This window comes from Ylistrum balloti, unplaced genomic scaffold (genome assembly GCF_031769215.1).
Source record: "Ylistrum balloti isolate Yb309-2 unplaced genomic scaffold, AGI_CSIRO_Ybal_v1 Utg371360, whole genome shotgun sequence".
In the NCBI taxonomy this organism is placed as follows: Eukaryota; Metazoa; Mollusca; class Bivalvia; order Pectinida; family Pectinidae; genus Ylistrum; species Ylistrum balloti.
This window is the reverse complement of record NW_026782721.1, coordinates 142,973-215,061: the sequence shown is the minus strand read 5'-3', so window position 1 is coordinate 215,061 and position 72,089 is coordinate 142,973. Positions and strand designations below refer to the sequence as shown.

At 35.4% G+C, this 72,089-nt stretch overlaps 4 protein-coding genes across 5 annotated transcripts in view; all 4 read left to right on the top strand.

The window, feature by feature from the left end:
- Window positions 1-14,461: 14,461 nt before the first annotated feature.
- LOC132562195 (carbohydrate sulfotransferase 10-like) lies at window positions 14,462-18,653 on the top strand. The gene is made up of 2 exons (XM_060226925.1): window positions 14,462-15,256; window positions 18,429-18,653. The coding sequence occupies exons 1-2, from the start codon at window positions 14,462-14,464 to the stop codon at window positions 18,651-18,653; spliced, it is 1,020 nt and encodes a 339-aa protein (XP_060082908.1).
- Window positions 18,654-25,043: 6,390 nt separating this feature from the next.
- LOC132562194 (excitatory amino acid transporter-like) lies at window positions 25,044-35,768 on the top strand. Its single transcript, XM_060226924.1, has 11 exons — window positions 25,044-25,272; window positions 25,532-25,606; window positions 26,472-26,594; window positions 26,885-26,972; window positions 27,512-27,554; window positions 27,790-27,883; window positions 29,009-29,135; window positions 32,021-32,254; window positions 32,351-32,545; window positions 34,621-34,755; window positions 35,576-35,768. The coding sequence occupies exons 1-11, from the start codon at window positions 25,044-25,046 to the stop codon at window positions 35,766-35,768; spliced, it is 1,536 nt and encodes a 511-aa protein (XP_060082907.1).
- Window positions 35,769-43,010: 7,242 nt separating this feature from the next.
- LOC132562176 (transmembrane protein 117-like) lies at window positions 43,011-60,544 on the top strand. The gene is made up of 6 exons (XM_060226908.1): window positions 43,011-43,172; window positions 46,194-46,929; window positions 51,796-52,031; window positions 52,908-53,165; window positions 53,789-53,912; window positions 54,094-60,544. Exons 1-6 carry the CDS (start codon window positions 43,104-43,106, stop codon window positions 54,675-54,677), a joined length of 2,007 nt encoding a protein of 668 aa, XP_060082891.1. The 5' UTR covers window positions 43,011-43,103; the 3' UTR covers window positions 54,678-60,544.
- Window positions 60,545-63,575: 3,031 nt separating this feature from the next.
- The window catches only part of LOC132562174 (protein YIPF3-like), a 16,648-nt gene continuing 8,134 nt past the window's right edge, over window positions 63,576-72,089 (top strand). For both annotated transcript variants that reach the window (XM_060226904.1, XM_060226906.1), the window contains exons 1-8: window positions 63,576-63,614; window positions 65,950-66,043; window positions 66,320-66,393; window positions 66,980-67,086; window positions 67,340-67,385; window positions 67,839-67,931; window positions 68,540-68,671; window positions 71,771-71,893. In XM_060226904.1, coding sequence (XP_060082887.1) covers window positions 63,582-63,614; window positions 65,950-66,043; window positions 66,320-66,393; window positions 66,980-67,086; window positions 67,340-67,385; window positions 67,839-67,931; window positions 68,540-68,671; window positions 71,771-71,893 — 702 coding nt within the window. In that variant the 5' untranslated portion in view covers window positions 63,576-63,581. The remainder of the gene's footprint in view (window positions 63,615-65,949; window positions 66,044-66,319; window positions 66,394-66,979; window positions 67,087-67,339; window positions 67,386-67,838; window positions 67,932-68,539; window positions 68,672-71,770; window positions 71,894-72,089) is intronic.

Genomic DNA, 72,089 nt, shown 5'->3' with positions numbered 1-72,089 from the left:
ATCTGTCTTTGAAAGCTGCTCCCAGCACATAATGTATGCAGATAATTCTACAATGATAATGTTTTAATGGTGAAAAAAATCACTTGGTAAATTCTGAGAAAATCCTTGGCGAAACACTAGACATCCGTTTTTTCAGAACATGTAGATTCTGTATTAGCTAAGGTAAACAGCGGTCTAGGGCTGCTCCGACATATAAAGCAGTACGTATTTTAATTCTTGGTATTTCCACATTTTGTGCATTGTTGTACTTTTTTTGATGGCTGTAAGAAGAGTATAATGAAAACTCTATGTAAATCTCAAAAAACGTGCAGGACGCCTCTTCATAGATGCCCAGTTTGACACCTCATTAAAAGACACGATTCGTCAGTTGACATGGATGCCTGTCGACTTATATATACAGTACAGAAAATCTACAATTACTTATAAATGTGTAAATGAACTAATTATCTATGCTCTCAGCATTTTATACATACCTAAGAACAGAACTAAAGTTTATTATGTCCGGCTTTCAGATCTGGAACCCGCTTCCTGTTGAGATAAGATCCACACTATCATAAGTATTTTAGAAAGAGATCAATAAAGCATTATTGTGATAGGTCCTTTTAAGATAAAACAACCATGTATGCTATATGCATGTATTCTGAAAATGCCTATGTCTATGCTATATTGTAATGTATTCTGACAATGTCTATGTCTATATCATCATATAACTGGCAATGTCTATGTCTTTGCTATATCATCATGTATTCTCGCAAAGAATATGTCTATGCTAGATTATCATATAGTCTGGCAATGTCTATATCTATATTATCATATATTCTGGCAATGTCTATGTCTATATTATCATATATTCTGGTAATGTCTATGTCTATATTATCATATATTCTGGCAATGTCTATGTCTATATTATCATATATTCTGGCAATGTCTATGTCTATATTATCATATATTCTGGCAATGTCTATGTCTATATTATCATATATTCTGGCAATGTCTATGTCTATATTATCATATATTCTGGTAATGTCTGTGTCTTTGCTATATTAACATTTCGGTCATTTAACTTAATTGTCTATAAGCATAATACGCCATAATTACGTTTTTAATTATCATTGTATGTAATTGATTTCTAGTCCTATTTAAGTCTTTTTTTCTTAAAGCATATCTTTTTGATATATCACCTTTAACTCTACGAAGTTTGTAGATTATTATGTACAAATTTTACTAACGTTGAGGAGCCTGAAGGAGATTAGTGTGTGGCTAAATCAGATTGTACATAAATAAAGTCTATTATTAGTATGATATGCTTTGCTACTTAATTATCCAAATTAGCATTTGTGCATGTTAGTTACGTCTTAAACTTAGAATTTTAACTTGGTAGAGAAATAAATGTTGATGTTTTGAAAGGAGTTACTTACAACCCTGCCAAATGGAATAAAAGTGTCTGGGAAAAAAGATTTATGCAATTCGATGCTTGAGTACAAGGCATGTCTATCGTTAAGTTGTCGTGTTTTTGGTATTTAAATAAGGCCAAACATAAGGTTTAATGGACGTTCTGCCGACATCTGATGGAACATGTATGTCTCCTATCTCTAACTCAGGCAGTATAACACATTTGCATAGGAACTGTTGGAACTATCCTCGGTATGTTTCTGTGTACTTGTTAACATACCGGGGAGGTTTCACTTCCCTGACAATCATTAACTGCTAAATGTGAGGAAATGAGAGGACGTTTGAGCTATTTAAAACTAGTCAGATATGTGATGTTTCACACACATGGCAGTCAACTCTCGTGTCGCTATCTTACTTGAGTAAGGAGTCACATGTGCCTTACCATAATACACGGCAATAGGACAAATGTGTACGCCATATATGCTGCTCAGCCCAGGGTTTGTTGTTACGTAATAAACAGTCGTTTAAATATATTTTACAGTAGAAAAGATGATGAGTATATCTGCGCGGAATGAGAGAAATATTTCAAATCTGTCAGGACCAAACTGACCCCATTTACGGTAATTGTATGCCACCGAAATTCCCCGCAATAATCGGTAACCCTGAACAACCATATGCAGACTATATGGAAGTTCGAATCCAGGGATTCGGATGTACTGCTCTGTATACTCACTAGATCAGGTAGGCTGTCAAAACTATGGCAATACATAACAATCGGCTTATTGCAATGGGAAGTTTGCCTTCTAGAACACCTGGTCTTATTCTCCTGACAACTTTTTAATGATCTCCAAACAGACTTTTGACAGACCTGATGTTTAAATTAAGATTTATTCTAAATAATCGGCATTCCTTGTCTGCTTTCAGATTAAACTCGCGTAAAAAAAATGGCTTGAACAAGTTAGATCATGATGGTCAGAGGTCAATGTCGCGGTTGCGTCAGTAGACAAGACGTTACTACGTACAAATCTAAATCCTATGACAACATGCAAATTAACGATAATTTATTTTATAGAGATATTACACGCTGAGTAAACAAATAAAGTTAATGTGTGTATGTTACTCGGACACACTGGGTACACGTGATTGAGTTGATGATAAAACAAGGTTAACTTAACGTTTGAATGTCATAGGGACACACTGGGTACACGATATCATGTTGATGATAAAACAAGGTTATGCTAATGTTTGTATGTTATATTCTAATTCACTTCGTTCAAACGAACATAAAACATTTATCATATAGACTCAACACCAATATATGGGCGTGGCCTTCAACGGTCCACCTTTTCTCCTTTAATGTTTTTTTTTTTTTTTGACAATAAAATCGACAAACGCCGTCCACTGTTCGTACTGGTACATGTACATCTGAGTTAAGTGACACCTGCAATTACAATGTAAATATAAATATAAAAATGAGAAATTTACTGTTATCTGGTGGACCGTCCAGACTCGAATGATATATGGTGTCATTTCACTTTACCGTTACAACTCTTGACACGCAAATTATACGTGAATCACGTGCAGTCTCATAACCTTCAAGCTCTATGCAAATTACTTGTAATACCCTTTATACACCCGACACACGTGTCACTGTTTACTAACATCGGTGTAACGTGACTATGATAAATTCATTTATAGGGACACACTGGGTACACAAGGTCGTGTTGATGATAAAACAAGGTTATGTTAATGTTTGAATGCTATAAGGACACACTGGGTAAAGGACACACTGGGTACACGAGATCGTTTTGATGATAAATCATCTCTAAGCAACATGTTGATCATGGATACAATATCATTCATATTTTAAGAAACCCGAAAGATATCCTGGTATCCTTTATAACCACGTAAAGAACGACCCGGATAAAACGGTGTAAACACGAAATTGTAGAGAAAGAATCGATTATTAGCCTTCTACAAACAGAGAACGAGAGAGAGAAAAATTAGAAGGTGATGTTGAGGAATGAACTAAAAATAGTACGAGAACAAAACAAAATCACTGATGTCTCCATAAATGCGTCCTTAAACGCGTCAAACGACAAAGTAATGTACACTCTCGAAAAATTGCACAAAAGACTAAATGCAATAGAAACCAAAATTGACAAAGCTATCACATGTGAAACGAAAACGAACAGGAAAGATTACAGGGAAAAAAAGCCTTCTCGGTGAAAGTCAATCAACGAAGCATCAAAGTGCTGACAGTACTGATCGGTATAGTGAGGTACACTCGGACTCAGAACCAGATTTCAGATTTCAGATTTTATCGTACGCTCAGACACACAGAGTGTGTTACAAGAGGTCACATGTAAACAACAAATATTAAACATGGCGGAACACAATAATAACAGTTTTGATACATGTATATTCAGAAGTTTTTCAAGTTTTTTCTAGAAATCTATTGATATGAATTAGCAAACGAACGTTACACAGAGAAAAAAGACCTTCCATTTTCGTACGACTAGGATATATACAGTAATATTTTGGAATATATAAATGTCGGATTTGACATACCAATTCATGTTCACAAATAAATAAATAATGACACTCATCGCCAATATCTCTAGAGCACAAATTGCACATTCTATCCTGACGAGGTGCACCGTTCCATCGCCCTGTTTATATGGGTAAATGCAAATTTGATGTACGTAATTGTAAAATATACTTCCTGTCTCTTTCATTTAATTTCATCAGATAATCTTCTATTTGAAACTTAGACTTAAAAATTGAGTATATCTGTCCTCTAGATGACACATCTGTATCGTTAAAACATTTCTGAATAAACTGGTCCCTTAGTCGTTGTTTTAATATAGATTTTAAAGTAGCTTTACTTATTGTGCACATTTCCTGTAGATTCCATACAAAGTTTAAACCGGTGTTGGAAAATATATTTTTCACGTAAGTAATCCATTTGAAACTCTTGTTTCCATTTTCATGTAGATAATACAGTAATTTATAAATGTTACTAGATAACTTATTACTAGATATCAAACTATACCAAAACATTCTACATTTAATTTCGATACTTAATGGGTATCGACCTAATTCACAGTAAACCATATAATTCGCTCTACTGTATCTCAAATTCAAAATACGTTTACAAAATTGCAAGTGAATTTTCTCAATAATATTTGTATTTAAAATCCCCACATTTCTACTGAATATAGGAGTATAGGCTGTACAAGGGAATAAAAAATCTTCAATTGTAAATCAACTGGTAAAGAAATGTTTCTAATCTTTCTATACATAGCAAATAAAGTGTTTTTCGCTTGTTGTGCAAGTTTATCCTTTGCTTTGACAAAAGAGCCATAATTTTCTCAATAATATTTGTATTTAAAATCCCCACATTTCTACTGAATATAGGAGTATAGGCTGTACAAGGGAATAAAAAATCTTCAATTGTAAATCAACTGGTAAAGAAATGTTTCTAATCTTTCTATATATAGCAAATAAAGTGTTTTTCGCTTGTTGTGCAAGTTTATCCTTTGCTTTGACAAAAGAGCCATTATAGTTAAATAAAACACCTAAATATGAGAAAGGTTATATGAAATCCTGTAGGTTTTTGGTTTTTGCATTAAAATCACCAATTAAAGCTATATTACAAATAAGAATTTTGTAATTCAATCATGTCCTTTTCAATTTCATTAAATGCATCTAGGGAAGAAGAGTTCTCGGGTGGAATATATGTACACCCTAACATCAAATCGCGTTCTAAACCTAGAGCAGATTTTGTCAGCTTTACCCATTGTATATAATCGGACTCACTATTATAAAAACGTAACAAAGGTTTCAACTTCTTGTATGTATATGTGTTTACTATATAACTTTTCTTTATATTATATCGTTCCATATGGAAAACGCTTTTTTCGCGCGTTTATATTCATAACTATAGGAGTTGTTGTATGTATACAATATACGCACGTAAACTGTGTCTACTGTTTACTTTATATTAATTTAAATGCTTCTTATGTGTATATTTGTGTACAAAGGCACTATTACTTTCTGTAATGTCAGTTATGTTCTTTTTGTACAACTCTTCACACTTGGAGGAAATAAAAGAAATAATAATACAAGTAAATTTTAGTTCGTTTGTACAGTCTTGATCATTGGTTAGACCTCTCCCTACAGACGGTTGTTGCGAGGGTTTCGTGGGCCCTGCCCATCAGATGGGACTGACTGGCTGTCATGCTGATGTCCACTAGGGGGCGCTGGTGGACCATGATAGTTGTGCCTATTGGGTGGCTGACTGGTCCATCGTTGGTCCTGGGATCTGGAATGATCACCAAAGCGATCCCGTGGGCCATCGTTTCGGGGAGGGTCGTGAGTAGGTGGGTTGTACAGATATCCATCGATGTACAACTTGTCGACTTTCATACGAGCCGTTTGGCCGCGCCTACGAGCTTCCTTGAACACAGGGTACAGGATTCTCCTTCTTTCATTTACCTCAGGGGTGTATTGCTCGTTGACAGTGAACTTGGGCTTACCGACTAGCGTAACGGGGGCAGCATTCAAGACCATATCGCGGTCTTTCCGTGAAGTGAATTTCGCTATCATAGAACGTGGCTTGCCGTCTGACCGTCTTCTTAATCGATGGACAACCTGGAAGTTGATGTCGTTTTCTACATCCAGCTCAGTCTTGATAAAGTTCTTCAATAGGGCTTCGGGATCATCCGTAGCCTCATTGGTCTCGGGTATACCACCAATCAGCAAGTTGTCCTTCATAGACCTCGTCTGGAGTTCAATGATTTTCTCTCTCTGATAGTCACATTCCTCCCACAACCGATCTCTCTCACTTTCCACCTTACTGATTCTTTCTTCTAGAATGGTGTGATCAAGATCGGCCCCTTCCAGTTTTTCGCTATGGATTCGGAGTTCTTGTTTGATGTTGGATATGTTACTCTCCATGCATGCGAACTTCCCTTCTATAACATCGAGCCTTCTCACGATGGTGTCTAGTGTGTCTAGTTTCGAAAGTTTATTGTAGATGTCCCGTAGAACAGAGTCCAGATTTTGAGGGAATGCCTGGGGCGAGGGTGATAGCAAGGGGCTAGAAGCGGTAGCACTCTGTGGCTGGTTCGTTGTTTGCTGATAATACAATGGTTGAGGAACATGCATAGACATAGTTGAGGGGGGAGACCCGCTGAGCACTCGTTATAATGTCACTGGTATTACTAAGTCCTGTGTGTGCGTACGTGAAAGCGTGTCCCGTAGACGTACAGGGACTAAATGTACCTGTGTTGGTCACAGTCGAGTGATCAGCTTTTCCTTATTACCCTTCTTTCTCATTTAAATAAATTCTTTTTGACAGGAATAATATCATGACGCAAGTGACGATAATTGGAACAATATGAAATAACATGTAGGGTACGATACGTATGTACTACATATGTAATAGGAGTGCAGTATGTTATCAACCCAGTCAGTCAACCCAGGTTCAGTTGTGTTGACCCAAGGTTCCGTCAGGATATAGCTCTGGGTTACTTGTACACGGTAGCCTATAAGTTCAAGATGGACAACTCAACACGGGTTATAAGGTACAGGGTTAGGTTGATTGCACCCGCAGATGCTTAAAAAGAAAGAGCACACAACACGAAATGCGTACGACGTACGCACGTGACAGCTACATAAGATACCCCACCGCTGGCTTATGGCTAAGTCTACTGCCTATACATTATTCGAAATGCCACAGAGGGACACGGACCCCTCCAACCCCACAGACGAAAGAGACAAGAGTAGGAGAGAGAAGTGAGCCTATTAGCAGGTCAGTGCTAGCGCAGACTGAAGATTACTATCGATGTCCGGACTTAAATAACTCTTTACATAATAGAGTGAGATCAACCAATGAGAAGCCCCATTACGTAAGGAAGGAAATTACCAACATGAAAGTAAAGGAAGTGAATAAATTTAGACACCCGGATGACAGCACAAGCCAACGGTGTTAATATGAACAAATCCGATACACGATAATGTCTTAACAGAACGTTACAATCAACGTAAGTACATAGTAGTTTATTTATATACAATATGCTTGCACTCTCACATTCACACGCGACCGGTCATTCATTCACAAATATTGTTCCTTCCACACATATACATAGAACAATCGACAGTCGGTTCACCTCCGATACGTTGACACGTGTAAAGCTCATGCACACTGGTAACATCAGGTAAAACAGATTTGGTGATTACCACATAAGTTTTTGCTGGTATAGATACTACTAGGACTATTTTCGAGTTACCGTTTTGTTGTATGATCAACTTGCTGCCTTTCATAACTTTGTTGGGGCCGATTCACACGTCCGCACTGTGTTCCGCCATCTTGTTAAGAACCGGACACACCCGCTACTAATCTAACCTTACCAGGACAAAACGATTTTTCGAATCCAAATGTGACGTCTGCCACACCAGGAACAGGTCCTTCTTCTCTACCAACAGCGAAAGAACCAGATCACTATCTCAGTACCTGCATGTCATAGTCTCGGGAAGACCACGACAAAGGCAGCGATTCTACAAAACTTTATTCAAATGCTTTCTCACTAGACGTTGATCATGAAGTGGGTCAGGCCATACCTACCAATATTTCGTCGATATATGAATTTTGCGGAGTTAGGACAGCTCCGCGAATAAAACGTATAGTGCTATCTCGTGTAAAAGGCAATGCTTCGCCTGAGTCCGTCAGTCAAAGCATAAAAGAATATGCCTTATCCCGGGGAGTTATTGTTACGTTCGTTCGTGTATTGAAAAAGTGGGAAGGAAATCGCTGGGTACCACCAAACTACACGTTACGCTTAAATATACGCGCTGATTGCTATGAGCGATCCCTCTCAGAAAACTTCTGGCCGTCTTGCATAAGAGCTCGTGCTTGGGAAACCGCAACAAGCAGGCAAAATGATGGATTCTCGTAAAATGGACCACACTTCTACTATGTCTATATTGATAACACTGATGGTTACTGCTACAAGCTTAAATCTAGTTGCCTGGAATGCGCGAGGTGTTATGTATGGTGCCCCATACTTGAGTGAACTTCTATCTTCGAATGACATAGTAAGTATTACAGAAACTTGGTTACTTCCTGAGCAGACAGACTTTTTGAATATCATCGATGAACATTTCAGTAGCTACAATTTGACTGACAGTCGAATACCAATAGAGATTGAGGAGCGATCCCGCGCATCAGAATACGGTGGTATCGGTATAATGTGGAAAGTATCCCTAAGTATTACAATCATATCAGTAGATTGCACATCCCGAACAATAAGCGCTAGGTTACTATGTAATAACATGTCTATATACATAATCGGCGTGCTGATGCCCTCATCCAACTGCAGCAAAGCGGATTACGTAAACACTCTCGAAACGTTGGAAAGTCTCTATGACAAATACACCACCGACAGTATGGTAGTAATAACTGGAGACTTTAACGCTCATTTAGCCAAAGACTTCGGATGTAAGAACCACGAAACTGCGAACGAAAAGGGAACTGCTCTACAATTGTTTATGCAACAACGTCAACTTTGCTCGGTAAATAGCCAAGACTGGTCTTTTGGTCCTGCATATACGTATTCAACAAAAAATGGAATACATAGGACATTTATAGATCATATTTTATTTCCAAAATACAAAATGGATATGCTTCAAAGAAGTGGAGTTGTAGACGAGTGTGCTACAAATACATCCGACCATCTACCGATCAGCGTATCATTTACAGTAACATACCATAGGCTAGATTCGACTACGCGCTGCACCGAGGGTTTTTACAATAAATTGGAAAAGAGTTACCCGGGACCATCTGAACACCTTACGATCAGAAGTTCAAAAGGGCATTACAGAATTTGACAATATTATTTCTGTAAATTGTAACGGCACTGATACGCTGTTGACAAAGTTTTGTTCTCTGCTAAACCGAGCTGCAATAGATTATCTACCCCACAAAAATTCAAGTTCTACCTGAAACCCTATTGGAAATATGGAAATGTCAAATCCGCACATAAAACAATGAGAGAGAAGCGAGCTATATGGATAGCAGATGGACAGCCGCGAGGATTTTGCTACATAACATTTGCGGAATATAAAAAATCAAAGCGCCTCTTCAAAAGAGAGTTGGATAATGCCAGAGATCTATACATAAATAAGCATTATGATGATCTTATGTCTGCCGCAGAAATAGACACTGGGACATTCTTTAAAGCAGTTTGTGCAAAAAAGGTGCCGAAAGGATCATGCCGTGAACTGCGTGTAAATGGCGAAATTGTACGTGACCACGATGCACTAAGGAATGTATGGTACCAACACTACAAATCTCTAAGTAATCCTGTACAAATGGAACATTTTGATGAAGCATTTAAAAATTGAATCGAAACGGAAATAGACGATATTCACGTACGGTCGTTTAGTCATGTTGAAACAATTCTAGATACATCAATATCTAAAGACGACATTTTGTTTGAACTCAAACTGATGAGCAAAGGTAAGGCGGCTGGCCACGACAGAATAACGATTGAACATCTTCAATGTGTGGCTGATGTTATAATAGAATTACTAGTTAAAATCTTTAATAGTATCGTACAAAATGAAGTCTGTCCAGAACATTTTGAATTAGGAACAGTTCTTACATTGTATAAAGGAAATAATAAAGACAGACTTGATGTTAAAAGTTATAGAGACATAACTCTGATGTCAGTTATCCAAAAACTGTTTGAGAAAGTAATATATAGACGACTACGTTTGTTCTCGGAGATGATTGATTTTCCTTCAAAATTCCAACAAGGGTTTCGTCCGAGTTGCGGCAGTATTACAGCGGGATTTATCCTACATATGTGTAGCCTTTCTAGACGACCAGAAAGCATTTAATAGTGTCTGGATCGCAGGGCTATTTCACAAACTCTATCAGCTAGGAGTAAATTCGAAAACATGGAGACTTTTGTCGGAACCCTATGACATCACACAGGGGGTCGGTCAAGGCCGAATCCTATCCGCCTGGATGTTTCTGGTAATGATAGACGATCTCGCGTAAGAATTAGATGAGTCTCAAAATGGAATACTGATCGGAAACATACATGTTCCTTGTATACTGTTAGCAGGTGATACCTGTGTCATATCCGGAAGCAATGCAGCACTCCAACGGCTCTTAGATATTGTATATGATTACTCGTGTAAATGGAGACTAAAATACAACTGTAGCAAAAGTGCAGCTGCATTATTTCGTAAAGGAGGCGGCAGAAAGACTGACCATGGAAAATGCAATATCTCCCTCGGACAAGACATAATTCCAATCCAGACTTCCAAAATTTACGCCGGTATGATATTCAGCGAGAATTTAAAATGCGACTTAGCGATGTGCGAAGCCATTAACAAAAATCGAAAGAAATTGAATAACCTTATATCAATTGGTGTTCATTATAATGGAATGAGTCCTGTTGCCAGTGTGTCAATATGGTGTAAAGTAATATTATCGTCTCTTCTTTTTGGATGTGAACTGTGGAATAACTTTTCCACCACTACATTGAATGACATGGAAGTCTTTCAACGTAAAGCGGCGCGATGTATTTAAGGTTTTGATACACGGTCTCCGAATGCCGTAACTATCTCTTCCTTGGGATTACAAGAAATAAGCGGAGAGATCCCTAAAGAAAAACTGCTTCGTTGGAATAAGCTTTGTTTAGGAGATTATCTATTTCTGTGGAAACAATTATTCATTGCAAGGTTTAGAGAATACGAATATACAACAAACAAAGACAAATCTCTAGGTTCCATACCGGACATTCAAAAAATTATGAAAAACTACAATATAGAAACATTCTTTAGATTATATCACCCTGAAGACGAAATTTCGGTTAAATCTTCATGGAAAAAAATTGTGAAACGAGTTATAAAGACGAAAGAAGAGTTCAAATGGAGGGAAACTCTGGCAATAAAGGATAGCCTACAGATTTTCTCAAATGTTCGTGTAAAATTAGGTATACATCCGCTGTGGAGATTGTCCAAGCTTAATGTGAAGGACACATGGATATTATCTGAACTAATATATCTATCGTTTGTCTCCGAAGCTGATTCTGTTATTGTAAACTGTGTGGTAAAACTGTCGCTGACATAGCTGTACATTTTATCGTAGAATGTTACATCCTGTTCGCTGAAAGAGATCTGATTCTAGAAATAATTGTTAACTTCCTACAGGTAAACGACTATATAACATTCTCAGAAATGAGTGAAAGACAACTAACAGAACTCATTCTTGGAAAACGTTCAAGTGACATTGATATATCGAACAATCACTGAGCTGATATGATGAAATGCATCGCAAAGGTGATTCCTAAAATGTAAATCAAAATAAATGAAATGATATCATAACACTTAAATCCTGAACTGACGAAATATTGAACTGGGAAAAAAAACTTTACTTTCATCTTTAAATATTAAGGCCATTCTTTTGTCACATACTATAATTCTATGCACTGCACTATGTTAAATTGTTTGTAATCTCAAATGAATGAGGAAATAAAGAATATCTGTCTGTCTGTCTGTCTGTCTGTCTATCTATCTTCTGTCTGTCTGTCTGTCTGTCTATCTTCTACCTACCTACCTACCTACCTGCCTGCCTGCCTGCCTGCCTGCCTGCCTGCCTGCCTGCCTGTCTGTCTGTCTGTCTGTCTGTCTGTCTGTCTAAGAATGTTATTTATAAAGTGTAAGATACAAGATACAAGACAAATAAGTGAAAAATACACATTGAGACTAATTTATAGTAAAGTAAAGCCAAGCAATGAATTAAAATGCATCATACAGTTGTTTTTCCTTCTAGGACTTGAAGATAATGCTAAGGGGCTTGTATTTTGTAGTCTTATAGACGACTGAGATTTATAAATCTGGAATGATCAAAATAAAATTAAGAATCTAGATGGAATGGAGAGGTGCAATAGCCCCGTGATTCGATACATTTTGTAATTATCATGTAGCAGATAATTTTGGAACAATGCATATTCCGAACCGTGCAGCTATTTAAGTAAATCAAAAGGTGGCTTGCAGTTTGCATCAAACCTCGATGACTAAACGTCCGCTAGCAGTGTCTATCACCTGTGATTGACATATAATAAAATTTGCTGCTTGATGTATACCGAAGTATCCAGTCGGTCACGTTCTAGAAAGAAAAACGTTAAAATATTCCGCGAAACCATAATGGACCCTTACGGACAATAAAGTAACATCGTTATTCATGTGGAATATTCCCTAACGAAATCAAGACGACCGCCATAAAACCTGCCCTCAGTCCGCATCGACCGATTTGATTACGTCACAATGCAGTTGTTGATTTTGTGAACTGTGTAGGCTGGAGACATGCTTCTTAAAAATGGTCCAAAGTTGAAGAACAACATGCAGTAGATCAAGCGATATCTCTATCGCAATCATTGTTATGCTATCAAATCAATAACCTTCCTGTGTTATGATGTACAAAAATACGTCACAGATTCATCGACGTCCATCAAATATTGATAGAAATTGGAGCGTTAATCTTTCTAAGGAGTTATAACTGAGCAGAAATTGGAACCAAAGCTATCTTAGAAGCTATAACAGAATATAACGTCACGCTCCCTGATATTAGACACGCATGTCATAAATTCCCTATCAAACACCCATTGATTTACCTACATATTGTACATATACTTTCATCTAATTTTAATATTTAATTGCCTATATATGAGAACTCCATTACATCTTTCAAAGAGTTGTAGTTCAGACAACAGTCAACTGGTAAGTCATGTTTAATGACAGTTTAAATTATATATTACCATAAAAGAACTGACGAGATGCCTGGACGATTGTGGAACTACCAGTCGCTGTAGGAGGTCGTAACGGGTAACTTTATTGGCACTAGTCATATCACGTTTACAGGTATTGAATTATAGAGATATCTGTCCAGAACTGTTGTGGCGCCTGAGATGTCGTGGTCATACAGACCCATGCTGTCAGCCTCTGTATTACTATGTCTGTGTGTAACGGCTTTCATTACGATTCAACAACAAACAGGTGAGTGGTTAGTTATATGTCATATTCACAGTATGGACTTATAATAAAATAATACTTTTGAGTTTTTATCAGAAGTGTTATATCTATCATTTTTCAAATTCAAATCTACCTTAGGTTGAATATTACAAAGGGACCATGGATGTTATACAGAACAATTTATACATATATACACTGAATATCTTATCATATTTCCATTCTCATTTCTTGTTTAAAAATGTTAGATCATGGTGGTCTGTAAAGTTCTTATAGAAAAAAAAACAAGAAAATACTAACATGTCTACATAATCGTAATCCAAACTCAAATTCAATAAAACTACGGCAAACTGTGAATAAACGAAAATTATCACTGAAAGACTCCTTAAAAAGTACAAGAAGAATAATGCCAGGTGTTCCGGAAGAGTCAGCGTCTTCTCCTTCATAGACAACACCCGCCATGTAAATCTTGGTAAATCCAATTAAGTAATGTCACGTTCTCAAATGAGTATTGGGTATAAAACAACGGAATCAACAGGTAACCTAACGAGCATACAACCCATCCAGCTTCACTTCGCATAAACAAATAGAATATTTCTGAATGAGATCACAATGACGACCGTGAAACTTCACCATAAATAACACCATATTAAACAGAGTTAGTAACAACGAAACCAATGGGCGGGATAACAATCACATTAGTCGCCTCTCGACTGTTACGGAAATTTAACGGTTAAAGGACAAATAATTTCTCGGAATATTTATCAATTAATTTTGAAAAAAAAGATCAATAAAACGTTTAAACCATTTTAAAATATATATAATTCTGTTACACTGTAAAAGTCATAATGCTACGTAGTGCATTCAACATAAGGAAATTATCTGTTTTACTAACATTTCCTATTATTCATTGACATTCTCATCGATATTTACAAACGGATTTTGTTTTATATACAAACATAAAATATTATATTTGTCATAGCCATACACTGTCTTTGGTTTAGATATCCAAGTGTTTAAGATGGCTGGCAACCCAGACAAACATTTCCTTAACATCGGATTGAAATATTCAAGGAAGAACGGACTAGAAATCCTGAAATTAATTGATTCGATCGGGAAAGTAACTGCAAAGTCACCCGATCGTTCTCAGACGCATGGAAATAGAAAAACTATCCTACAAGAGAAATGTACCCAAGTCCAGGAGACAGACATAGACAATATCACTCCGGTATACTTTTATTCCAAATCCAACAATGTGGCGTTTTGTAAAGCACCAAAGACAGGAAGTACCTTCATCGGAATCGTGGTAAATTTACTAGAGTATGAAGGAAATCTTAAGGAAAACATGTTTTATGTAAACCGGGAAATAGTGCACGGTAGAAATGAAGCAACTCTTGGCACCGTAATGAAACGTAGATCACGTGATATGAAGATGACCCTTGTCACTAGAGATCCATATACCAGGCTATTTTCGGCCTATTTAGACAAATATTTTATCTTGGGTATATGGGGAAGAGAATTGGCTAAGACCATAGCTAAAAGTCACCGAAAAATAAGAGACGGTTTCTGTGGATTTGATATTTCATTTGACGAGTTTTTAAATTATGTGACGAATATTAGTCTCGGCGACAGGCGGGTTGACAGGCACGTTTTGCCCGTGTCGAGTCTGTGTCATCCATGCTCTGTACGCTATGACGTCATATGTAAACAAGAGACACTGACTTCTGATACAGAGCATGTCCTAGAAGTGATGAACATCACCGATCAGAAGCGACGCGCTGTGATGGATATGATTGGTAGAAAAACACAGAAGGATGTGATTTACTCTTGGATTTCGTCTCATATGTGGTATTATAGTTTGTACAAAGATGATTGCACGGACAAAATTCTGTTTATGGAAAGACTGTGGACAGTATTACAGTATCAGGGATACATACACACCTCGTTAACGTTCCCGGGACATTCATTCAAAGTAAGAAATTCTTTATCTTTATAAAGTCATTGAATGTTTTGTTAGCTATAAAAGTAAACAAAAATGGATATCAGATTTCTTTATGATATAGTTATCTGAAATTCAAATTTGGAAGACAGACAATGTTTTTACAATATATATTTTAGTGGGTATTTTTACAATGTTTCACAGGCAACACTGTATGATGTCATTGGGATTTACAACGTATATGTCTCGATAAATTAAATGACTGCTTCCAGTTATTCCATGTTATTTTACCTCGGATCAATTAATCATGGTGACCGGCGTCTGTGTTGTATATAATTGTATTAGCAGTGTTTAACGATGGCAAATATAAAATATATCCTCCTGGTTAACTTCAGTTACCGATATTTACCATAAACATGAATATGCCGTTTTGATTTATTCAGAATATAAAAAAAAATCCTATATTTGACATATTTGTGTAATTTGTTTTTATATCAATTCTTAAATTTACTAAACTTCCGCTTGCTGTACCTCTTAACCAAATTTTGACATTTTTTGACCACTTTCAACTTCTTCAGTCACTTTCCAACACTTCAGAACCTTCAGACGAAAAAAACTATTTAATGCAGTCTAATTGGTAGTTTGTTCGTTGTCCAGTTATAAATTTGTATTGAAAGGTGTTATCATCTTGTAAGTATTCTGTACAACACTTTCAGCTTGCAGGTGCTTAATTCTTGGGATTGGAATCCCACAACCTGCATGCTAAGACGTTTTAATTGACATAATTACTAGCAAGGTTAAGAATATACACGAGATTTTTTTTTTAACATTCTTTTGAAAAATCCAATATTATAATTTTTTTGAATCCCATTAGATCATGGGATAAGTTAATCTCACCATATAAGGTCAACCTCTGCCACCTCTTTAAAAATGATGTCCCATTTTCATTGACGAGACATAGCAGAACTAGAAAACCATATTTTAATAGCTGAACTCTGCCTTATCAGTATGTAAGTGTATAGTAGCTCTTGTGTCCTGTACACATTCCTGTTTTACGTATATGTGAGTTGTCTCCCTAGCATTTGATTGATTCACCTATTTGTGAATCGATATTTATTGTATACGGTTTTGAAAAATATGTTGTCATTGATCGTTAGATTAATAAACACATTTATTCTTTAGTAGCTTCCTGGGTCTATTATCAATTAAGGTCATTTGCATCATAGACGGGTCCTAGACGTACTCGCCTTTTTTCTATGCCGTTCGGGGTTCGATTCTGGACAGGACGTGGAAAGGTATGGGGTAATCTTCCTGGGTTTCGTCAAGTACTCTGGTGTCCTTCCATAATAAGATCCCTCGCGCACTTACATCCTGGCCAACAATAGTGAAAAATATGTTTCGCAATTGTTGGATGAGAGAGCGTGTGTGTGTGCATGTGTGTGAGAGAGAGATGGTGGGTATGTGTGTGTGTGATTCATTATCAAAAGAACGAGGTTTTCATAACTGAATTTATACAGAAGGCACATTATTTGTACTCGTTTGCAAATCTGGTTGAGGACTTCCGGGTCCGAGGGTTTGCTTTCGGGCACCAGTCCTAGTTTTTATGATCAGTGACACTTGTTTTGAATATACATATATGATACATGTTACCTGGATTGATAGAAACGAATTTAGTAAATTAGATTCCTGTATGAAGACTACAAAAGACGCACAAGTGAATAGCGCCTTTTAATACAAAGTTGGATGTAATAGAGCCAAACAATGAATTCATCATACAGCTGTATCGTCCTTCTAGGACTCGTCAGTGATGCTACATCACACAGCTGTATCGTCCTTCTAGGACTCGTCAGTGATGCTACATCATACAGCTGTATCGTCCTTCTAGGACTCGTCAGTGATGTTACATCATACAGCTGTTTCGTCCTTCTAGGACTCGTCAGTGATGCTACATCATACAGCTGTATCGTCCTTCTAGGACTCGTCAGTGATGCTACATCATACAGCTGTATCGTCCTTCTAGGACTCGTCAGTGATGCTACATCATACAGCTGTTTCGTCCTTCTAGGACTCGTCAGTGATGCTACATCATACAGCTGTATCGTCCTTCTAGGACTCGTCAGTGATGCTACATCACACAGCTGTATCGTCCTTCTAGGACTCGTCGGTGATGCTACATCATACAGCTGTATCGTCCTTCTAGGACTCGTCAGTGATGCTACATCATACAGCTGTTTCGTCCTTCTAGGACTCGTCAGTGATGCTACATCATACAGCTGTATCGTCCTTCTAGGACTCGTCAGTGATGTTACATCACACAGCTGTATCGTCCTTCTAAGACTCGTCAGTGTTACTACATCACACAGCTGTATCGTCCTTCTAGGACTCGTCAGCGATGCTACATCATACAGCTGTTTCGTCCTTCTAGGACTCGTCAGTGATGTTAATGGTCTAAATTCTGAAACCTAGGAGGCAAATGCGGAAAATTCAAATTGGTCGAAATAAATTTCGTAAACCTGATATAGAAGTGTACTTACATCAATAATTCATCAATTAAGTTCAATTAACTTCAAAAGTGCACGTGTATGTTCTGATTCGTAGTTAAATGATTCAGATTGTATGATACTGTTTGGCTCTACGGTATTTATGTATCAAAGGGTGCTATTCCTTTGTGTGTCTTTGTACAATTATCATGGTATGCACGCTACGGTTCGTAGACACTAAATGTTCGCCATCTGCAATCTTGGAGATTGTACACACAAGTGAATAACATCTTTCAATACGAATTTCAACTTTATGATGTGGAGCTAAATATTGACTTAGCTCCTTCGTTTAAGCTAAAGTCGCGTGCGAATTTCTATCATTTATGGTGGGTCTCTAAACTTTCGACCACCTAGCATCATTAACGAGTCTTTACACACTCAATGATTTGTTATTTTTTCCCTTGAAAAGGTACGTTTTAACTTGTTTGTGTGGTCTATGATTTTTTTACCAGATGAACTGATTTGCCAACAATTAAAGGGAATATATTTACATGTGTTTTATGTTTCAGAACTTACCTGCGTTTACCGCCGATAGCGTGACATCTCTCATTATAGAACAAATACATCGCAGCCCTGTAACAGAGCGTCAGAGACTCCGACAAAGGGAACGCGCATTACGAGACGCCTACGATAGTGTTAAGTCTGATACGATCGCAAAAGTGCAAACTAGATTTTCACAAGACTTTCAACTTTTTAGCTATGATCGGTCTCCTCCTCACTTTGTTCAAAGGTAGCAAAGATAATCGTATTTACTCACCAGATTTTGTTTACCTGAGAACAACTCAACATCGTACGACAAAGCCTGCCCTTATTTCGGATTTTTTTTCATTTCAAATAATTAGTTGCTCTTTGCATGTCAAACATGTGATATGTAGGATTTTAAATCTCATATTTGTGTTTGATAAAATTATTGTAGTTGTGTGTCTCGAATATCATATTTTACACAACTATTTCGGTCTAAAATACGTTCAACGTTCGCAATATTCTCATTTAGCACATGGGAGAAATTTACCAAGAGTGATTTTGTTTTAGGCGTTGAAATGGAAGACTATTTTGCTGGGTAACAAAGTTTTACAAGATAAAGATTTAAGTTCTTCTGTCCTACAATGATAGAAGAAAATATAGTGTATGGTCAGAACTGTTTAGTTTATTTGGTACACACAGAGAGGGATGTCATGTCTTTCTAAACGAAAATTCTTTGAAAAAATTTCGATGTAAACAATTATCGTGCAGGTAGTTTCGTCTAAAATTTGATAAGTGGTCAACAGGTTAAAGGGCAATAACTATGTTAAAAAAATTATGTGAAACCTCAAAAATGGAGCGGGCAACAATGAGCTGATTGGTCATCGGTGATACCCTGTTTAATACGGGCTGTTTACAGTTTCACTGAATACTGGAAAAGATCAATTACACATTTTGAGGCCAAAAATGTTCTTTAAAAATAAAACTTTGCAAAAAACAAATGTAAGATGTAAATATTTTTGTATGTCATCTTTTCTTTTCTTTTTTTTTTTTTTTTTTTTTTGGCAGTGTAAAATGGAAAACAGTAATATTTTGTAATAAAAATTGTAAAATGATAAAATGTTGTCGATATAAACAGCAAAAAATGCAAACAGCAGTACACAACAGCAAAACAGCAGCAAACAGTTTCCAATCATCCCAGGAGTGGTTGTTCATATGTAACGATCGCATGAGAAGACAATGCGATTCGATAGTCGCACTTGCGCAACAGATTCAAGACTGATGTAGCATAACTTTGGAACTCATGGCAGACCCATTAGTACTCAAATTGTCAGAAACCGCTTGCGTGCCGAGAGAATCATTGCGCGCCGAACATGTGGGCCACCTCTTACATCACGGAAGCAGCAAGTGCGTCTTGACATGCAGACATGGCCCGGGTGGGTTTGGGATGCGTCGGTAAAGACGTGTGATGTTCCCCGACGAGTCTAGATTCTGTCTGTATCGCTCAGCGTGGGTGAACGCGATAGATTCGGTGGGGCTTCTGTAATGGTTTGCGGAGGTATCTGCCATAGAGTAAAATCCCCCTTAGTGGACCTTTATCCAAACCTCAATGCCATTCGATACAGAGACCAGATCCTCCATCCACATGCCCTTCCACTTCTCAGACATCATAACCTTAATTTTCCAACATGACAATGCTCGACTGCATGTTGCCAGAGTCTGTCGTGATTTTCTCGCGGCAAACAACATTCAGCATCTGAATTGGCCCCATATAGCCCCGACATGTCTCCTATTGAGCATCTGTGGGATGAGCTGGACAAGCGTATTAGTAAATGGATCGGGTGTTATCTTAGTGATGCAGACCATTTTGAAAAAAACTTAAAAATTGCAAGAATAATCACTAGATTACCTTCTTTTGCTAGCAGACTATAATTATATTCTGAAAGTGGGTTAGAACCACTTGTATGTCGTTGTTCCCAGTAAAACTATTCTATAAAGATTCAAATAAACTAACATCTGGTTGCTTATCCACTCTACTGCCTCCCTTAGTATATGAAAACTCCCATTACAACCTACATGACAATAACAATTACTCTTTACAAAATGTCCTACTTCAACTAACTAAAAATTCGTTTTCCCATCTACTATTCGTCTTTGGAACCAACTAACTCTAGGGACTAGGCAAAGTACTTTATACTCATTATTTTAAAATGCATCACGAATACAACACAAGTACCTAACTATTACTCTTTATAGAAAGTCTAATATTTTGCATTCAAGATTAAGAATAAATGTAGCCCTTTAAAAAACGACCTTTTCCAATCTCATCTGATTGATTATCGTCACTGTCTATGTGGGCATCCTATCGAAGATGCACATCATTTCTTCTTCGCCTGAAATAATTATGTAGAACAGAGAATAGAATTGTAAATCTAAATAATTTCATACCGCAAGACCTGCAACTATTACTACATGGAAGCCGTGATTTATCCGTAGAAGATAATGTGATGTCAAAACACTCAGAAATACATTAATGACTCGGATAGATTTTAATTCGCTATCTCTCCCTTTGATCAGTGCGTTGTAAATGATATATATATATATATATATATATCTAGATGTGAATTTATGTGTGTTTATCGTATCTTTTTCGATATTGATGGAATAAGAGATAAGAGAAGAGAATATTTCAGAAGGCAACCATGGTATAGGATGTAACAGACATTACATTAGTAATAGCAGACTGTTCTGTACAGTGAATAGTGTAACCTTGTACTAATCTATCAATGTTTATGATTATTAATGTTCCCCTTAATAAACTCTCTCTCATCCCCTCCCTCTCTGTCTCTCTCCCTCCATCTCCTCCCTCCCTCACCCCCTCTCTCTCTCTCTTTAAATCTCTATAAAGATTTTACAAAAAGTAATTTAAAAAAAAAATAGAATTTGTTTCCATTATCGAAGGCCTTTCGATAGTCAACAAAACAGCAGTAAAGCTTGCAACTATTACTATTAGAAACCATTTTCTTGATTACTCCATGTAAAGCCAAAACAGCATTGTTAGCTCCAAAACCAGACTTAAACCCGAACTGGGTATCGGTAACAATGATGTACGTCTGATTCCTCTGTAATCGTTTGTATCATTGGCATCAGTTTGTTCGACAAAGAGGAAATAATACCCCTTGACCAGACTGAGGGGCAGACGCCCATATTGAAAATAACATTATATAATTGTCTCATGATTAAAAAAAATCGATAAGAATGTTATCAATGCTGGAATAATACCTAATTTGATACTTTTTTTTAAACATTACTTCAGTATTTGTAATTGGAGAATCTAACTAGTAATATAACTGTAAATTATCGTAGTATTAAGATCTGATGACGTATCATCAGAAGAATAAGCATCGTTACCATTATTTACTGATTTGACATGTTTTAAAAAAAGTCACCAATGTTCAAATGATTTCTCGGACTATCCGATTTCTTTCCTTAAAAAATGATAAAAAAGTTTCGGATCTCTTCTTCGTAACCGACTTTACGGTCACCTTCTGAATTTAAGCAATTGCGATTAATCAGCCTTTCATGGTATTTATACTTATGCTTGGATCCCTCAAAACATAGCCTGTTGGCAGAAATTCTTTCGAAATTAAAAGAAAATAAATTGTGACGATACAAGTTGTAAAGACGTCTTTATGTATCATCAAACCAGGGCCTATAAACACGATAGTTTATCTTATTGTAAAATGTAAAAGAAGAAAATGATCTATAAAATGGGCCTAATGTTTAATTTATAACAGATAAAAATATAAATACCGTGATCTATAGCGATCACCTAGGACTGCATATCATTAACAATATCATGTGTTATCAATAATAAATGACACTGGACCCCAAATGATTATAAAAAAAGTAAATTGGCCCGTGTTATCACCAGCAGATCTACAGATACACACGCGAAGACTAGCACTTTTACACAGTTATAACAGTTTTCAACCAATAGAATTAATAGAGCCGTCAGCGGATGTAAGGTTAAGCATAACTGTGCCATTATCATATACAAAAATATTTGACAGTGTATTAAGATTGATTTCGGTACGGTATCTGATTCTATGAAGGCAACCGCATTTCCGATTCTACTATCTAGAACAATGGCGACAACAACGGTACCAAACTGTGAGAAAAAATCTTTATCATTTACCAAAATATCGAAAACACCGTTTTCGTACAAAGTATCATATACATTGTTGCCATATGGTATGTAGAGAAAACAAACTTAAATATCAGCGGCAGCAAATTGCCTTATTTTAACCCATAGAAGAGTGACTGCTACAAAATTGACGACAGAATGATTAACTTTCTAATTATACAATAAAACAAGACCTCAGTCTTTATCCTTTTATCAGAGGTATGACAGGATGTTATCAACATCTAGGAGGAGGTTACTACCTACTAAGTCACTATCATATGGGACCCAACATTCCGACAGAAACATCGGAACCGGAAATAACGTTAATAAAATCCGGCTCAACCAATTTACGCTTTAAGTGGCGGTTAACATTCCATGAAGCGAATTTCACTGATCGCCTTTCCCCCTGACAACCCTAGTGATGGGAAGTTTTCGTCCAATTGGCCGCACCCGGTGGGGAGGATATAAAAAGTCTTCTCTTGTTTTTACGAGAGGCGGTCGTGGAATACCCACTCACATGTACAGTGTCTGTGAATGTCAGTTAATATACAGTTTGTCGCGAACCATTTTTATCTTTAGGTTGTCAGCCTTCACCTTTTTTCTAATGTAGTACAGCAAACGCCTCGTTTCCTCGAACATGAGTCATTAACACTGAATGGCTTCCGTTGAAGCTTTCATGAAAGGTGAATCACACGAGCAAGGTCTTTATAGAATAGAAACCGTTCATCTGTGGGCCTCAGCTTACCAGGTATAAATTTGCCGAAGTGGTGAACATTACTTAACTATATGTGGATAATAATACTTAGTTCGATATGGAGAAAGTCTCAGCTTGCGCCTCGTATCTCCATTCTTGCCCTCCTCTAAGAACCCATGGAACACCAGGTTGTTTTTCATGGGCACGCATTGTAGATCAAGAACAAATAAATTCATACAATTCATCGAGTTAAAAAAAATTAAGAAAATATCAACATGGCAACATAATTCTAACTAAAATTCCATAAAACTAGAAAAAATATTAACCAAAGAAAGATTTATACTGAGACACTTGAAAACATACAAGGAGAATAAGACCAGATGTTCAGGAAGAGTAAGCGTCTTCTGCTTCATAGACGACATCCGCCATGTAAATCTTCGTCAATCCAAGTAATCTCAAATGAGAGCAAGGTATACAACAACAGAACCAACAGGCAAACTAACGTACATAAAATACGTCCAGCTTAATGCCAAACAAAGAAATATAATATTTCTCATATATCACTATGGCAACCATAAAACTTTCCCATAATTAATGCGTAAAGTCCTATCAGAAAATAGCGACGTAATTCGATCCTGCTTTGAGACAATACCATCGCTACTGGAACTTTACAAAACACTATGAGTTCCGCATGAACTATGAGCCATAATTCAATTTATATTGTAAGTATAAATCTTAATAGTAAACATGTTTAGTCTATCATTTCCTTTTGTTCAGTTACAATTAAAAGTGTATCTTGTGTCAATGTCATCAATGCTTGTTTTGTTGTCAGGTGCTCTATCACCAGAATGTTGATGCTTTTAGGGATATGTTTTTTATGAAGATGGCAACACCCATATAATTTGTTTGCACGGAATAGCAAAGGAAATCGTGTCGTGTAACATGTTTTAACATTTTCAGAGCCATACGGCTAAAGTTGAGAAATAAATACATGTATATCAGAGTGAATAAACTGGAAATATGTTTTCTTGTTATTTTTAACAATACACGAGTATCAACAAACAGCCTATCCTCAAGAAGAAAAAAAGCTATGTTAACACTAGCATGTTTAGGAGACGAGATGAATATATTTGTTTGCATTTTTCATGGAAAGGTAATTGGTTCCTTTTAACTCTTTTGTAATATTTGGCAAGAACTACATGACTTAAAGGACGTAGTATACAGTGACACACATATTCTGATGTATATATTATACAGCACACTTGTTGCTGGAATTATATGTAATTCAATAGATTTTGTAAATTTAAATATGTCTGATAATTTCAAAAAGTACATATGTATGCTCTGAATTATTATGTCTATCAGAGGGTTTAAGTCGCTAACAGCCAGCAAGAAACGAGCCAACAGTAATAGCACATCTTTCAAAAACGGGCACCAAGCTGCAAATATTATTACGCATCACAGTCCGTTTGGTAACAACAATCAGAATGTTATAATTCAGGACATATAAACCTTCCATTAGCATATATAACCTGTGTCTTACGTAGGGAATCGATTGATCCACCAACAGCAAAATAGATAAATATCAAGTTTAGGGGATATATCGATGTAAATTCTTTGTATAGGGTGAAGAAGTCTAGACAACTGAAATGTGTAATTGTATATAAAAAAAACAAGAATATCGTCAGCGTTTTGTCATACACGACTGGTTCCAGCACATATAACTGGGGTAGGTATCTTATACACTGTACAGAGACTCTGATATTACCGATTGTGTATACGATGGATCCTCGAAATAGTGGCTGCCCGGACACCGTGATGGGTCAGAAGTGTGAATTTGAAGTGAATGGTCAACGGGTTACTTCTCCTAGCAAACCTATATCTTGGAGGTGTAGACGACTGGCAGATCACGCCCTCGTCCTAGCTGTTTGTAGTGGAGTTGTGATTGGTTTCGGACTCGGATTCGCACTCCGGCAATTGAAACTTTCGGAGGATGTTCTGATGTGGATAGGTATTAGCTTTCATAAACTCCACACCCTAACATTTTTTTAAAAAAAAATAATGTCACCATGTTTGACATTGTCCTTTTCGTTTAAATCTTCCATCTGATTCTAAACAGCATTACCTGGAATATTGTAATGCTGAATCCTCTGCTCTGTTATAACCGAGGAAACACGGACAGATTTGAATGAAAATAGGATACAGCAGATTTATTCATTTAAACAGTTAAGTAATTCGTATTATAATTGTTTTCTGTTGATTATAAACAGGATTACCAGGTGACATCTTCATGAGACTTCTAAAGGTCACAATACTACCAGTCATTGTGTGTAGCATCATTCATGGTAAGTGGCCTAGTACGTCTTTTAAGAAGTCTTTTTCCGTCCTACATGTTTCCAATGAGCAAGCACCTGCTATAACTGGAGTAAAGGTAGTAAGCCACATTCAGATAATCCTTTTAGTTTTCCAAAATGTCTCGATCTTTCTGCAATCCATAAAAATGATGTCTACTTTAAAATACCATTGTAAAGACTGTATGATGCAAAAAGAAGAAAGAGTAATTGGGTTTATAGGTACCATTACGTAGTGGATTCACGTGCATGTGTCAATATACTGTTTGAAAGGCAAGTATATGGATGAGGCCAGTTTCATTGGGGAAATGTATTTCATGTTTTTTTTGTTTTGTTGTTTGTTTGTTTTTTGTTTTTGTTAGTGTCCTAAATTAATGAAATAGTAATATAGAATAAGATATCATATGTGTGTGGGTATGCTATTATCCTCATTACAAGCTGACTGGTAAAAAGTGTTTAAATTTATAGTATTCGGGCCCTTTAAGTCAGTCACACATGATGCAATGAGGTGAATTTGATAAAATAAACATACATATATGATATCTATCTAAAAACGTTATTGGTACATGATTTATGTATTCATCAGTTTAATATCAAAAGAAAGCTAAAAATAGATAATTGTCAGATCATCTAATTTATCTAGGACGTATTCAGATCAGTTGTTGTGTAGTAGGTATGGTAAATAACATAACGATAGTATTATTATATATATGTTTATTTGATCATTTTGTGAATTATATACAACTGTAAGGAGAAAGCAAGTCGAATCAGAAAATATTCACTAACATGCTGTAAATTCCAGATATCCAGAAGAAAACAAGATAAACTGATGATGCTTGTATTTTTGTTGGTTTAACAGGTACTGCCACGATAGATCCACGCTCACACGGCCGAATTAGTTTGATGGCCTTTGGTTTCGTCTTACTGTCTAACTCTGTGGGAGCCTTAACAGGGATTGTATGTCACTATATCTTCAGGTCAGGTAGGCTTGGCTGTCAGACCAGATACATGTGGTGTATCTGTATCGGGTAATATTTTTTTTCTTTTCGATACATCATGCACTGTATCTTTCAGTGTCCTCAGCACTTTGATCTTTTCGTTCATTTTTTCCGAAAGTATTTTATTGTCCAATTATAATCTGTTAAATAACTTCTGTCATTTTTCTCACCATATTTTGGATTTTCATCAGTCGCCTCCCTGGTTTTAAAACTAATGCTCTTGGCATCATCCTAGGGGAACGAAACAGTTGTTTTTCGATCTTGTCCCCTACAGGTGAAGTAATGCTAACTGAGGGTGAAACACAGTATAAAAGTATCAGCACAGCAATACAGACACATGATATGTTCGCCGATCTAATCAGGTTTGTTACACTTTTAATTTCAAGTCATTTAAAAAAAATCACATCTTCGATTGACTTCCAGTAATACTGCACATAACGGCCCTATAACTAAACAGTAAGTTTTTCTAGACTGGCTTCTCCAGTCGTGTCGCAATCGATTCGTTGTTCCAAATATCGTGATTTCCGTGCAAGATTTTAAGAAATGATAGATAAACCTGCAACACAGGTTCCTAAAGATAAATGTTTGTCACTATACTTGTTGGTTACGTTATTTTTAACCTTGTCCTTATTTGAGAACATGACATTACTTACTTGAACTGACCAATATTTACATGACGAGTGTTGTCGTTGAAGCACAACGTTTTTATTCGACTTAAACATCAGGTCTTTCCTTCTCAGTAGTCTACGTCTAAAGCTTCATTTTGTTCATGTTTTGCACTGGTTTCATTTATATTCCTGTCTGGATTAAGATTTTGCAGACATGTCGGTATTTTTATGTTTCCGTTTAAACAGGAAAAGTCCAACTATGTCCTTATCAAAACACTGCTATTAACTTGCAGGAACGTTGTTCCAGACAATATATTGACGGCTTGTTTTCAAAAGGTATTTATTTTCACTAAGATATAGATACTACTTTTATTGAAGGATATGAATTACTATTTAGTAATGTTTGTTCTCTCCGTTCATTCGTTTGTTCGTTCATTCAAAAAAGACTACTTAAATGAGACTTTCCGCCAAATACGTACATTATATATAAATAAAAAACAAAAATTCAAATCCGATCCAGAACATAATATCTCATTTTCATTTATGTGTGGTGGTATGCTTCTTTACAAAGACACAGACCAGATACATTGCCACAACCGAGGTTAATTCGACTAGCACAACTCTATCTCGGTCCATTGGCACAGCGCCTGGTACAAATGTTCTAGGTAAGTAGTCACCTCTCAATACATTGGTTGTGTTTTATTTGAAATATAGCAAAGACCGTGGCATTTTCTTCAATTTCATATTTGCAATTTGTCATCCATGTTAATAATTTATTGTTCAACTCATAACACATGGTTTCAAACGATGCAGGTTGATGCAAATTATAGGACAGTTTTATGGTCGTCATAGGAAATATTCTCTTTGAGGGGACTATGAAGCTAGATGTGTGTGATGCTCGTTAGTTTGCTTGTTGGTTCATATCTCATTAGAGATGATAACATTACTTACTTAGTTTTAAACGGCGATGGAGACAGTTACTCTTCCAGAAATCTTTTTTCTTGTACATTTTTTCATATTATATATCTTTTGTTCATATTTTGACAATTTTGTTGAATTTCACTTTGGATTATGATTATGTTCATGTGTTAATAGTTTCTTGATTGTTTGGAAGAATAATTAAGTAACATATCGATGATTGTGATAAAAGAAGAAGAAAAAACGTCGAATTCGGTGTAACCTAGAATACCATGCCGATTAAAAGGTTGTGCATCCTACATTGAAAGAGTTAAATTTGGCTGAAAATAGTATATCATTCTCAGAATTATGAAATCAGGTTTACACAGTTTATAAAATAGCTTATCTAAACAGATCACAAAATTTGAGAAGTCCTCCAATCATATATTAATGACACCCTAACTTCTAATAATAATATAGAATTAAGGGAAGACAAACATTATTTTGGCGAAAGATGTCGGCAACTGACGAGTTCACGGCACATGTTTTCGAAAGATGCAGGTTGATGAAATTCACAATTGCATTCTGCATAATTATCTTAAAATATACTTTGTTTAGGCAATATGAAGTTAAGTGTGTTTGACGCTGATAAGTTGATTCTGGTGTTTAATTTGCTCTCATTAGGTAATGTGATATTACTTACTTGGATTGATCAAGATTTACATGGCGCCTGTCGTCGATCAAGTAGAAGACGCTAACTCTTCCGGAACACATGTTCTTGTTCCCCTTGTACTTTTTCATGAGTCAATCTTTCATTTATTTCATTTCATTTTATTGTGGATTCTTTCCATTGTTACATAATATTACATACTACATGAATCTTTACTTTTAAGGTATTCTGTTTCTCTCAACTATTATTGGTATGGCTGCAAGTAAGATGGGCGAAAAAGGAAAGATTGTTGTCGACTTATTCGAGGCCTTCTCAACTATTTTTATCAAAATCCTTACATGGTTTATGTGGTAAGTATATAAGATTTTTTAACTAATTCTAACAGCATAAATTTGATTGCACTGCTTGTACTGTCTCCTTGTTCTCATTAGGGAACATGAAATTACTTACTGATTGTCAAAGGTGTATATGACGGGTTCGTCAATGAAGCAGAAGACGTTTACTCTTCCGAAACATCTTGTCTAATAACTATTGTGCGTTGTAATGAGTCGCTATGTAATTCTTTCTTTTGTTAATATATTGCCAATAATATTAAAGTTAATATCAACATAACTATAATCCAAACTGGTTGATAAGTGTATCTTCTTAATCAAATTTCATACTTTGGGGAACTGTTGACATATAAATGATATTTGATTTTGATGAGTTTAATTAGGAAACAAAGCAAATTGTTACTTCATAAAAATCAATACAACAGAATATCACTTACCGGTATTACTTTTAAAGAGTTGGTTATACTGGAACAAAAGAAGACACGTACATTGAGAAAAGTTTAAAGACTTATAGCATTATCATATCAAATTATGAAGACAATTTCACTTCCTATTTTTCCTATTACCAGACACAGATGTAAATAGCACCTTTCAATGCTGTAAAGCTTAATTATAACTGTACCTTACATTGTTGCTTCCTTCAAGGGCTTCATATGAAATATAATACCTGAAGAATATTTGGAGCAGCTTGAATGCTGGAAATATATATATATGTATATATTTATATATATTTAGTAAGTAATATCGACGGTATGGTCCAATATTAGATCATAACAAACAAATGTTCGTTGGATCAATGAAGTAATAAAGACAGTACGGACAATCTACTCCTTGATCAAAACGCAAATATTACATAAACTACATCAAATATTTAGAACGTAAAACAAATACAAAGTTATAAACTAAAATCGAGAATTGTAGTGGAAATTTTGATGTCTCGATAATTCCTTCTGCCGATTGACGCTGAAAGTTCTTTATAAGGAACAAAAAAGCCTATTGGGTTGTTATGATGAAAATATAAAAAAAAAAGTTTCTTATCAGTCTCAGCACGTTGTGCATGGTAACCAGTAAGAGTATAGGTGATCGCAGAGAATAAAATCACACGGAAGAAGTTTACCGGAACATCTCGGTCCCACTCTGAATAAAGAATTGCTGATTAACAGTAAGATGTTTTCGTAAAAAATATTGAATGTATAAATAGTTAAACAATGTAAGTAATTAAGATAAAAATCGCCAGTTAAATACTAAAAAAAAAAAAAAAAGGTTCAGTGATTAGGTATCATCTGCATGTCATGCCAGTATCAAGTCAAGTCGCCCCCTATTATCTCAAGACAGGTCGCCCCTTGTCAAGACAGGTTGCCCCCTACATCAAGACAAGTCGCCCCCTTCATCAGAAGAAAAATAATGAATAAAAATATAATTATTTTGTTGTTTGATGCTATTTTATTTATTCCAATTATAAGAATTATGTACACATATACCACATACATACACATTTACACACACCTTTACATGCACATTATCATTATATCACATAAATAACATCAGTCATCAATAAGATATTCAATCATCATATATACACACATTTACATGCACATCTATTTTATCATTATATCACATAAATCACATCAATCATTAATCAGATATTCATCAAACATATATACATGAAGTTGTCGTTGTCAGAGCTCGGAGTTACATACAAGACATAGCGCAGCCATGGTTGAATGTGATATGACCTGTAGACGTCCATACGACTTAATTATGGTAAGATTTTGAGCTTGGGTGTAGATCACACTCAGCCACTGGCGTTGTTGTCACTTTCATCTTGCCGACAGCCAAGCCGATTACGAGCTGTGTAAAGTTAGTCCAAACAGTAATTGGGCTTACATGGCTTCCGTATATCAGTGTTGTTACAAGAAGGCGAGAGAAGGTGTTGTTATAAGAGTCGTCGCCTAGGTCAGGAAATGTTTTCTCAAGTAGAGCCATTTGATGTATTAGATATATTATTTATAACAATATGTAAAAGTTTGTGACGCATAACACCTCATTATATTTTTGGGTGGCGAGTTGTCTTGATATATGGGGGCGACTTGTCTTACGAGGGAGCGACTTGTCTTATTTAGGATTGGGGCGACTTGTCTTGGGGGCGAATTGACTTGCATTCGTCATGCCGCGTATGAATTGGCTTGAAGATATGTCTTGCTACAGGAAGGTTCGGACATTTCTTTTTGATTGAACACCTGAACACCCGTGATTGTTAATCCTGAGATTAAGTGGTGTTTTAGTCTGCAAATGACACGTTATCAAGTACTTACATTGAATCAACTGGTGCTGTTAGTAGACGGGCACTGCTTACACCTATTACTCTTGCTTTTCTTGAAACAGACAGTTGCAATAGTGTGGGAAGTTGTTGGTAGCTTACCGCTAATCATATGTCTTCGATTTTTTTCGGTTAAAGCAGCGGCATCTAAAAGCGTCGTCGTCAAAGACAATACATCTGATTCTCGGCGCTTCGGAATATGGGATGCTCCTTGTAGTACGGGATGGATGACAAATAGACAGGCGAAGGAACTAGTGAGTGTCCGTTCGCAGGGCCATTCCATCTTCCCAATTCGTCGAGATTCAGACGTATTTTTTATGATAAAAACGTTTTAGACGCCGTTGTTTAGAACATCTGCTCAATAGGGTATGAAGCTCTGATAAAGATAACGAACTTTACAGGGCTAGTCCCCTTGAATACCGACCAAAAACCGGGAGAGTACCTTGTGTGATGATCTTTCATCCCGGCATTCCACTATTGTCAACAATGCTGTATATATATCTAACATTGTACAAGATGTGTTGCGTTTGATGTGTTATATGAAGAGACTTATCATGTATAGACAGTGATGAAATCCATACAGGTCAACTCCTGTGGGCGTGGCTAGTCTCATCGCTGTATCGATAGCCCGAGTGACTGATATTGTGGACACGTTCAGTAGCCTTGGTCTCCTGGTGGCAGCCTTCTTGGTTGGGATTCTTTTCCATCAGCTCGTCTTGCTTCCCGCCGCACTGTTTATAATCTTCAGGATTAAACCTTGGTATTTCTATCTCAAAGCAGCAAAGGCTTGGATGGCAGTTTTCGCCCCACCTAGTTCGTACGTATATTTCACACAATCAAACATCTCCACAATCGTGAATATTTGCCAATATCTATTGCAGTTTTCCAATATATATATTTTTATATTGAACAGAGCTATCGGGATTCCTGAGATCATCCGACTTTCCGAGGAAGATTTCCACGTAGACAAGAGAGTATCAAGGTTTACAGTTCCTTTCGGAGCCGCGGAGAGTCGAATTGGCAGTACGCACTTCATCTCACTTTCCGTTCTTTTCTTGGCTTCGGTACAGGGTGTCAGTCTCAACTCCCTACAAGTTTTCATTATTTGGTAAGATTCTATCCTAAGTCATCTTATATCCTTTTTCCAAAGATCAACTTATTTAATTTTTCATCTCAAACAAACAAAGACAAAAACAAAAATTACAGAACTAACCAAAATAATGATAGTTATCCTGATTCAAACTAAAATCCGACGAAACTATGGATAATAAGAACACAGGAAAAAATTAACAAGGCACGGAAGGGAAGGCGACTTTTGCTTTATGTTCAATCGAAGAATATAACATCACGTTTCCAAACGATAAATAGGTAAACTAATCCACAAGGTTTATCGAAAATGAAATACGTCTTTAACGTCCGTAAAACTTCATCATAATCTTCATCAACCTTTCGGACCCATGTGTTGTGTGTTTGTATTACAGTCGGTGAGATCTTGCATATAAATGACCTTAAGATGAAAGATAGAAATACTGAAAACCAGTACAAATCCGAACAGTGAGGCGTTACAGGCAAAAATAAGAGTTAGAGGGTGTAGGTTTCAAAGAAATAAAGAAAGAATCATTCGAGCGAAGACAAAATGGATAGAGGAGGAAAAACCCACATCTTATTTATCTTAGCCTTGAAAACCTAAATTTTAAGTTATAAAATAACCCTCAGCTTCAGAAAGACGATAAAACTTATCAAACAAGACATTCTAGATGAATTACATTTTTTAATGAAACTTTATATTTTAGGGAGGTAGAGGATTGTAATTCAAACAATTTTCTTCAGGGATTTAATGTCCGAAAGTTAAGGGAGATAAACCTCGTCAATTCATAGAAAATTTGAGACCTATTTCACTTCTAAATATCACTTGCAAAAAAACTTCTGGGGTTATCTCGCAAAGAACTAGGAATGTTTTTAATAAATTAATAGATAGTGAACAAACATGTTTCAAGTGATATATAGGCGAAAATATCCGTACATTATATGATGTTATGCATTATTCTGAATGAGATAATATTTCTGGAACTATTCTTTAACCTTTATATTCAATATTGCTTATATCTAGGACGCTTGTTTTCTTTGGAATGAAAGGCCACATAATATATACAGGGATGTTAGTATTTAACATTATCTGAACAGGTTTAATAATTGTTGATGTCCATGCTCTCATGGAATCTCTTGAACTTGGTCCGCATTTGCAAAACTCTGGCAATGCTTTTATTTATTTATGTGGCTCCAACTGTTCAAAAATATTCTGGAAAGGTGTGTTTTGTGGCTGGGAAAATTGAACAAATCATCACTCTTATGAAGCATTTTAGAAATCATGATTCTATTTTGGAAACTCCTCTCTGGTAATAAATTCCTTTTTGCCAACACTAGTATATTTACAATGAATGATGTGGTTACAGATCCTGTAAACCTTAATCCGTCTACAAGAATTTCTTGATCAATACAGAGTTAACAAAAATTTTCTTCAATACCATGAAGAATAAACACAAATATTCAGATGAAGAAAACAATGGTTCACTGCTTATGGTATTGTAGATAAGTGCAATGGTTATTACAGGAATTTGAAAATCTTGATATTCTGTTTATTGCATTCTCTATCAATAAAGAATCATTTCTATCTTTGTTTTTTAGTGTGAAAATGTAACAATTTTCCACCTCTTGTCATTACTATTTTTTAAAAAAAATCACCCCCGGAACCCGACAGTGAGCCAATCTTACCTTTAGAAATATCTAAAATATCTATAAAAGTTCGAACCAAATTATTTTACTCTTTTAAACCGCATTTCCACTTCTCTCTCTCTCTCTCTCTCTCTCTCTCTCTCTCTCTCTCTCTCTCTCTCTCTCTCTCTCTTTTTAAAACTTTAAAATTTGCATGTGTGTAATTATAGGTAAGGTGTGTGAATGATGGTGATGGTGATGGTGGTGATATCGTTAATTACATGATGATTACATACTTATTATGGTGATAATGACTTGGTGATGACGACAAAAGAAACATCAAATTTAAAAGCTGTTTTATTTGTCTGCTTTCTTTTCGTAACGGTTCCCTTATACCACAATATCATGTCTGTTTGTTCGTGTTACTTTGTTTTCCGCTTTAATTGTTATTAATTATTTCATGTTAAAAAGGATTCTGTGCTCGTTGTCTTCCTTGGCTGTTCCCGCTGTTCCCAGCTCTTCCCTGGTCGTAGTCCTCATCATTTTGACATCCTTAGATGTCGATGGTGACGCCATGGGTATTCTCTTTACAATTGAATGGTTTACGTAAGTATAACGAGCATATTATTTTTTGTTAAAAGATTAAAAACAGCTTAAGTGTCATACCCTACTCATATAATATCAAATAACTCTTGTTTTTATATCGACTGACATCGGGCAAAAATTAAACGGTACTTTTTATTTTTGCTAATCTTTGTGAAAAATTCACCGAAACGCCTAACGCGTCCTGGAATTTAAAAGTCTTTCATCGAGAATTGAATTTTTCTGTCTTATCCTGAAAGCTGGAGTGATGCTTTTTGTGTACTTTATAAAAATGACATTTTCAAATGACCATATGCTTCACTCAGAATATAGTGTTAACATCTTTAATCAAGATGTCCAATAGCTTCATTGAAGAAGCACTAGGCCTGTTTCGGAAAATTTTCTTCGTGTTAGTAATGTCAGTAGAATAGAGGTCTTATAACACAACCAGCAGAAGACTTTAGTGTGGCGTTTCGATAACTACATGGCTACCTTCATCAGACACACAAATGACCAGTGTGAAGCCTTCTAGCTCTGACGTACGCTCGAATCTTCTATTTGCTGTGTCATCAGAACTTCTGTTCTATTGACATTATCAACCTGAAGAAAATATTCCGAAACAGGAGGCCTATTTTACAGCTCAAATATTACAAGTAATCTATACTTCTGTTGAATAGCTCAGCTGTTTACAGCTTACGATCTTGATGAGACCATTTCGTAGTCAAAAATGGTGATATCCCTGTCTGGAAAAAAAAAGTAAATGATATTCAGATTTTTTTTTCCAACCGATATTATTCATATAATTACTTTTCATTTGTTAAACATATCCAATAATGTGTTTTAGGGACAGATTAAGAACTAGCAGCAATGCCATGGCGAGTATCCTTTGTACGATGACAGTAGATAAACTGTGTAAAGGAAAATTAGAAAAGGTTACTTCCGATGACGCAATAGTATCTGACAGAAATGGTGACGACGACAATCCAGATGGCGAAGACACAGATGACGCAAATTCTATTTTATTAAAAATTCCGTAGAAATGTGCAAGTGAAAAACTCTTCATCATTATATTTGAGAGAGACATTAAATAAAGTAACTGTATATGGAAGTCTTTCTGTTTCGGCAAAATAAGTGATTGAAAATAAGGTTAAAGTTTCATTGTTGGTTGTAAAACAATGTTCCTTTATGACTCTCCGTTATATAACCCTCTGATCATCTGGAATTGACGATTTAAAAATATTTTTCTTTTATGTCATTTCGATCTGATGAGGTATTATCAACTGTGTATCAATGTATGATAATTAAATGTAGACATTTAAGTACAGTAAATTGTGTTATTCGGAAAGAATCTACTTCATTATCTCTTTACTATCTTAATTACTTCACCATATATGGAAAAAATAGCAATAAATTTCCGTATCTTTACTCGTCTTGTACATGTGATAAATACAGAAATATATATCAGTAGAATTTCATTTCATAACAACTTCGGTTTAATAACAAATATATGGAGTTGATCGTACCACATATACACAAGGATCGTTCGAATATGGTAAGGAAAAAGAGCGATTGGTATAATTCGTTACTGCGAAAGAATGAAAACAGCATGTTTTTTTTCAATCTGGGTTTGGTTTGTGTTTTTTTCCACACATAAAAAATACGAATATACCAACACGTCAACATAATCATAATCAACACTCAAATTCAGTGAATCTTGGGCAATATATGAACAAAAGAAAAACTATATCAAGATAATATCAACTTAAATGACATTAAACTTGAAACTTGTCTTAATTTTAATGACATACCCAAACTCACAGAGTCGGAATCAGTCTCTTGGAGATAAAAGAAGAAGTAGGTATGTTTTTGAAAAACATGAAAAATAATAAAAGCCCGGGATCTGATGGATTCACTGTGGAATTTTTCATTATTTACTGGAATAGAATTGGTAAATTTCTAGTAAGATTGACAAATTTTGACTTTTTAAAAGGTAAACTTTCAGGAACTCAGGGGCAACGGGTAATTATATGCATTCCAAAAAAGACATTATCTAAAAAAAACTGGTTTCCAACATCATTTCTTAATATATCATATAAAATAGCATCAGGTTTAACTCATACAGGATAAAAAAATGTTCTTAATAAAAATATTAGTTATGATCAGACTGGGGTTTTTTTTATCTCAAAGGTATATAGGGGAGAATACACGTTTATTAGACGATATTATGAAATTTACGGAAGAAAATTATATATCTGGTATAATTTGGATACTAGATTTTGAAGAAGCATTCGACTCTGTATCTTAGAATTATATCAAAAAAGTTTTGATTATTTTTTTTTATTTTTTAATTTTTTTTTTTTTTTTTTGGTTTTTGTTTTTGTTTTTTGGGTTTTTTTGTTTGTTTTTTGTCTTTTTTTTTGGGGGGGGGGGTAATGATATTTTAGATGGTTAAATACATTACATAACATTGTTTCACCTACAATTAACCAAGGAGGGAACTTATCAGCTTTTTCCGAAATTAAAAGATCGTGTCGTCAAGGTAACCCAATTGCCTCCTATATCTTAATTATGTGTCCAGAAATGTAAGCTATGCGTTGGAGGAAAAATAGTCATATTACAGGAATTACACAAAGAATTTTGTAACCCTAATATCACCATATGCAGACGATACATTCTTTCGCTAGATGGATCAGGGAAGTCACTACATGGAACTCTCATTGAATTAAACAAATTTGCAAATACATGGACCATCGATATGCCGTAATTAGCCATGTGTTACGCACTGGTGATTTTCTACTCTGTATGTATTGACCGTTTCGTCAGAAGACGTGCTGATGTTTGACAAAAATTAATTTCGAGACAACGAATGACTTTTCCCTTGCTTTACAATTGAAGGGATTGAAAAAACGCTTTTACTCAACAAAAATTTCGACTCCATGAAATTCGAGTCATCCGAACTTAAATTACAAAGATATAAAAGGAAAAAATCGAGACTTGAATATTATTTCGACTTAAATGGAATTTCGACTTAAGCGATTTCCAGACAACGAATTACAATTTCTGTACTAACAACTTTCGGAAAGATGTATTTAAATCTTGGTACAAATTGGATAATTCAAAAGAAATTAGGGAACTTGTGGAAAGATCACTGTTAACCCAAAATATCTGGCATGAAATAATATTACTATTGCAGGTAAATCAGTCTTCTTTCATGGTATAAATCAGGAATACTCAATTTTTCAGATCTGGTAAAAAAATACAAATAACTTTTCCTTCTATACCTTTAAAGTACTTTATGAAAAATATCAACTTCATGCAAATTTTCTTCAAGTTCAAGGATTAATATCTACGATTTACAAAATACTTATGGAACCAACTGTTTGATGAAAGAGAATGGAATGAATTTATAAAATTCTGTATAAAGGCACAAAAAATACAAAAGGTGGGGTCAACAATTGGCCCCCACATAGATTTCTATTACTTTTTTGCCATATGTAGGTACATGAAAATAACCTACAACCGCATAATGATTAGTCATTATGACTACTTATAGTCATACTGGACCACCTTGTATAACACCATGATTGGTCATTATAACTACTTATAGTCATACTGGACCTCCTTGTATAACACCAGGTTGAGTGACAAAGGTACCCTAACATAATGACAAATACTTGCTACATAAGAATTTTAAATGAAAATATGTCCGTTATTTTGATAATACATGTGTTATATTGGCATAAAAATGAAAGCATATTGATAACTTTGATTTGAAAAAAATGCAAAATTTTCACAAAATAAAGACTATCAAAGTTTGTCAAGTTAATTGTTTATAGTTGCAATCTCAGTCTATATTTCATACTTCTTTAAAAACTTTCTACGTATACATGCTGTCTGTTGAGTAAATTTTAAGTGATTTCAAAATCGGTAACATAAAAATTTTAGCAATTTAAACATGCTTATTGCATAATTTGCCATAATCACTGAAGATTTAATTTTCGTTGTTTTTTTTTGTGCCAAATACTGCTATATTTTCCAGTTTTGTGTAGTACTAAAGCACATTAAATGTTTTGCATTTGTTTTAAAATTAAATTCAGTAGGTATAACTTAATATGGTGTTTACTGCACTAGAAATATATCCTCTAAAGAACAACTGACCGTTTAGTTTGTATTATAGAAACTTAACTATGATGAAATGATCACATGTTATCGTCATTCCACTTTTCTTCGTTTATCATTATATATAACAATAATGCATATAAATTAGTCAGATATTCTAATGAATAATTAATAAATGAGGACAGAAATGATAACCTTGTCTGACACCTGAATGTGCAAGAATGTTAATTTCCTGAAACATATAAAGATATTACTATAAAGTATTCATACCATTTTTGCTAAGTATCTATAGACAATTACATAGACAAAGTTACACTTATGTCAGACATTCTGTATTAAATTCAAATTACTGCAAATCTCCCATCAAGTTTACTACTAATCATGTCAGACGTGTGCATAGGTCGTGGTTGCAAGACCAGGTTGAAAGATTTATCTCAAGGAGCCCGACATATATAATTACCCCAGTATAACTGACTGCACCAGCTGCTGACTGCTGAGATCATTAGCATAACAGAAGAAATCCTATTATGTGGAAAGTGCAACAAGCGGTACCTCAAGTAAAGGCCATTGCAGTCTGAATTGTATGAACCTTCTGGTATGAGCACTCCAGATGACCTGGCGAATGGTGCAGATGATGCTGACACTGATTGCATGTCATCCAACCAACTACCACTAATCTCTGTTGAGAAATTATTTTATGGTGGCAAACCACATAAAAGATGTGTCATATATGGAAAAGAGGGCACTGGGCTATGCACTATACCCCAGTGTGCCAGGACAAACTTGATATTTTAACTTTTTCTATGGTGTCCCCCTGATGCTAATGTTTACAATGACCATGTAATTGGTGACTTTCTGAATCCTTCTTTGCCGCAAGATCTGCAAACAGGGGAACCGTTAGCTCTTCATCTTCAAGAAATCAGGTTATCAATGACCTTCTTGAACTAAGCCTATTTCCTTTCTGCTGGTACTCCACTCGACACAGGCAGAGATGTAGACCATCTCAGAAATGAAGAATTCAAAGCATGGACTGGTTACACGCTTGAAAAAATGCAGCAAATCCATAGCATTTGCTTCTCACACATCAATAGATGATCATGTTCTTCTACATTCCATGCTTTGTTTCTTTCCTGGGTTAAACTAAAGACCAATATTTCATGGTCTCAATTTGGTGTCTTGTGTGGTCTGACAAAAACAAACAGTATGTGTCTCACATATTTCATAGTGTCTTAAAAGCCTTGGGCCAGACCATTGTGCCCCGTTTTCTTGGTACAAGACACATTACCAGCCCACGAGGACGCTAAGTGCCAGGCGTGTTTTTTGAGAAATTTCTAGTCTGATGAATACTGGATAGAGAGAGCTTAGTCGTATTTTTCATTTCAGAATATTTTATTCTGAGACGAAAGGAATAAGGCAACAGTCATAGCCTATAACAGCACTTTCCCTCCTTGCTATTATAAACGATTGTACACATCAGTCAGATAATGAATGAAAAGGTGAAAGATATTGGAATAATACACTATTATTTGTGATAAGGTAAATAAAACTTAGGTAAATTGTACTACCAGGTTTAGTGGTAATAAAACCACTCAATGATTATTACAAGAAATTAGTCTGAAAGTCACCTTGAATGGAATGCAGCACAGACAAATTACTTGACACAACAAAGTATAAATGGGACACTTACTTAAAAAAGACGTCTGGTATCGGTAACGAATCTCTGAATCAACGTAAGCATGAAATTATTCATAACTGCATCTCGCATATGACAACCATTTAGAAATGTTTAAATGTTTAGAGGAATATGGTCGTTCAGGTCAGCAAGAGATGTAAAAAGAAGTTGTCTTTGGTTAATGAAAAGAGGACGATGAAGTGAGGACATTCTTCAACTGGATGACCACTGGTACAGACAGTACTATTTATTAAGTGGAAAAAGACCAATAAAAAAAGGTGTAAATGGCATTAGAGATACCGTTATAGTCATCAAATATAAAAATGTATCTGCAGGTATCAATATAGAATGCATGAAACCAAACAAAGTAACAGAATACGCCGTACAGTTTGGAAGGCAAATAAGCAAACACAGGAATTGCTTAATTTTGCATTGTGGAGTTTTCCCGACAACGACGTTATTTGGAATATAGAATAGTTTTGAGGCAGGGCATCGAGAGAGATGACTTTAGGACGGGTATGGTGTTCGTATCCACCCTTATCATCTCAGTGGAAAATATTCTCTTGACAAATTTGATTTTTCTATACTCGTAGGTATGTTCCATTATTTTCATTCTTGGGTGTCGTCGATTAATTCAAAAATATAAAATAAAAATATTGAATTGAAAATAAAAAGTTCTTTTTTCTTACGCAAAACTTCACTGATCATTTAACGATGGCTGATCTTATAAGTTGTATTTTGGTCAGGACCAATCACATAATCTTGTCTATAAACATTGTGAAGTTTATTGTGCAACATACGAACACGAATACATTACATTTATGAACTGCGTTTAGGCAAACTTGACCAATGAAGTCGAATCTAAACTTTAAACGTGGTACGGAGTGATAATTGATTCAAGTAAGTTTTATCAGACTCATTGACATAGTCTAATCTTCAAATTCCTCCAAACTTTTTTTCTGATATCCAGATTTCGTACTTTTGTTGGTACCGCCACTACAGATCCATGCTGACACGGCCGGATCAGTTCGCTGTCATTTGGTTTTATATTTCTACTTAACATGTGTTACTTTATCGCCAGATCAGGAAGATTCGTGTAATATAAAACTCTGGATATCAAATGCTGTACTAGGTATCTGATTTATGACAGATTAAAACTAATGACAACGAAATACACATATAATGGACAATGTCTCCACAATGAAATGTGTTGGTTTATATCCTTTTTGTGTTATAAATCTTGACAATACCTAAAGCAGAACGTATTATGATTTAGTCCATTTTTGTAACAGTTTCACTGTCGTCATCATGACTTCATTGAGAAATATTCTATTTCTTTGAACGACATGATTCTTGTTAATTTGTTTGGTGGTGCTGTTATTTACTCTAATCTACTTTGAGAACGTAATACTGTTTGGACCAAGACTTACATGGCGGGTGTCGTAATTGATACTGAAGACGCTTACTTCCTGAGACGCCTGGTCTAATTCTTATTTCACTTTGGCAAGAGTATTCATACAACTCTTTCTTTTATTTGAGTGTTTTTCTAGTTTCATCGAATTTGAGTTTGAAGATTCTTTGACATGTTCGTTCATATTTTGGCATATTTTCATCGATTTTGTGTTTAATACGTAAACATGTCGGCATTTTCCTTGTTTCCTTTAAGGAAAAGATGTTATTTCAGTGTCAGACAAAAGCGATAACAACATAGCTTCAGCCTAATGATTCACCTTGTTATATGGACAAGTGGCATTCTTTTTTAACATCTCGATTATTAATACCATTTGACAATTGTTTCCGTTTAGGATCACGTGACAACAGATGAAGGGTGATTACTTGTACCCTACAGGTCGACGCCTGTGGGCGTGGCTAGTCTCATCGCTGTATTGGTAGCCCGAGTGACTGATATTGGGGACACGTTCAGTAGCCTTGGTCTCCTGGTGGCAGCTTTCTTGGTTGCAATTCAAACTATAAATTGGGAGTAGGTACATATTTATTTCATGAATTCTAGTTCGCGTAATTTATTTATTGTTTCCAGAGGAAGAAGGTTATGGAATATGTTTAAATTATCCATAAATAGATTATTATATTCATTTGATTCAGTTTTTTGTGTTATATATTGTGTCAGGAGCTCGATAGCAGGCGTTGGCTCCTTGTGTGTATGAGAGAGGGAGAAGTAGAGATTAAAACGTACTAAGGGAGGTAACTCGTATACAAAAAGAAGGCAAATAAATAATTTGTTAACTTGATGATAATTATTCACAATTATTATACTGATATGGCTCATACAAACTGCAGAAGCAATGTTTTGTCTCTAAATGGTGTGAGATACAACTTTTTTTTCATGGTGTCGAAAAACTACGAAACTATGCCACGCCTAATAAACCTGACTGGTTATCGCTCTCAGTTTACACGATAGGGATAACGTTGGAATGGTTGGGGATACAGATATTTTTATGAAATTGGTGACTCGTTGACAATCTCCATGTAGGTAGGTAGAGCCGCCCACGGGCCGTTACGCTCGCGTGACTCACATGGGCCTGGTTACTGGTTAGCTAAAGTGGAATGGAGATAGAACATCATGTCGATCAAAAGCAAGAAGGAGGAAATCAATTTCTTCGAAAGGCAAAAGGACAACGAGAAATCACAGGTGGTTATAAATAGTCTGATAGTGCATAATTAATTTGTCTAGTTGTTAAACACCAAACATACCGAAATAAAGTCATTGTTTTCCTCTGTAAAAGCTACATATGCCAAATCGGGTACACCTGTAAACATTTAAATTGGGGGCGTGTCGGGTCAGGGAAGTCAAAGCTATTGTATCAAAATTAAATTAGACTTATGTTTTGGGCGTGAGGTTACATACGGCGATATTAACAGATTAATAATCTGGAAAGAGACGTATATATAGTAATCACAGTACATATACAGTATAGCATTTTACGGCCATGTAAACTATCGACGTAGAGTCCAAATCAGAAGGTGACTAGGGTATGTGTTTAGTGTCGTTTAACATTTAATGTAGAGGAGACATTCATAAATAAGATATAAGTGATAAATCAAAACTAATGACAATGGCAGGCAAAGACTTTTGGTTACCCTCTGTATTTATACATTACTTCATATATGACTTTTATTAAAATATAGTGTTGGAACAGAAGTGATATATAATGTTACGTGTATTGTAACTAGTTCCTTCGACCTGTTGACATTAGAGTGTGGAGGAGTGTGGAATGTAGAACAGAGGGGTTTGTTTCAGAATTATACTGATTATTTCAAAGTATTGTAAAGTGTTGTAAAGCTAGATGTAAAATTGTGTATCATTTGATTTATCAATGAAAGTGTCTATCATACAATCTAATACTCATGTGTATGTATACTGGATTATAGTATTATATGGAACATCACACAGGTATGTAGGTCGTCTGATCACGGAAGCGTGACAAGGAAAAGGAAAATTCTGTCAAATGCAATTTATGTGTAAAGAGCTGACTGACAGCATTTTTGTGAGAATTAGAGTTTGGTATCACCAATTGCTGAGAAACCTGTGAAATTTAACAATTTATTCACTGATATTGGAGGGTATTAATCTTCATGTTGTCTTTCATCAACTATGGAACCCCTTCTTACAGACTCCTGTCAGGTATCATATACTGTGTATATACAACTGTGTTGTGATGATTCACGGGCCATGTTTGATGTACTGTTGACATATGTAACTTATGAATGATACAGATAATCTCTATATAGACAATGTTCCTATCCACCTTTGCAGCCAGCTGCTTTAGCCTGGCTGTATTCTTGTTGTGCTTTGCTCTCTGAAGTATATCTTCCTGTTTACAGCTTAGTTTACCAGCTCCTGGACCCCACCCTACTTTACTGAATAGTTTTGACACTGCTGGGCTTCACACATACATCTCTTGTGATAAATTATACCTGATCACAATGCTGTTTGAACCCAGCCTGAGATCTTACCCTTATCAGTAAATAGCTACCTTCACCCAGAAATAAACCCATCTTATCAAACCCCAACACTAGCCCCATCATATCAGACAACACTGTTCTACATGTTTTCATAACCCTCCTTTCCTCGCTGCCTGTCTCTAACCCTCCTTGTTTCACCCTCTTCAACTGTATCCTTCTTGTGGCCCTGATTCTTCACACACCACCCTCCACATCCTCACTGTCGGTCTCTAACCCTCCTTGTTTCACCCTCTCCAACTGTATCCTACTTGTGGCCCTGATTCTTTCACACACCACCCTCCACATCCTCACTGGCGGTCTCTAGCCCTCCTTGTTTCACCCTCTCCAACTGTATTCCTCTTGTGACCCTAATTCTTCCGAGCTCCACTCAGATTATCCTCACTTTCCCTTTATCAATCCACCATAGCCCTGCACACTCCTAGCTCCAACCTCCCAAGTGTTATAATCCTGCTCTAAACCATCTTGCCCCAACTGTTTGGACTGCTCCAGTGAGACGACAGCTCTGTTGCACATAACTGTTAACTTGTCTTCCAGAAGTCACCACTATTTATAAAACACATCATGTCCTGCATGCTTTAAAACCTTTAGTTCAACAATGTCTTATCATCTTTATAAATCTCCTAAGAAATGATGTCCTGCTGGAATCCATGGAAGATTGCTTGTTATAATTACTTAAACAATCAAATTAAAGTATTGATTTTATCAGAACTGTAGTAGTGTACTGAACAGGTCTGTATGAAGATGTAGATCAGAACTGTAGTATAGTGTACTGAACAGGTTTGTATAAAGATGTAGATCAGAACTGTGGTACAGTGTACTGAACAGGTTTGTATGAAGATGTAGATCAGAACTGTGGTACAGTGTACTGAACAGGTTTGTATGAAGATGTAGATCAGAACTGTGGTACAGTGTACTGAACAGGTTTGTATGAAGATGTAGATCAGAACTGTGGTACAGTGTACTGAACAGGTTTGTATGAAGATGTAGATCAGAACTGTTGTACAGTGTACTGAACAGGTTTGTATAAAGATGTAGATCAGAACTGTAGTACAGTGTACTGAACAGGTTTGTATGAAGATGTAGATCAGAACTGTTGTACAGTGTACTGAACAGGTTTGTATAAAGATGTAGATCAGAACTGTAGTACAGTGTACTGAACAGGTTTGTATGAAGATGTAGATCAGAACTGTTGTACAGTGTACTGAACAGGTTTGTATGAAGATGTACCGGTAGATCAGAACTGTTGTACAGTGTACTGAACAGGTTTGTATAAAGATGTAGATCAGAACTGTAGTACAGTGTACTGAACAGGTTTGTATGAAGATGTAGATCAGAACTGTTGTACAGTGTACTGAACAGGTTTGTATAAAGATGTAGATCAGAACTGTAGTACAGTGTACTGAACAGGTTTGTATGAATAAACTTTAGCTGATCTTTAACAAGGTCAGGATTATACTGTTTTATCTCAATAAAACATGACAAAAAAAAAAATTTTGAAGATATACAAAATTATCTTGAGCTGTACAACATACATTTTAGTGAAGCAGTTGATAAACTAGACTGTTTGTGTAGATTAGGCTGTTTATACATGTTTAGATTGTTGTACTTGTCACTCATAATTATATACATATTCTGGTAAATTTTTAATGTCCATTTTATTCAGCAATTTAATATTTGTCTTTTTTAGGGAAAGGAGGATCTCAACAGAAGTTCTGAAAATCATGATGTAGATTCCCCAGAACAGCATCGCAAATCCCCAAGTCCAATCCTTATTAAAGTCCAGAGCGAAAACAAGGGTGAGGATACCAAACATCTCCTCGACATGGACGAAGACGAGGAGAACAAACCAGAAGAACTGGTAAAGAGTCCTTCAAACAGGGGAGATAACAATGAGCAGGAAAAGAATAAACTGGAACAAACTGAGAACGAAAAGATTGAAAATGTCAACAAAGCAGTGAAAGCTGAAGAAAAGGTGAATGATGATGGAAATAGAAAGGACAACAACAATGCTAAAGGAGGAAATGACGATGATGTGATCACACCGATCGAGGATGATCACATTGTTACCATGGATATCAAAGACAAGGATAAGACAGACAAACCTGATGGAAAAGATGTCACAGACGCTATAAGTGTATTGTCACTATTCATGGAGAAAGACTTGCGATATTATTTCCAACACCCCTATTTGAGAATATTTATAGCTTACTTTGTAACATTCTGTAATTTTCTCATATATGCTGAAGATCCTGTTGCACACAGTATGAAAGAATGTAATATTCCACTGATTGGGAATGACTTCGCTTTCGTGTGTACACGCTATCCGCCCAATGCATTCAGTTTGTTGAAGGTAGTGATGTGGCTTGGAGCCATTGTCGTCGGCTGTATCCTCGGAAAGATTCTCATACACATGCTGCTCTTCAGTAAGTATACATAGTGTTTACAGTCATAAGTATTCTTACAGTAACATTCTCGAACTGTTTCAGCCATATTTACATGTAAAATCTCACAATTAGTGAATGTCTAAGTACTCGCTGCCTTTCAAACATATGAAGTGTGGATTAGTTAGACAAGCTTATATAGTGACTTCTCTGTATTTGATAGAAATTGTAACTTTAAAATTGTTACTAATGAGAAATTTTACATTATACTAACCATATACTACATATTAAACCGTAGATATACCTGTCAAATAGTAAGATGAAAAATGAAAGTATTTTTTTTATTTCTCCGAATTTCTAGATAAATAATTTATGAATATAACATGAATATTGTTTTGCTTAGTCCAGTTATTTATATAAACCTGATCATGTTTACCTGGTAGATCAATACAGTGAAACACCACCATATCTTAATCAGCATCACTAACATGGAGCAATGTACTAACTGCCTCTTATTGTTTCTCTGTGATATATTGAAAATTTACCAAATATGGTCGTATCTAATTAAAATATCCAGGTATATGTTGATTAGAGTCTAATATAATTGCATATGTATAGATATGTATATGTTTATCATTCAGCTGACAGATTAATGATTCCGTGATGTAATTGAAGTTCTGATGACTGCAGGGGATGAAATCTGTCCATGTATCATGCACTTTATACTAGTACATTAATACTAATGCTTGTAACATTTCAGCTGTGTTGCAAATCATATCAGAATTGGATTTTGTAACAACTGTTCATACTTTAATAGTCTTCCGCATGTAATATTGTACTTCATAGTTTCTAAACCAACAATGATATTAATATCATTGTGTCTAGGTTTATATTGCGATTTTGATGATATGTCCGATATATTTGATATAAGATATATATATATATATATGGTAAAATAATTTGTGTCAGGTCTGATTGGTGATTTTACTTTATATAGATTTTACAAATTTACTATTCCAGTAAGCTTAGGGTGACAGGTAACGACTTAAAAAGCAGCTTGGAATGGAGTATATATGTTGAGTGTTGGTAAATAACAAAGTTAAGATGACTGTTCTGTATATTTTTCATTTATGGTATTACATCATTTTTTCATGATAAATGTGATATAACAGCTACAATAAGTCAACAGAACGTCTACATCCAGGAAGTCACACTGAAAATTGATAGACTCGGGATCTACACTTAACAAAATGTTATCACACTTATGTCTTCGAATCATTTGATATCATTGTAATCTCCCATCTGAGCTTGGTCCTGGACACAAACACTCAACATATATAAGACATTAACCTTATAAGTATCCAGGCTTGGAATGCCTAGTGGATTATTTCCCTTTATTAAGAATGCCATGCTATATATGAGACATATTTTGCCCTGGATCATATTGCTTATCAATTATCACATTGCATTGTTATATATACATTCACATTTTTTACTGCTCAAATCATTTTCAAACATTTATTGTTAATAATATTTATTCAGATTGTTTATATATACCACGTGTGGTAACGTGAACTGTGGTATTTCGTTCACCGTTTTTTTCACCATTTACTAGTGTATTGCACCGTTTTGCCCTGTCACCAGTTCTATGTATTTATTCTGATCACATATTGATCATATTACATGGTGAATACACCCATGTCATGTTTATGTCATGTTTAAGTCACCTCATAAGCTTCTCCAACAGGAACTAAAGTGAGATTTTGTCATGATGTCATACCATTAATTTGTCGCCAGTTGGCTTGGATTGTTCATCCAACATTGATTTATAGAAAACAAGTTGTCTCTAAAACTGCTTGATTTACAAAGTTTTACAATATTTTACAACCTCACCTGCAGTTATTGGCCCATATTGCCCTTTAGTTAACATCAGGTAATTGTGTGTTTTATGAGACTTTGTATGTGATAAGAACTAGTCATGTTTGGTTTGAGGTATTTTCAGTTAACGATAATTCATAACATGTACTTCAGAATTTCACTCCTATATGCGTGTATATATCATAACATAAAAAATAGCATAGAGGGCTGTAAATTATATCTATCATATGTCATTTATGGTGTCATGATTGTAGTCATATAGAGACCACAATAGTACAGTGTAAAAGGTGTGTTCTTTGGTATGGATCACATTGCTGCTAATGAAAAACCCATGTTTCAAAAGTTTTTTTTATAACATCAGCAATCATATCGAGGGGTTGTTTGGTGTTTTGTCCAATTTGTCTAATGGTCGTACTCCATTCATGTGTAACTCCAATAATATTAGACTTAATTAAATAGCCAAACAATCACCAAAGCTTCTGTTTTGAGACTACTTAATAACAGTTATCATAAATGTACCAATTTGTCATATAGGTCACCTTGACCTATTTTTTCCACTTGATTGATTTTGGTTAGTCTGTATTTCTAGCTACAGTGTCACATAAACAGGATTAGATGGAAGGCATGCATGTTTGCAAACATTTTTCTCATTATTTTCTCGTGCTTTAGTCTTTGATTTATAAACAGCCCAAATTTCTATAATTACATGTATGTAGATTCTTAATGGTGAACCTCCTGATGTTAAAGACAAACATCAATAAAATAATGCTGTCAGTGCCAGGACTGACATCTCCATTAAGTTTATCTTGTCGCTTACAACCATTTCAACATTTCCAGAAATTACTTTAATTTTTCATATCACTATAGTTTGTTTCATTCATATGTCAACTTTTTAAAAATATTTTTCTTCTTTAAAAATTAAATGGAATCAACAGGGATGTAATTTAAGATAACCTGTAGTTGCGCTAAATGATGAAATTATTTTTTGTTTCCTTTGTCGATGTCAGTTGACAACATCAAAAATGGTAAGCTCTCTAAATCAGGCACCTTGTTTTTAAGTTAAGTATTCATTAGCATTTTCTGAAAGATTCACCTTATCAGAATGTAAGCCTTTAATGATCATATACATGTGTACACCAGGGTTCTGTTCCACATATACATGTGTACACCAGGGTTCTGTTCCACATATACATGTGTACACCAGGGTTCTGTTCCACATATACATGTGTACACCAGGGTTCTGTTCCACATATACATGTGTACACCAGGGTTCTGTTCCACATATACATGTGTACACCAGGGTTCTGTTCCACATATACATGTGTATACCAGGGTTCTGTTCCACATATACATGTGTACATCAGTGCACTGTTCCACATATACATGTGTATATCAGTGCTCTGTTCCACATATACATACGTACACCATATTCTTATCCACCTTGTCATCAAATAAAACCCCTTTGATTTTGTCAATATTATATCAAATTGTGGAAATATTGGATTTCATTGATTTTAAAATGTATGAACTGTATTATATTTTGAGACAACTTGGAAATCTCTCTGAATTCTTGATCTACCATCATCACCTCCTGTTCCAATGATTTTTTATTTAGTAATTTATTACTGTAAAAAATGATCAGGAACTAAAAGAAATATGTATTATTTATCGGTAAATTGTGATGGATATTTCTCAAGATCAGCCGTATTCAGTAAAATTATTTCAATGAAGTTAACGGTAACAGTTTGATCGAAAAATTGCTCGTCAAATCACTTTCTTTTCAGATGTGTTCTACATAATCTCAATAACCCATGAAAGTTTTAATCTTATTTTCATGTCATGATCGATTTGTCGTATTCAGAGATCAGACAGCCAATCATTGATAGAGTAATCTGAACAACATTACATCAAAATTGATTGGTCATATTCAGAGGTCAGACAGCCAATCATTGATAGAATAATCTGAACAACATTACATCAAAATTGATTGGTCATATTCAGAGATCAGACAGCCAATCATTGATAGAATAATTTGAACAACATTACATCAAAATTAATTGGTTGTATTCAGAGGTCAGACAGCCAATCATTGATAGGATAATCTGAACAACATTATATCAAAATTAATTGGTTGTATTCAGAGGTCAGACAGCCAATCATTGATAGAATAATCTGAACAACATTACATCAAAATTAATTGGTCATATTCAGAGATCAGACAACCAATCATTGATAGAATAATCTGAACAACATTACATCAAAATTGATTGGTCATATTCAGAGATCAGACAGCCAATCATTGATAGAATAATCTGAACAACATTACATCAAAATTGATTGGTCATATTCAGAGATCAGACAGCCAATCATTGATAGAATAATTTGAACAACATTACATCAAAATTAATTGGTTGTATTCAGAGGTCAGACAGCCAATCATTGATAGGATAATCTGAACAACATTACATCAAAATTAATTGGTTGTATTCAGAGGTCAGACAGCCAATCATTGATAGGATAATCTGAACAACATTACATCAAAATTGATTGGTCATATTCAGAGGTCAGACAGCCAATCATTGATAGGATAATCTGAACAACATTACATCAAAATTAATTGGTTGTATTCAGAGGTCAGACAGCCAATCATTGATAGGATAATCTGAACAACATTACATCAAAATTGATTGGTCATATTCAGAGGTCAGACAACCAATCATTGATAGAATAATCTGAACAACATTACATCAAAATTGATTGGTCATATTCAGAGGTCAGACAACCAATCATTGATAGGATAATCTGAACAACATTATATATACATGTATGTATACAACAGTTTCCTTTACAGTGTAAATGTCTGGTTTAATCATTTTTAGTGACCTCTTTACCATCAAAGTTCCGATGGCAGCTGAGAGAGTGTGTATATCAGTTTGGTTCTGTAGTGCACCCTTCTTAACTCAATATACTTATAACTATGTTCTTTTGTTGTATTGTAAACTAAATTCTAAAGACAACTTTCCTCTGTAGACAAAATACTACGTCTGAAGATGTTCAGCGAGGATCAAGGATCATGGATGGTTATGTTTCTCTGTAGTCTTCTGTCCATTTTTGTAATGTCCTGGATTTACAATGGTTTTCTGATAGCTGGAGGAGACAGTACAGAACCCTACCGCATCTCCGGTGACCTGGGACTGTCAAACTCTATCTTCATGAAGGCAGCGGCATGTGGTACATGGTGTGGAGACTTTTTCACTGCCTGGATGGTAGGTATAAAAGAATCCAAGATGAGATGGGATTTGACCATTTATCAATGTGTTTGTGCATCCTCAAGGTTTAAGTTCCCCTATATCTCACCTCTCAGTGTGTAAGGTTCACCTATCTCACCTCTCAGTGTGTAAGGTTTACCTATCTCACCTCTCACCTCTCAGTGTGTAAGGTTCACCTATCTCACCTCTCAGTGTGTAAGGTTTACCTATCTCACCTCTCAGTGTGTAAGGTTTACCTATCTCACCTCTCAGTGTGTAAGGTTTACCTATCTCACCTCTCAGTGTGTAAGGTTTATCTAGCTCACCTCTCAGTGTGTAAGGTTTACCTATCTCACCTCTCAGTGTGTAAGGTTCACCTATCTCACCTCTCAGTGTGTAAGGTTTACCTATCTCACCTCTCAGTGTGTAAGGTTTACCTATCTCACCTCTCAGTGTGTAAGGTTCACCTATCTCACCTCTCAGTGTGTAAGGTTCACCTATCTCACCTCTCAGTGTGTAAGGTTTACCTATCTCACCTCTCAGTGTGTAAGGTTTACCTATCTCACCTCTCAGTGTGTAAGGTTTACCTATCTCACCTCTCAGTGTGTAAGGTTTACCTATCTCACCTCTCAGTGTGTAAGGTTTACCTATCTCACCTCTCAGTGTGTAAGGTTTACCTATCTCACCTCTCAGTGTGTAAGTCTCATCTATCTCACCTCTCAGTGTGTAAGGTTTACCTATCTCACCTCTCATTGTGTAAGGTTCACCTATCTTACCTCTCAAAATCAGTGTATAAGGTTTGCTTATCTCAGCGTTTCAGTGGATGAAAACTAATCTCACATGAACAAAAAGGTAACGTGGCTACACTATTCTTATTCTTTGTTTTGTGTTCAGGTTACAGATATGATGTTACAAGAGAAGCTATACCCAGGCTGGGCCAAACCTGTCCGCACTTGGTGGAATCACCGCTACAATCGTATCATCTTGTTCTGGGTTGTTACCTTGGTAACATCCTTCATTGTGATTTTTGTGATAGCAACTGACTATATACAGTGGGAGAAACTGAACCGTGGATTCCTGCCTACTAATGAACTGTCCAGGGCCTTTCTGGCCTCCTTCATCCTTGTTATGGACATCTTGATTGTTTGTCAGGTAATGTGTGTCACATATTCTACCCTAGCTATCCAACAATAAGCCCTTACCTAGAACTAAGCCTACCTGTATCCATTACTTTTCTATAAAACTACAAATAAGTTTCTCTTCTTTGTAATAAGAACACCCCATGACCTTGGAAGTCTGAAAAATATGTCGGCCTCCTGGATTATTTTCATATAATAAACATACTCCATCACTGTTAATGTCATTTGTCCTGTAATAAGCCCATCCCCTGACCTTGACAGAATCAAAAGCAATTATGTTGATTGTACCTGTCATAAATATCATATTAAGTAAACATTTCTTAATATAGCACAAAGCTGAATGCCCTCTTTTATGATGCAATATCATAATGTAACAGTTCTATTTTAAACAGGACTGGGATTTCCCTCAGTTACATGACGTGTTGTAAACTCACAATATACTAATTCTATTTTACCAGGACAAGGACTTTCCCCATTTGAATTCACAACTAACAAATTCTGATTTTTTCCAGGATTGGGACTTTCCCCATTTTATGATGTGAATTCAAAACTTACAAATTCTGATTTTTTCCAGGATTGGGACTTTCCCCATTTTATGATGTGAATTTACAACTTACAAATTCTGATTTTTTACAGGATTGGGATTTTCCCCATTTTATGAGTGCTATTGACATCAAAATGCCCGGTGTTAACACTGCACACATCAAATTTGACATCCCCAAGTGTCTTAAGAAAGAGGTGTGGCAGGTCCATATTACTGGTAAGTTGTGATCTGGAACATGATTTCAACTAGCTGAATGACTGAAGATGCCCAAAATGATAAATTGTAAATAACATGTTTAAAAAAAGATAAAGGCTAGTGTAAATATTGGTATAACAGAGTATCTATATGGTAAAGTAATGGTTGTCTTCTAATCATTTCTTTTTTTCGGCTTTTACAGGTAAATGGTTTAATTATGGGATTTTGTTTATCGTTATGCTGCTTGACCTAAACATGTGGAAGAATCAGATTTTCTATAAGCCCTATGACTACGGACAGTATGTAGATTCTGAGGGGCAGATCCACACAGTGCTAGACGACTTTAGCCTCAACACTTTTAATGAGAGCTTATTAACCTGGTCCTACAGAAACAAGACAATAAATCCACTGACCAATGCCTCCTACCTACAGGGCGATATGGTTGTCAGCACTCGATACTACGACTTCAGTCTAGCATTGAAAGGCTTGGCGTTTATTCCAGCCTTGTTGGCGTTTGTTGTGTTTGGTATTACTGTTTGGATGTTTGGCCGTTTTAAGCCAACAAAAGATGATCCATATGCTGGACGATTGAAAAAGCGTAGGAAGAAGAGGAGGTTTTCTCTACGAAGTTTATCAAGTTCCTTCCGAAAAATCGAACTGCGGAGAAAAGTTCAAGCTGTACCCAAGCTGTTACATTTCCGACGGAAACAAAGTCCTAATCATGATCCTTCATCACAGGGATCAGGATACCCGGAAAATTGGTCTGCACCAGCTGATGTTAAATAGATAGAAGCATTCACCGGGAATGTTTTTAGCTGATTCTTAGTGTCATGTTGGTTGTCTTTTCTGTTGTCATGACTTCAATGCATTTGTAGACTTAGGTTGACATTGTGATATAAATACAATGGATATAAGCTTCTACCAAAGTTACATTTTTCCAGGTCAAGGACAAATAATTCATATGTTCACTATTGTCCTTTATTTTAACTGAATATGTGTCAAATTGTAATATTATAGAACTCCTAATAATTTATATATAATAATCTTTCCTCTTAACTACGTGGCTAGCATCTGATTTCTCTGATGAAGAACAGTACCCTGTATACTGGCAATAATTTTACATGATAATGGCTGGGTCACCTCTATAGTCATCTTTTTAACATCATTTAAATGGCTGTTGTATTTATGATGGTATGTATACCCATAATACTAAAAAAACATTTTTCGATCACCAACTCTTCAGTTATGGGATAGTTGTTGGTCCAAATTTTCCACATTACTGACTGAAGCATTAGCCGTAGATTTAAGGTGTATTTTACTACATGTATAAGATTTATTTTTGTATGCTGTGTTACTCTTGTGACAAATTTCCTGTCCAGGCTTTGTTATAATTATCATGATAGTACATAACATTGTCGGTAATGTAGTGTTATTATAACTGTAGATTGGATGTTAGAAGGATGTTTATAAGATAATTTGAAGTCGTGTTGCGGGTATATCCTTATAGTGTTCAACCTGACATTCAGCATACTACATGAGTACCCTAGATGCCTTAATCTTATGTTAAAATTTCCTGTGTATATTGATTGAAATCAGAAAATACTTTTTATAGAAATTATACACAAGTCCCTTCTTTTACTACGATATATATACATTGTATTTTTCTGGTCATTTTTTTTCCCGTGATACCCGGTCAAATAAAGAAGTTCAGAAAGACTTAAAATTATTTTTCAAAATCTGCACTTTATATAATAGTGATACAGTGGGGTTTTAAGACTTCCCCTAGCACATATACCAATGCATGGAGGGTAATGTAGACATTTTGTGAAGCAATTCTCTGTACAATATATGTGTTGTACGTACTATGTAGTGTACCCAAGTTCAGTGTAGCAGATTTCCTAGTAGGACATAGCACAACTATAGCTCCCAGGTGTTAATTGAAGCCATAACTTCCTGCTTTCCTTCCATCAGTCTTGTTTCTAGCAGTAACAACAGCTGCCCCTTTCTGAAAGTATAACTTTGTACAATGTTCTACCAATGTAATTTTGTCTTGATCACGATGGTGCACATCATGTGTATCTATCAGTGAGTCTATTGATAAGCCCACCCATGTCAGATTACAATCAAAATCTGCCCTTATTGCGTGCAGTCATAACAACCTAATTTGAGTACAGAAGTATGGTTTGTACATTCTGTTCAATACAGTCTCCATTATTCAGTATACTTCTTTTGCTCAGTTAGTAGAACTGTGAATTATGCCGGAGATCTGGGTTAATTTCTATCGTAGCACTCATCGAGAATCTGTTTTACTGTTCTATTTCATGACTTAGTGTTTAGGTGTTACTCCTCAAAGTTCGATATTGTAAACATATCACATATTGTCTAGAATGTGATGAAGTTTTGAATAATGTGGCAACAAATGCTTATGTGTAAGTTCACTGTTGATAATCACAATAAGATTATATTTGTTGAATGTCACAGTGTGACACCAGCCTCGGCTACTTGTGACTCGATGGTTTCTGTTAGTTGTTTCCAATTTTTTGTCAGGTTGTTAGTATAGATGTATATTATCTCTTGTTGTAATCACACATGGCAGTAATGTTTATAAACTGATCCAGGGTACCATGATGGTGATCAGACCCAACACTGTAAGATCGTAATGAAAATGCTGTACATTGTTATTGTATTTAACTCGGGCGAATACTAGTGACAATATGCTGCTCAGCTAGAGAGAACTTCGGTTGAGAGTCAGGGATCTTGGGTTCTATTCCTAGCAGAGGCATTGAAATAGTTAATGACCTCTGTTACATTGTCACCCATGTAGGGACTAGGGAATACTACTTAGTTATATCTCAAATGCATCGCTGGAACCCTGGAAACTCAAGGACATGTCTTCCTGTAGGGGAGAATGTAACCCTAGAATATACTAGCCGTAATATTCCATTTGGCTAGAGAGAACTCCTCTTTAGCGTGGTTAGGTTGTCCTGTCAGGGTTGGGATTTTCTGTCAAGCATTGGCCTGACTCCTGTTCAATCAGGATTGGGATTTTCTGTCAAGCAGACTTGGTCTTGACTGGTATCCTATAGGGATTAAGAATCCCTGTCAGGCATGACTTGATCTCACTTCCAGTCAGGTTAAAAAGTCTGCTGTCGGATCTGGTCAGAATTTACAGCTGATGATGTACTCTATACATCTGATTAAATTTGATATAGTTGTCACCATAAGAATATGTTATGAATATGTAAATGGCTTGTTTGATAATCTTTACAATATTTATATATTTACAGGCCAAAATGTTGAAGTGCATCAAAATAGGCAACAATACAATATTTTTATACAATCTATATATCACAGATGGTGCAGTGTGACACCTCACTAAGTCTCTTTTTAATGAATGAGAGAGGGTGTTGTTTGTATATAAGTATACTTTTCCATCTGCTTCAGTACACTCTCAGTCTAAAAGGTTTCCTACAGGTTTCACTGCTGACGCTCGTAGTAATCATTAAAGTGATTTATGTCTCTACTACCATTACGTGGACGTCAAGATTCAGTATGAGGTTTGTAGGATGTTCACAATGTTAGAGACATGTAAGCATTCTAGTGTCAGGAAACTGGTCTAACATAGATAAGCTTTGGGTATACATCGGAGACATAACAAGCTTTGGGTGTATTTCTGAGACCTAACTAACTTTGGGTGTACAATCGTATTTGAACACAGAAATTTGACATTGTCTTGGCATCTACTCTTTAAAATAGTCGGAGCTTTACAATTGGCAGTTGACCAGATGAAAATAATTGTCAATTCTGGGCTAAAAATATACCTGTTGTGAAAGACTAACTAAAGGTGGGGTTAGGGGTCACACTCTTTGTGTAATAGCTTTCTGGTGTAGCCGGTGGTGGATTAGATGTCATATGATTGTGAACCATGATGTTATTAAAAAAATAGGCATTTTAGATTTATAAAAACAATGTCAAACTTCTGTAATGTCGTATGTGAGTCATTGAGTAACTTGAGTTACGTGTCTATAGTAATAACTCAATATCACTATACTTTATATACACTTATGAGTAACTCACTTAAGATATCTGTTGATTGTTAAGAATCTGTACCCTATTTTTCTCTTATATTTGATATTCCGTACCCTATTTTTAGATCAATTTGAGAGTAGATATCCGTATATATTTGTGTAGAGATATGAAATTCTTGTTATATAACAATGTTAATTTTCTGTATTTCATTGTTTCTAAAGATTTGTGTTGATATGCCTATAATGAATACCATAAATTTATTTTCCATGATAACCTGTTGTCTAGCCACTCAATTCTGTAAATTATATTATAAAAAGCTGCAGCTACAAAACTGCAGGTTTTTATTTTGATCTGTATCTGCACTCATCCATGATTACAGAATTCTCACTCATCCATGAAAGCTGTATATTCAATCATGTGTGATAGCTGTAGCATCACTCATCCACAATTGAAGTAGTCTCACTCATCCATGAAAGCTGTATCAGTGTATCTTCACTCATCTGTAATAGCTGTAACTTCACTCAATCACGATTACAGAATTCTCACTCATCCATGAAAGCTGTATCAGTGTATCTTCACTCATCTGTAATAGCTGTAACTTCACTCAATCACGATTACAGAATTCTCACTCATCCATGAAAGCTGTATCAGTGTATCTTCACTCATCTGTAATAGCTGTATCATTACTCATTACGATTGAAGTATTCTCACTCATCCATGAAAGCTTTTCCTTCATTCATCCCAGATATCGTCACTCAGCTGTAATGGCTGTATCTTCACTCATCCATGATTTCTGGATACTCACTCATCCATGATAGCTGTATTTTCACTCATCCACGATAGCTCTAGATCTACCTTCACTCATCCATGAAATCTTTATCTTCATTCATCTCTGATATCGTCGCTCATCTGTGATAGCTCTGTCTTCACTCATCCTTTATGACTCAACATCAAGACTATTTGGAAACTTTCAGCTGTAGGTGTCATTGTTTGATCATTAATCGTTCACAGTGATGAGTGCCAGTTACACTGCTTTAGTGATTTTGTAGACTGTTTGAGGATAGAAATAAGATCTGTTACTTTTTATAATTTGATAGATAACAGTATTTTATATCAAATTCTAGAATTAGTGCCTGAGAAATTTTCATCTCATTACATAGAGTTATTTCCCTTGAATTCATTTGTCGCATTAGAAGGGAAAAAAAGCAAATCTGTATTCAGCATTTATGTTGCTAACATGTAGGTCAGGAAATTTATAGAGCAATTGATGTATAACGAGATTGTAGGGCACAGCCTGCCTTACCCAGTCAGTGTTAAAGTAGGTCTCACTGTAATTCAGTATTTGGTGGCTTTGTTGTTTAATATTAATGTAAATTAATTGATGTTTCATAGTTAAAATATCAGTAAGTCTGTCACATTTTTTTTTCAAATCTGTTTTGTAGAATTTCTTTTTTTTTTTTTTACATATTTTTTATTCACTTTTTTGAAGTTTTAATGGACCCTTTTGCTCCATGGTAACAAATTCAGAAGTTAAGAACAAAGAAAAAATGGCATGTCACTAACAACATATACTGACAACCATTTAAAGTTGGAATATCATTTCATATCTTGACCATTGTGTGTCCAATAACACCCCATTTTATTATTGGTAACTGTAAATTCAATTCCTCCCTATCTTTTTGTATACCTTAATCATTTACTTCAAACACATTATTTTAAGTCTCATGAATAGGTAAGCCTCCTCTCTTCAACTCACATTGAGAAGCCCCAAGAATACCTGTTTAGATATTCAACAATTTCAGTTGATTTTTCAGTTTTACACTTTGCAGACATATACATTATATATATATATATATATATAGATCACATGTATTATTTTAGATATGGAATTACCTTTTTATATCATAAATCAATATTACGTATTTATATGAAAGTTTAGAAGAAATAAGCTGTGAACATTTGCTACGCCCATGATGGCTTAAGACCATGATACACTTGCTTAGTATTGCAATGTTTTTGTTCTAGTTTTAATCCATTCTTCTTCTGTAAAGGATCATAAACTGAAAACAGATCAATTTTATTTTGCTGACTGTAAACATTTAGCTTACATCTCTCTGTAAGTATATTCTTTTGTGTTTACCCTTATGATATTCCTCAAAATAATTTTAGTACAGAAAGGCGTATATTCCGGCAAATATTGTTTATATCTAATTCTATTTTTTCAAGGTCTTTTTTGTTGCTTAAAAGTCTTAAGATTGCTCCCTAATTTCATCATAAATTGTCGTCACTGCTTAATTGCCCCCAAATTTATCATAAAATATTTGTTGTGTTTTGATCTTTACTTTTTAGGAAGTGATTGATGTGATTGTAGCATAAAAAGCATTGAATACTTTGTTAAAACTGTGCTCAGAACCGAGTAAATGTCAATATGTTTATTTGTAGTACAACATGTATCTACATCTTGGTTTAGAACCTAGAATACAAATGTATTAATATATCATCTTAATTATCATCAACTTGTAGTGTCATTTACTACTCAGTTGATTTAACAGATATCATACATGTAATTTAGTAATTTAATTCTTATTTAAGTTTATAAAAATGAATAAATATGATACAGGTAATTGATTGTGTTTGTAGTTTTTGTAAAATTGAGTCAAGACATTGTGAGATAAAGATTTTTTTTTTGTGAAGGAGACACAAACAGCAATGATAATGTTAAAAGGATATATCTAACATGAACAATAGCCATGTGACTAGGATCCCACCTCAAAGATGAGAGCGCTTTATAGTAATCTGGTTGTCCTGTCATCTGTCTGTCTGTTCATCCATTTTTAGCCCACCATAAGTAGATCGTCCTACATCCATGGTCAATCCTCCATTCGTCGTCTGTACTGCCCTCCATCGTCAGGCTGTCCATATAAATTTCATATGTAAGTTCCCCTTGGTCTCTTGTTGTGCCCATCTGATTTCGGGTCTGATCAGAAAAACAAAATGGCTGAAAGGTGGCCATATTGGATATTTTCAATGAAGTTTTTTATGGCTATTTCTTGAAAAGTATTTGATGGATCTTTTTTAAATTTTGATGTAGATCCCTAGTTGTGCCCAATTAATTTTGGGTCTGATCAGAAAAACGAAAAGGCTGACAGGCAGACATCTTGTATTTTGACTTTGAAAGTTTGTTATCGCGATTTCTTGAGAACTACAACATAGATTTTTCTCAAAGTTTGTGTATATGTTTAGGTCATCTGACTCAAAGGGTCTGATGACCTATTGCGATCGCCTTTTGTCCGGCGTCGTCTGTCATAAGTCGTAAACATTTTCAACTTCTTCTCAAGTTCTACATGTCTCATTGAGCTGAAACTTACCTGAAATGATCGTGACATGATCCTGACCAAAGTTTGTTAATTTCAGGTTGGTCCGAAATCCAAAATGGCCGCCATCTTGAAAACACATTTTCGACTTCTTCTCAAGTTCCACCAGTGGAATTGAGCCAAAACTTGCATGAAATGATCATGACATGGCACTGACCAAAGTTTGTTACTTCAAACATCCTCTGAATAACCAGAACACCCAAGTTGATGATATTTGGTCTGTAGCATACTGGGATGAAGGTTTACGAAGTTTGTTGAAATGAATAACCTTAACCCACTTTCAAGGTGGTGGCTGAGTGCCCTTGATTCTTAAATCCAGATGAAATATGTTCAAAATTTGAAATCTTGTATTTTATGTCAGATGACACTAGGTGAACAGAATCAAATAAGAAGACATTCAACTACAGGTCAAGGTTGATAGATATTCTGTCATGACACAAAATTAACCATAATCAAATGAGAGATGGCCTGACAGCAAGTCAAAATCACAATGTAATATATTTGATACACAATAACGTATGAGATATCTATACTGTTATCTCATTATAAAGTAGAATGAGGAAGTGATTGGTCAAAGTTAAAAGGTCAATGGGTTCAAGTTAAAGGTCACATTTTATGTCTCTAAACAGGTAGATATTTTCCTGCAACATCATGAAGCAAAGTTGATTAATGAGAAGTAACTTTACTAAAAGTCAAGGTTGTAGTGTTGAAGGTCAAGGCCAAATTTGTGATGACATTATGAACCAGAATGATCCAAATGAAAGAAATAAGTGTGTGATCACTCAGATGTCAGTGTCAACATTGTATTTCTTAACTGGTAAGTGAATCTGTCACAATGTTATCTAAGTGAAGCAAAGATGATTTTGAGTTCAAACAGTAAGAGAATTACATACAAGGCGATAAGAATCACAAGGTAGAGCCCATCACCGACACACAATTAATTACCTTTTTACTCTGCATGATTTAAATTTGTTTAAATATGTATCCAAGGTGCCAGGAAAGGTCTATATGATATCTATAGCAACAATATCATTAGCCCAATAATGAAGGTACAATAATGGGAACAATAGCCCCTAATAAATTAATTACCTTGAAATGATTGACCTTGTAATTAAGATGTAACAATGACATCATCGACCTTATGGTGATAATGAAACCCTTGGTTCTGTAATTACAAAGTGACATTGACCATGTAATCATTCATCTTGTAATTAAGTAAAAACAATGAAATTATTCACTTTGCAATTGAGTAGAAATAATTTAATTATTTGATTTGTAGTTAGGAAATAACAATGAAATTATTCACTTTGTAATTAAGTAAAAACAATGAAATTATTCACTTTGTAATTAAGTAAAAACAATGAAATTATTCATTTTGTAATTAAGTAAAAACAATGTAATCATTCACCTTGTAATTAAGTAAAAACAATGAAATTATTCACTTTGTAATTAAGTCAAAATAATGAAATTATTCACTTTGTAATTAAGTAAAAATAATTCAATTATTTGATCTGTAGTTAGGAAATAACAATGAAATTATTCAATTTGTAATTAAGTAAAAATAATGAAATTATTCAATTTGTAATTAAGTAAAAATAATGAAATTATTCAATTTGTAATTAAGTAAAAATAATGAAATTATTCAATTTGTAATTAAGTAAAAACAATGAAATCATTCTCCTTGTAATCAGGAAATAACAATGAAGTAATTCACCTTGTAAGATCATTAAACTGTAATTTCTAATAGAAAAACTGACTGATTAATAACTGAACAATGGCTCATTGACCATGTGATTGGAGGTTTGGTGTCATAGTGGAGTCACTGAAGGAGATTTGTAAAAGAAAGATTTTTCTTTTTCGGTAGTTTCATGCTGTGAGACACGTATCCGGTAAACAACCGTTGAAAATTGGGTCAGTCTTCAATGCACAATGTTTCCGTTCTTAGAAACACAATTAAATCGAACCATCAGATAAGTCAGATAATTCATTTAGTTCTGTCGACTTCGACTTATCCGTGTTTTATTGTATATGTAATGCATTGAATTTTAATCCATAGGTAAAAAAATGAAAAATTAATCAAATTCTAAATCTGTAGATCTATGTAAATCAGCTAATTGATTTTCAATTTATTGTTCATTAATTAGGTCAGTGTATTTATAGTCGTGATTGATATCACAGTTCCTTTATTTTGAGGTGAAACTCGAAGCAAGTTTCGTCACTGTTTTATGTACCAAAGAAATCCGGATTCCGTGTTGATTTTCACATTGCACACGCCACTGTTGACATCATGGCTGACACGTTGGGTGACCGACGAAATCAGGTATTGGTAATTGATATGTATCCGTGGCTTCCACCGCAGTATTTTTTCAAAAGTTCGCAACGATTTTGTTAAATATTTAATAGAGAAATAGTCAAGGAAGAAATTTACTTAATGTGACTGAGAATTAGGAAACCCAATTTCACAGGTCACAAGTTTTCACAAGTTTTTATTAGGATTTATTAGGAAAACTTATGGATGCAGGTTGAAAGCCTCTATATCCATATCAACAATATATATACAGCGAATAAAATAACATCCTCCTGTACAATAGCTATGTAGAGCCAACTGTTAAATTTGAATTCAAACATTAACCGACTATTTTTCCAGTGTTCATCTACAATTCTACGAAATGGTACACATTATCATCATCGATGAAATGTTGCTGTAAATTATCCCATGTATCTACAATTCTGTGATTAAAGAAATTCTTTTTTATATCCAGGTTACAACGTTTTTTAAGAAATCTTTTCAGGATTAACCTCTTGTTCGACTTGAGGTGTCCATTTGGAAAAAAGCTTTCTGTCCCTCTATAGTATTAAATATGTTTCACTATTCTGGAAACATTTATGATTCATGACATTTTAGTAACAATTTGATATCACTTCACATATAAAACAGCATAAGTGCTTATTCAATAACTGTAATGGTTTATTAAATACGTCCTCAAAACATGAATTGATGCATAGTTAAAGTCAAGGATACAGTGCTAAAGGGATTTAGAAATTTAAGCTTAAGTCTAATTATTTTACGTATGTCAGATAATTTAAGTCTTAAAATTTTAAATGTGTATTTTCCAATACTGATATATTCTGTACAGTAAGTACTTCGACCAAGTAATGTAGAGTCAATAGATTCTTAACTTTATACTATAGTATTTCTGTGCTAAGCATCGACTGCTGTACATCTTTGTCCAAATGCTGGTCATATATAGCACACCAAATTATGGACACAAGTTAATAATGTAAAAATCCTTAGTTTCCTGAACATACATACAGACAAACTTACTAAATTTAGTTTGACAAGTACATGCAAAGAAAAGCTTGCATGCTGATGGAATGCCTATTCACATGTATAGAACACTCAGCTACTTTCATGTTCTCTGACCTTTCAGAGCTTGCATGTGTAACAGAGGTCATTATTTATTTCAATGCCTCCGCTAGGAATCAAACGCGGGACCCCTGGCCTACTAGCCTGATGCTCCACCAGTCAAGCTTAAGAGAAGTTCTTCCTAGCTGAGTAGTGTATTTTCGCTAGTATTTTACCAGTGTTACACACATACTATCAATTTGTACAAGACCAAAATACCTCTCTCAGTTGTAACCGAAACTCCAACCTGTTAAAGCTTTTGTTGTCACCTTTATCTCCCAGGAATTCACATGGCAAACATTAATGGAATCAATATGGTTACATGATGTAATTATATTCCAGAGCATATTCTTCTATAATACAACTTAAATAAAGCTCATGTGACAAAAATAGGTATGTCTGTCTGGCATAAATAATAAAAAATTATCACTAGTATATCTGAATAATCTAGATGTCATGTGACGGTCATGTGTATAATTCAGTCTTAACTCACTTGGTTTCACCAAGAAAAGGTTATCTATATTAATGACAGACAAATGTTGCTAGGTAATCAAGTTTTTCTTAAGTTGGAATATCCACAAAGAGATGTGAGTATGTCTGAAATAATCAAACTCAACAACAGAAAGTTGGTAAATTACAAGATGAATTTACAAGTGAATTGGCTTAATAAATATGTGCCTAATTAATTTTAGATATTAGTATGTCGTTGTGTAAGGGGTGACTGAAAGGAAATTGTTTTTGCAAGTCGGCAAATTAATAAACACTAACCTGACTGAAAAGAACGCTGGATAAATTGTGCAGTAAATTAGTGATGCACAGGATTCAGTATCATCATTAATGTCTTCGAAACAGGATATCGCAGTTCACTAAATCTAAATTCCTAGCTAAACTTAAACAAACAATTATCGATAATCACCACTTTGTTGTTATGATTAATACTTCGTTAATTAGGGATGATAGTTCAGATCTCTATGTACAGAAACTTCTCCAGCCAAAATCAGACACATATGGAGAAGATAAGAATATTGATGAGATTGCTAAGCATCAACAACGGAGCTGTGCAATATTTTCTGCTGTGCTTGCTTTTTTACGGAGTTGCCCCAAAGACCCTGATAATGTCTGAAATCACTTTCATTTTACAAGATTTCATAGTTGTGATAAATATAGTTAAATTATTCGTGCTCATTGTGCCTTTTCCTGTAATTTTCCTATCAGATTTAACAGCTTTCTGTCTTTAAATGTGTAACAGGGGGCTGCCTCTCAGTCAGCTGTGATAGACCTGGATGATGTGGAGGAGATGCAGGACAAAGATGATTCATCAGACTATGACAGCAGTTTCTCTGGTATAAACTGATGCAGTTTTAATAGGCATTCAATTGGTTTAGTTTGGAGAATATATAATGTCAGAACAAGTATTTTATAGTTTTTAAAGTTTGAACGACTCTAATGAAAATATAGATCAGCTCAAATACTAATACCATTTGCAGTATATCATAAGTCTTGCAAGATATTTCCAATAACTTTTGTATTATGAAGAGGCATTTTACCAGATATATACACTAGGTACGAAATATCTTGGACGCTGGCATTTTAATATTGTGCTTTGATTAAACATCCAGATTCTGACAGAGGAAAGAAGAAGGGGATGGGAGATGACATTCGACAGAGGCTAGGCGAAAATGTTGCCGCTATGGTAAGATTCATGAATGGAATTAATATTTTCATTCATGTAGCCATCATAATTGTTTTTGTATTTTAAGATGCTGCGAACCAGTATCTATAGGGAAGACTCTAACTAGTCAATTTGACTTTTCACTAGAAAAAACCCCAACAACACACATCTTCTTCTGCCTATGTAAATTAATGTGTTTTTACATTATGCCATGGTATGTTTCATGCTGTTATAAGGTTAATTTATCCTGCATATAATATGCACCCCCTTTTTGACACAACAGTTTTTTGTTAAAAAAAGTGTGCACTATACCTTCAAATTTATGGTAATTAAGTACAATGATTTATCTACATATTAATATCCATATATTAAAGATGAAATAAGCAAGACACTGTCTACAAAGCATGTTTGCCTTCTTCAGCTCCTTCCATCAGAATGTTTATTTGTCATCACTGGTTGCATGACGTCATCAATGATAATTGTGATGTCATCGGTAAACTATACATTGACAATTTTCTACAGAACATTGGACTCTGGTCAACACATTGCAATGATCTTTATGTATCTAAAGTTAGTCTAGATTTCAGTATTCTTAATATTTTGACAGATGTGGCAGTCGGGTAAACAGCAAGCGAGTAAGGCTTGGAATCTCTATGGTAATATAGATATTCTCCGCCCTTACTTCAATGTTGAGCCTCATGAAGTAAGATCAAGGCAAGTCTTTCCATAAAATTTGTATTTGATATATATATAGTTGAAAATAACTTTTCTCCTGTTTTTTTTCCAACGATCCTTTAATTGATATGAAGCAAAAGTCCTTTAAAGCTGATGTGAACTTCAGATGTTAGCAATTAAAAAAAAATCCAATCAGCCAATAAGAAAAACTTCTATTTACTGAGACCTATACTGAAGTTCAAATATATCATTAACTGATTCAGTTGTTGAAATACTTGTTTTCTATTTTTAGGTTGCTGTGGTCATTCATTCCCCAGAGGCCTACAGCACAGAAACAGGTTAATAAAAGGCTTTTGATAACTGTGGTATCGTGTGGTATTGACAATACATTTAACTTGATAAGGCTTTTGTGGTATTGAAAACACATTTAACTTGATAACACATCTGTGGTATTGATAACACATTTACCTTGATAACACTTCTGTGGTATTGATAACACATTTACCTTGATAACACTTCTGTGGTATTGAAAACACATTTAACTTAATAACACTTCTGTGGTATTGATAACACATTTAACTTGATAACACTTCTGTGATATTGAAAACATATTTAACTTGATAACACCTTTGTGGTATTGATAACACATTTAACTTGATAACACTTCTGTGTATTAAGATAACACATTTTAAGTTGAAATTTTTTTATTCTTCCTCGTTGGTGTGTAGAATTAAAATAGAAGGAAAAAATATCTACCATTGATATGTACAAAGTTTTATTTTTATTTCCAGAGAGTTTCCCGAGAGTTGTATGGACCTTTGATGGTTATCTTCACAATGATTGCCTTACTATTGTTTCAAATGAAGACTGCAGACCATAGAGTAGTACGTTTATCATGTCATGTGACATTGTGTTGATAAATTATAATACCATCATGTGACATTGTGTTGATAAATTATAATACCGTCATGTGACATTGTGTTGATAAATTATAATACCGTCATGTGACATTATATTGATAAATTATAATACTGTCATGTGACATTGTATTGATAAATTAATAATACTGTCATGTGACATTGTATTGATAAATTAATAATACTGTCATGTGACATTATATTGATAAATTATAATACTGTCATGTGACATAGTATTGATAAATCATAGTACTGTCATGTGCCATTGTGTTGATAAATTATGAATATGTCAACCTGACTATCAAAACACAAGAACTAATTTACATTGTTAATACATTTTGTGATATCATTTGTCATATGATAATGAGATCATCAGCAAGTAAATCTGAGACATTTTACCCCATTAACAGGGCATTCATATACTCCAGAGATTTATCCAGAAAATTATTTAGCATATTTCCGTTTAGATAAACAGTGTTTCCTTAAAGAAGACAGAGACTTTAGATTCATTTGTTCACATTGTTTCAATATCTACTGCTTCTATGAGCTCATATCTGTTATAAATTGTGTGACAGGAGGAGGGAACATTGATGGGCACTGCCTTTGGAGTGTGTTTTACTTACTGGTTTGGAGCATCAGCATTTGTTTGGTTCCTGTCATTTGTCTGTAATACTCGTCTCAGTATGTTACAGATCATGTCCATGTTGGTAAGTTTATATCTTACATCTTTATGTTTACCCTGCTATCACGTGTCTCATAACACCCCGCTATCACGTGTCTCATAACATCCCGCTATCACATGTCTCATAACACCCCACTATCACGTGTCTCATAACACCCCGCTATCACATGTCTCATAACACAATGATATCACGTGTCTCATAACCCCCTTCTATCACATGTCTCATAACCCCCCACTATCACATGTCTCATAACACCCCGCTATCACATGTCTCATAACACAATGCTATCATGTGTCTCATAACCCCCTTCTATCACATGTCTCATAACCCCCTTCTATCACGTCTCGTAACACCCTTCTATCACATGTCTCATAACCCCTTTTTATCACATGTCTCATAACACCCTTCTATCACATGTTTCATAACACCCTTCTATCACATGTCTCATAACACAATGCTATCACATGTCTCATAACACAATGCTATCACATGTCTCATAACACAATGCTATCACATGTCTCATAACACCCTGCTATCACATGTCTCATAACACCCCGCTATCAGATGTCTCATAACACCCTGCTATCACATGTCTCATAACACCCCGCTATCACATGTCTCATAACACAATGCTATCACATGTCTCATAACACCCCACTATCACATGTCTCATAACACAATGTTATCACATGTCTCATAACACAATGCTATCACATGTCTCATAACATCCCGCTATCACATGTCTCATAACACCCCGCTATCACATGTCTCATAACACAATGCTATCACATGTCTCATAACACAACACTATCACACAACATAACACCCCGCTATCACATGTCTCATAACACAATGCTATCACATGTCTCATAACACAACACTATCACACAACATAACACCCTGCTATCACATGTCTCATAACACCCTGCTATCACATGTCTCATAACACCCTGCTATCACATGTCTCATAAAACCCTGCCATCACATAACATAACACCCTGCTATCACACAACATAACACCCTGCTATCACATGTCTCATAAAACCCTGCCATCACATAACATAACACCCTGCTTTCACACAACATAACACCCTGCTATCACATGTCTCATAAAACCCTGCCATCACATAACATAACACCCTGCTATCACACAACATAACACCCTGCTATCACATGTCTCATAACACCCAGCTGTCACATGTCTCATAACACCCCGCTATCACATGTCTCATAACACCCTGCCATCACATAACAACACCCTGCTATCACATGTCTCATAACACCCAGCTATCACATGACATAACACCCTGGTATCACATGTCTCATAACACAATGCTATCACATAACATAACACCCTGCTATCACACAACATAACACCCTGCTATCACATAACATAACACCCTGCTATCACATGTCTCATAACACCCTGCTATCACATAACATAACACCCTGCCACCACATAACACTGCTATCACATAACATAACACCTGCTATCACATAACATAACACCTGCTATCATATGTCTCATAACACCCTGCCATCACATACCATAACACCCTGCCACCACATAACACTGCTGTCACATAATATAACACCCTGCTCTCACATAACATAACACCCTGCTATCACATAATATAACACCCTGCTCTCACATAACATAACACCCTGCTATCACATAACATAACACCCTGCTATCACATAACATAACATCCTGCTATCACACAACATAACACCCTGCTATCACATAACATAACACCCTGCTATCACATGTCTCATAACACCCTGCCATCACATAACATAACACCCTGCCACCACATAACACTGCTGTCACATAATATAACACCCTGCTCTCACATAACATAACACCCTGCTATCACATAACATAACACCCTGCTATCACATATATCATAACACCTTGCTATCACATATATCATAGCACATTCCAAATGAATGAGATCTTTACTAGACATTGAAAATACAATACTGTGTTGTATACTTGTACTGTTGGATTACTTATTTTTCATTTGAAGTTTAACTTGTACCTATAATATGTGTACTCAACAAAAAAGAAACGCACAATTACATTATGCAATTAATAGCCTATGACATTTTGTGGAATTAGATATCAATGTGAAGGGACAAGTCTACTCCTTACAATACTGTAGATGAAAAATATGTGTGACATCACTCATGTCATCAGTAGTTACTCAAAATTGGATACCCGCCAAAAACAAAATGACACTTCAGTACCTGGTTTGGGCATCTCTTGAACAAATCCCTGCACAGATTCTCGTACGCATTGAATTCATGAGAACATTTATTCACCTTAAGGGATTGTTGTTCTATTCTTGTGTTAGTGCTGCGATCAACTAGGCACAGTAAGTTAAGGGATATTGAGGTTTTCTAATACGTCTGTCTAGCTCATACCACAAATGCTCAATGGGAGACATTTCGGGGCTACATTGGGCTATTCCAGAGGCTGAATGTTGTTTGCCGTGAGAAAATCAAAACAGACTCTGGTAACATGCGGTCGAGCATTGTCATGCTGGAAAATTAAGGTTATGACATCTGAGAAGTGGAAGGACATGTGGTTGGAGGATCTGGTCTCTGTATCGAATGGCATTGAGGTTTGGATAAAGGATCACTAAGGGGTATTTTACTCTATGGAAGATGCCTCCCCAAACCATTACAGAAGCCCCATCAAATCTATTGCCTTCAACCAGGCATGCATCGGTGAAACACTCACCGCATCTGTGATATACCCTTTTTCTTCTGCCTGAGTGATACAGACAGAATCTAGACTCGTCAGTGAACATCATATGCTTCCACAGACACATTCCAAATCTATTCAGGCCATGTCTGCACATCCAGTCAAGATACACTTCCTGTCTCGGTGACCAAATCTTCCATTATTTCCTTACAGCTAAGGTGTACTGCAGGGGGAACTTTGTGTGGTTTTTTTTTGGTCGAGTATATATTGGTTGACATTGACTTTGATGTCTGGTCTTTGGTGATAAAATTTGATGTGTATTTGTCTGTTTGACCTATATTTATAATGTGTGTTTGAATTTGACCTTTGTTATCTGTTTGACCTTGACCTTGAGTTGTGTTTGACCTTTACAGGGCTATGGGCTGTTCGGTCACTGCATGGTCATCCTCCTAGGTACACTTATTCATACATCACATGACCATATCTTCTTCTACCTTTTATGGGCAATAATTGGTGGAGCTACAACACTTAAAATGGTGAGTATTGAGTCAGGGTGATAGGCTTTTACTGAATCATTAAGTTACAACACTTAAAATGGTGAGTACTGAGTCAGGGTGATAGGCTATTTTACTGAATCATTGAGCTACAACACTTAAAATGGTGAGTACTGAGTCAGGGTGATAGGCTATTTTACTGAATCATTGAGTTACAACACTTAAAATGGTGAGTACT

Bases quoted from the DNA above. Each gene is read 5' to 3' on its own strand.
- LOC132562195 (XM_060226925.1), top strand. From the start codon at position 14,462: ATGGCTGGCAACCCAGACAAACATTTCCTTAACATCGGATTGAAATAT. The intron at 15,257-18,428 runs GTGATTTACTCT...TTTATGTTTCAG, and splicing joins GTAGAAAAACACAGAAGGAT to AACTTACCTGCGTTTACCGC.
- LOC132562194 (XM_060226924.1), top strand. From the start codon at position 25,044: ATGGATCCTCGAAATAGTGGCTGCCCGGACACCGTGATGGGTCAGAAG. The intron at 25,273-25,531 runs GTATTAGCTTTC...GATTATAAACAG, and splicing joins GGATGTTCTGATGTGGATAG to GATTACCAGGTGACATCTTC. The intron at 32,255-32,350 runs GTACGTATATTT...TATATTGAACAG, and splicing joins GTTTTCGCCCCACCTAGTTC to AGCTATCGGGATTCCTGAGA.
- LOC132562176 (XM_060226908.1), top strand. From the start codon at position 43,104: ATGTCGATCAAAAGCAAGAAGGAGGAAATCAATTTCTTCGAAAGGCAA. The intron at 43,173-46,193 runs GTGGTTATAAAT...TGTCTTTTTTAG, and splicing joins AGGACAACGAGAAATCACAG to GGAAAGGAGGATCTCAACAG. The intron at 53,166-53,788 runs GTAATGTGTGTC...GATTTTTTACAG, and splicing joins ACATCTTGATTGTTTGTCAG to GATTGGGATTTTCCCCATTT.